The sequence below is a fragment of the Oncorhynchus kisutch genome, linkage group LG10 (genome assembly GCF_002021735.2).
Source record: "Oncorhynchus kisutch isolate 150728-3 linkage group LG10, Okis_V2, whole genome shotgun sequence".
Lineage (NCBI taxonomy): Eukaryota > Metazoa > Chordata > Actinopteri > Salmoniformes > Salmonidae > Oncorhynchus > Oncorhynchus kisutch.
In genome coordinates, this window is record NC_034183.2 from 35,938,395 (window position 1) to 35,997,913 (window position 59,519).

The 59,519-nt window shown below is 42.8% G+C and overlaps 3 protein-coding genes across 11 annotated transcripts in view; 2 read left to right on the plus strand and 1 right to left on the minus strand.

Moving 5' to 3' along the window:
- Window positions 1–7,801, plus strand: part of LOC109898087 (GDP-L-fucose synthase-like) — an 11,399-nt gene extending 3,598 nt beyond the window's left edge. The window contains exons 2-10 of the mRNA XM_020492871.2: window positions 1,955–2,115; window positions 2,274–2,388; window positions 2,711–2,839; window positions 2,934–3,007; window positions 4,202–4,335; window positions 4,903–5,034; window positions 5,135–5,214; window positions 5,374–5,473; window positions 5,690–7,801. Of these exons, the coding sequence (XP_020348460.1) occupies window positions 1,955–2,115; window positions 2,274–2,388; window positions 2,711–2,839; window positions 2,934–3,007; window positions 4,202–4,335; window positions 4,903–5,034; window positions 5,135–5,214; window positions 5,374–5,473; window positions 5,690–5,745 (981 nt within the window). The 3' untranslated portion in view covers window positions 5,746–7,801. The remainder of the gene's footprint in view (window positions 1–1,954; window positions 2,116–2,273; window positions 2,389–2,710; window positions 2,840–2,933; window positions 3,008–4,201; window positions 4,336–4,902; window positions 5,035–5,134; window positions 5,215–5,373; window positions 5,474–5,689) is intronic.
- Window positions 7,802–25,032: 17,231 nt separating this feature from the next.
- Window positions 25,033–36,670, plus strand: eef1db (eukaryotic translation elongation factor 1 delta b (guanine nucleotide exchange protein)). Of its 7 annotated transcripts, XM_020492872.2 has the most exons (10): window positions 25,047–25,164; window positions 25,683–25,692; window positions 29,758–29,878; window positions 30,086–30,157; window positions 30,742–30,798; window positions 31,411–31,495; window positions 32,442–32,551; window positions 35,664–35,867; window positions 36,057–36,251; window positions 36,422–36,670. In XM_020492872.2, the coding sequence occupies exons 3-10, from the start codon at window positions 29,762–29,764 to the stop codon at window positions 36,458–36,460; spliced, it is 879 nt and encodes a 292-aa protein (XP_020348461.1). In that variant the 5' UTR covers window positions 25,047–25,164; window positions 25,683–25,692; window positions 29,758–29,761; the 3' UTR covers window positions 36,461–36,670. The 7 variants fall into 7 exon arrangements, with proteins under 7 accessions (XP_020348462.1, XP_020348464.1, XP_020348461.1 ...); XM_020492873.2 differs by lacking the exon at window positions 25,683–25,692 and having other exon boundaries at window positions 25,033–25,164; XM_020492874.2 differs by lacking the exon at window positions 30,742–30,798.
- Window positions 36,671–42,905: 6,235 nt separating this feature from the next.
- LOC109898090 (leukocyte elastase inhibitor) lies at window positions 42,906–59,311 on the minus strand. 3 transcript variants are annotated; one of them, XM_020492878.2, is made up of 7 exons: window positions 59,077–59,311; window positions 54,025–54,207; window positions 52,776–52,913; window positions 52,344–52,461; window positions 48,946–49,088; window positions 48,474–48,641; window positions 42,906–43,505 (listed from the first exon to the last, which is right to left on the minus strand). In XM_020492878.2, the coding sequence occupies exons 2-7, from the start codon at window positions 54,187–54,189 to the stop codon at window positions 43,098–43,100; spliced, it is 1,140 nt and encodes a 379-aa protein (XP_020348467.1). In that variant the 5' UTR covers window positions 54,190–54,207; window positions 59,077–59,311; the 3' UTR covers window positions 42,906–43,097. The 3 variants fall into 3 exon arrangements, with proteins under 3 accessions (XP_020348467.1, XP_020348466.1, XP_020348468.1); XM_020492877.2 differs by lacking the exon at window positions 59,077–59,311 and adding an exon at window positions 55,929–56,232; XM_020492879.2 differs by lacking the exon at window positions 59,077–59,311 and adding an exon at window positions 55,929–56,178 and having other exon boundaries at window positions 54,025–54,203.
- Between the last annotated feature and the right edge of the window lie 208 nt (window positions 59,312–59,519).

A 59,519-nucleotide genomic window follows, 5' to 3' on the forward strand; every position in this document is an offset into this window, starting at 1 on the left:
ATTTATTTATATAGCCCTTCGTACATCAGCTGATATCTCAAAGTGCTGTACAGAAACCCAGCCTAAAACCCCAAACAGCAAGCAATGCAGGTGTAGAAGCACGGATCTAGAGACTAGATCAAGGACATGGTGTACTTTCCACTTGGGCTAAATCTTATCAGATACAATTTTACATTTGTGGGTGTGTTTGCTTTTGAAATGACATCCTTGAAGTTACATCCTCTACCTCTTCCTGTGAAAAGCCTAGGTTAATACCCTATATTCAACCTAGTTCAAATCTACCCAGATCTATATAAATACTGTTGTGTACTCTATTGCTGTCATTGTCAAGCCAAACATGACAATGAGTGACAGGGAGTTGTCATAGCACAAACAGACTGGCACTCGGGCTAGTAAAAAAATAGACTAGGAGTGTTTTAGTCCACTCCCTCTTGTATTCTTTCTTGGTTACTAAAGGAATTTAATCTTTCAAAATGCTTTTCAAAATGCTGGGACAATGCATCATTGTGTCTCACTACGTGTCCCAGAACTTGTAAGTGTAGGCGTATGTATCACACACCCTTTGACAAACTGTATTATTATAGATGCACCTTTTTTTTCTCTTTTTTTTTTTCTTCTATACTGTGTGTAGCCTCGTCCCCGAGCTTGACAGAAAGAAAGAGCCGGCTGTTGGAGGAGATTAATCTTTTGGTAACTCTAAAAGCTATGACATTTGAGTCAACTGGAGGTGTACCTGTGTATGTATTTCAGACCTCCACACACGTTCATCTGTACAAACAATTGTACACAAGTATAAACACCATGGGACCACGTAGCCGTCATACCGCTTAGGAAGGAGACTCGTTGTGTCTCCTAGAGATGAACGTACTTTGGTGCGAAAAGTGCAAATCAATCCCAGAACAACAGCAATGGACCTTATGAAGATGCTGGAGGAAACATGTACAAAAGTATCTATATCCACAGTAAAATGAGTCCTATATCGACATAACCTGAAAGGCTGCTCAGCAAGGAAGAAGCCACTGCTCCAGAAACACCATAAAAAAGCCAGACTACAGTTTGCAACTGCACATGGGGACAAAGATCGTACTTTCTGGAGAAATGTCCTCTGGTCTGATGAAACAAAAATATAACTGTTTGGCCATAATGACCATCGTTATGTTTGGAGGAAAAAGGGGGATACTTGCAAGCCAAAGAACACCATCCCAACTGTGAAGCACAGGGGTGGCAGACTCGTGTTGTTGGGGGTGCTTCACAAAATAGATGGCATTATGAGTTAGGAAAATGATGTGGATATATTGAAGCAACATCTCAAGACATCAGGAAGTTAAAGCTTGGTCGCAAATGGGTCTTCCAAATGGACAATGACCCCAAGCATACTTCCAAAGTTGTGGCAAAATGGCTTAAGGACAACAAAGTCAAGGTATTGGAGAGGCCATCCCAAAGCCCTGACCTCAATCCTATGGAAAATGTGTGGGCAGAACTGAAAAAGCGTGTGCGAGCGAGGAGGCCTTCAAACCTGACTCAGTTACACCAGCTCTGTCAGGAGGAATGGGCCACAATTCACCCAACTTATTGTGGGAAGCTTGTGGAAGGCTTCCTGAAACATTTGACCCAAGTTAAACCATTTAAAGGCAATGCTACCAAATACTAATTGAGTGTATGCAAACGTCTGACCCACTGGGAATGTGATGAAATAAATCCTTCTCTCTACTATCTTGACATTTCACTTTCTTAAAATATAGTGGTGATCCTAACTGACCTAAGACAGGGAATTTTTACAATGATTAAATGTCAGGAATTGTGAAACTGAGTTTAAATGTATTCGGCTAAGGTGTATGTAAACTTCCAACTTCAACTGTAGATTATCTTGAATTTCACTGATCTACATGTAAGCAATTCACTGTTCTCTCTCCTGCTCCCCTCCCCCCATTTCTCTCCGTGTGTGCGTGCGCAGATGGGAGATCGTAAAGTGGATCAAAATGGTCCTATGCGGGTGTTGGTGACTGGGGGAACTGGTCTGGTGGGCAGGGCCATAGAACATGTGGTCAAAGAAGAGGGAGGGGCCAGGGAGGGAGAGGAGTGGATCTTCCTCTCGTCTAAGGACGCAAACCTCATGTGAGAGCTACACACACACACACACACACACACACACACACCTGACCCAACATTCCCTCGCCTGCCTCAGTCCTTGCTCTGGGTGGCTTTGTCGCCCAGCCTCTGAGTTCCTGTGTCTTTGAAAAGTCAAGCTAACTCGTGTGTGTGTGCTCCCTCAGGGACATGGGTGAGACACGAGCTGTGTTTCAGAAGCACCAGCCCACCCACATCATCCACCTGGCAGCCATGGTGGGAGGGCTCTTCAAGAACATGAGGGCCAACCTAGACTTCTGGGTAAGTGGTTCAGGAGTTGTGATGAAACAGCCTGCATCCCGATTCTCTACACTGTTCCCGAAGTGTGCACTTGCACAATTTTCTCATTACTTTTACAATGGTGGAAACTTTTACCAGTCCTATGTCTTAAAATACATGATGGGGAGTGTGCAAGTTGACACATCCCTATTGGCACCCTAATCACTAACTATAGGCCTTGGTCAGAAGTAATACACTACAGTATATCGTGAATAGGGTGCCAATGGGGACTCAAACTTATCCATCCATGTGTGATTTTGATCATGTTTATTTACCAATGTGTTCATCCATCCATGGTCTCCAGAGGAACAATATCTACATCAATGACAACGTTCTTCAGGCAGCACACGAGGTAGACGCTGTCAGGGTGGTCTCTTGTCTCTCCACCTGCATCTTCCCTGACAAGACCACCTACCCCATTGACGAGACCATGGTAACTGGTGTGTGTGTGTGTGTGTGTGTGTGTGTGTGTGTGTGTGTGTGTTTTGTAGACATGATGGTAGTTGACTCTCATCTTTTTTTTCCAGATCCACAACGGTCCTCCTCATGAGTCTAATTATGGTTACGCCTACGCTAAGAGAATGATTGATGTCCACAATAGGTGTGTGCTTGTTTTATTTAAAGTTTCTCCTGTACTTTTGTGTTCTCAGTTATGAAACTAGCGGTCGCGAGACAAAAGTGGTCCCCGACATGTGCGTACTATGCCACATATGTGCAGATATGTGCACCACGTCATTGCGATTTCTCTCGCTCTGCTGCTTGCATCTTCCTAGCTGTCACTCAAATGGCAAGGGGCTAAAGCTGATTGGCTGGAACTCGAATTGCAAGGGAGCTGGCCCACAGTAAAATAAATTGGGGGAAATGGCTCAGCACAGCTCCCAGAAAACAGTCGCTTTCAAACTAGGGATGTCGTGGCTAATTGAGGTAAGACAGTAATTCTGCTCATAGATTATGCATGTGTAAACTACGCATTAATGCATCCAGCCCAAAGCGGGCGGTTTAAAAAAAATACTTAGTAGTCGCCAAAGTTCCGGAGCATGTCTTTAACCTTTATTACAAGGGAGACTAGAAGGGTATACTATGTTTTGAAGCTAGATCTACTCACGGTTTTCTAAAGCTAGCCAGCTTCAGTTACCTTCGTGTTCCAGCTCTGGCTTCATCTGTACTATGGCCATGGATATTGCTTGTCCTGCTAAAGCTAGCAGGCATGTAACTGCGTGCATGTCGCACATGGCTAGTCGAACGCTGATCTCTTTGTTGGGATAATGCTGTACCTGGCTAATTCAGTGGTACCGGGTAAAAATGTACCTGGCTAATTTCGGTGGTACCGGTTATCCCGCGTTAAACTCCTAACTCTTCAAACCAAGTGCGTAGTATGGCCAAAAGTATGTGGACCCCCCTTCAAATTGAATTAGGCTATTTCAGCCACACTCATTGCTGACCGGTGTATAAAATCGTGCACACAGCCTTCCAATCTCCATACACTTTGGCAGTAGAATGCACCGTACTGAAGAGCTCAGTGCCTTTTTCAACATGGCGCTTTCATAGGATGCCACCTTTCCAACAAGTCAGTTCATCATGTTTCTGCCCTGCTAGAGCTGCCCTGGTCAACTGTAAGTGCTGTTATTGTGAAGTGGAAACGTCTAGGAGCAACAACTTGTCAGCCGCCATGTGGTGGCAACATAAGCTCTCAGAACGGGACTGCCGAGTGCAAAGGGGGGACCAACTTCATTTTCATGCCCATGACTTTGGACGGGCAGGTGCCCAAATACTTGTGTGTGTGTGTGTGTTGCAGGGCGTATCACCAGAAGCATGGGCGGTGCTACACAGCAGTGATACCAACAAATGTGTTTGGTCCTCATGATAACTTCAACATTGAGGATGGACATGTACTACCAGGTCTCATACACAAAGCCTACATTGCTCAGAGTAAGATAACAACTACACAACACTCACTGATAGCTATAACGATATCTATTTCTTTATTCTTCAGCCAACTGTAGCCTGCTATCTTTTTGGGGTCTGTATACTGCAATTCGGTTTATAGCTCTGAATGTATACAAAAGTGTATAACATTTATTAAATGTATAAAACCTTTACAGTATACCTCCCTACATCTAATCTCTGTTAATCCAGATTTGCAGAACTTGGTCAGCTGCGTGATTAACTCTGTTCATAGTGTTAGAAATTCTTAGTTCTGCCAAAAACGACGTCCCCACCCTCACGAAAGGAAGCTCTCAGCCAAATAAGCTCTTTTCTGATCCGTGTGGGCACATGCATGAAGCACTCGAGGCAAAGCAGTTTTAGCACCACCTTCGCCCATTCCTAATACGTCCAATTAGCCAGTGAGGAAAAAAAATTAAAATAACTGAACTAATGCTGCTCGGCTCTCACACGTCCCATTCATCCCTGGTAGATTCTCCCTGTCTACACGCAGAATCTGCCCACGGGAAATTTATATTTCTTCTAACAAGCATTTACTCATCCGTGTGTTAGAGGAGGGCAGTCCTTTGGTGGTGTGGGGCTCAGGAACTCCCAGAAGGCAGTTCATCTACTCATTGGACCTGGCGCATCTCTTCCTCTGGGTGCTGAGAGAGTACCATGAGGTGGACCCCATTATATTGTCTGGTGAGCCTTGCGCTCGCACGCACGCACGCATAAACACACATATTAAACAAAATATTATTTTCAGGATTCAGTGTTGTCTCCCTCTCGCTTTGTATTTTAGTTGGTGAGGAGGATGAAGTGTCCATCAAGGAGGCAGCTGAGGCCGTCGTCGAGGCGCTGGGGTTCAAAGGTCAAGTGACTGTATCCTTTCACCTGGCTGCATGGCCAGATTACAGCGCTAACACACACCACACTCTCTCTCTCTTGTACTCATTCTCTCACTATCACACACGCACAACCTGCCAGTAGTAGTGGCAGTGGTACCCGTGTGTGTTTGATTCCCTAACTCATGACCTCCAGTATGACACTACCAAATCGGACGGTCAGTTCAAGAAGACTGCCAGCAACGCCAAGCTGCTGCAGCACCACCCCAACTTCACCTTTACCCCCTTCAAACAAGGTACCTACTTCTCTAACCCCGGCAATTAGAAAAAGAAAAAAAAAGTAGATTGGGCTGATTTTAAAACATTATTATTTTTATTTGCACATTGAGCCATGTTGCACACCGTAGTTCAAAAACTCTGTTTGTTGTTCTAAAACAATGTATCTGTATTCAGCCATCCTTTTTATTAACGTCCGCAATTGCTGATTCTCCTTGTTCTTCCCTCTGTCGCAGCCTTGAAGCAGACGTGTGATTGGTTCGTGGCCAATTATGACAACGCCCGCAAGTGAATATTCCTTCAATATGATTGAGTCGTGGGTAACTGCATACATGGAGTGTGTCTGAAAGTGGGAGGATCAACAGAAGCCGGTGTATAGAAAGCGAATCTGCTAATTGGGCAGATTTGTTGCCACTCAGATTGGGCTGCACGACGAGTTGATTGTTGACAACTGTAGCATTTTAGCTAACCCTTTTCCTAACCTACCACCCGGGTTGGGTAGGTTACATTCTAAATTTAATGTACCTGTCCAAAATTGTAATCAATGTGAGTGTGTTGCTATGGGTTATAGTAGTAAGAGCCCAATTCAATATTTTATCCCCCCCAAAAAAGTGTTGATACCTACAGGGGTCCTACAATTCTAAATCAAATAGCTAAATAATCCATTGGTCTGACCGTCTTAAAACAATTCCATATGTTAGTTTAGTAAAATCACCCCCCTGATGTTACATCCATCGCTGTTGATCCACTCACTTCTTTTGAAACTCCCACTACTCAGTCACACTTAAAGTATGCAGTTACCTATACGTGATCTGATTGGCTGTCAAGCAACAGTCCCAGGAAGGCAGGAGCAGGAAGAGGTCATGGGGAGTCAAATCTTCCGGAGCTGAAGGTTCTAGAACTGAAGAATGTACTAATCAGACCTCGCATGAAGAACGTTATCTGTCATTACATTGTCTTGTCAGATTGATGTTGGCTCGTGCTGGAGTGAGTGGTATTGGTAGTGTAGCTTGTAGTGTCTGAGTCGATCTCTCAGTATTGTGGAATAATTATAATGTTAAATGTAGGTGGCGGCGTGCACATTACATTTGTGCGAACGCCAATTCATTTAGAGAACATGTCGCTGAAATTCCTTGAAGAATGTGAAGTTTGGGCTTGTCTAAACCACTTTGGATGAGTCCCAAACTGCATCATATTCCCAATATAGTACACTACTTTGGACCCAGAGACCTATAGCACTATGTAGGGAATAGGGTACCATTTGGGACGCATCCTATTAAATTATGTCTGGAGTGACCAGATTGACTCCACTGTCTCGTCTTCCCTGTCCCCCTCGCTATAATCATGCCTACACCATAGGAATAGAATTGTCCAAAAATAAACCACAATACGAAGGCTCTGGTGAATTCTGTTCTACAGAGTGGGCTGTTCACACTATTCTCAATTTGTCTACTGAATCATCTGATGCATGTTGTGTTTATATTTTTGTTCTATATACAACTATTTCAAAGATTTTACTGAGTTGGTTCATATAAGGAAATCAGTCAATTGAAATCGGTACATTAGGTCCTAATCTATGGCTTTCACATGACTGAGATTACAGATACCTTTTAAAAAAAATGGGCCTCAGGATCTCGTCACAGTATCTGTGTATTCAAATTGCCATAGATAAAATGCAATTGTGTTGTCCATAGCTTATGCCTGCCCTCACCATAACCCCACTGCCACCATCGGGCACTCCGTTGACATCAGCAAACCACTCGCCCGCAGGACTCCATATACGTGGTCTGCGGTCGTGAGGCTGGTTGGACATACTGAAAAATTCTCTAAAACGACGTTCGAGGCAGCTTATGGTAGAGAAATTTACTTTCAATTATTTGGCAACAGCTCTGGTGGACATTCCTGCAGTCAGCATGCCATGTACACGCTCCCTCAACTTGAGACATCTGTGGCATTGTGGTGTGACAACTGCACATTTGATTGGCCATATGTCTCCAGCACAAGGTACACCTGTGTAATGAACATGCTGTTTAATCAGCTTCTTGTTTTGCCACACCTGTAAGGTGGAAGGATTATCTTGGCCAAGAAAAATGCCCACTAACAGATGTAAACAAATTTGTGCACAAGATTTGAGCAAAAAGCTTTTTGTGCGAACATTTCTGGGATCTTTTATTTCAGCTCATGAAACATGGGACCAACACTTTACATGTGTTTATTTGTCCAGTGTAGAATACTAGGTGGTTTGAGAGGTTCTTTTATATCTATCTTTACAAAAAACTAATTATTTTAAAGGGTGCAGTATGTATATTGGTGGCGGGCTGAGAATAAATCAATAATGTTTATTTTAACCACTGTCTGGGTGTCATTGTACAACTACTTTCGGCCTTGCCTTGGTGCAGAACAGTGAAGCAGTGTTGTGTCTCCTGGGTGAAGTGGGGGAAATTCACCCCAGGCCAGGCAAACCTCATTCTATACCTTGTGAGGTAAGGCATGTGGAACACCTGTCTGGTTGATCAGTGGTGTATAGATTTCCATTCTTAGCTAAATCTGTTGCAATGCATCATTTCAGTGCTCTGAGACCTATATTTTTGTTGTACAGTGTCCCCATGAACTTAAAAAATACTTGGGAGTGACCTACCAGGGGTGAATTTTCCAACTTGCTAACGTGTAGAACAATGGTCCTGAGTTTCCGACTTGGAAAGTATCAGAATGAGCCAATATGAATCTCTACATAAATAATTTACATTCATTTCAACATGAAGGTTCCCAGTTTCTGATGGCATGTGAATGTGGCATAATTTCAAGTTGGATTAATAATGGATTCTAGAGCCGGTTTCCCAGACACAGATTAAGGCTAGTCTTGGACTAAAGGCAAACTCAATTTAGAATCTCCATTAGAGGTCGACTGATTATGATTTTTCAATGCCAATACCGATTTATTGGAGGACTTTTTTTATTTAATGTTTAATTTATTTGTAATAATGACAATTACAACAATACTGAATGAACACTTATTTTAACTTAATACATCAATAAAATCAATTTAGCCTCAAATAAATGATGAAACATGTTCAATTTGGTTTAAATAATACAAAAACAAAGTGTGGGAGAAGAAAGTAAAAGTGCAATATGTGCCATATAAAAACGCTAACATTTAAGTTCCTTGCTCAGAACATGAGAACATATGAAAGCTGGTGGTTCCTTTTAACATGAGTCTTCAATATTCCCAGTTAAGAAGTTTTAGGTTGTAGTTATTATAGGACTATTTCTCTCTATAACATTTGTATTTCATATACCTTTGACTATTGGATGTTCTTATAGGCACTTTAGTATTGCCAGTGTAACAGTATAGCTTCCGTCCCTCTCCTCGCTCCTACCTGGGCTCGAACCAGGAACACAATGACAACTGCCACCCTTGAAGCAGCGTTACCCATGCAGAGCAAAGGGAATAACTACTCCAAGTCTCAGAGCGAGTGACGTTTGAAATGCTATTAGCGTGCACCCCGCTAACTAGCTATCCATTTCACATCGGTTACACCAGCCTCATCTCAGGAGTTGATAGGCTTGAAGTCATACAGCAGAGCTGCTGGCAAAATGCACGAAAGTGCTGTTTGAATGAACGATTATGAGCCTTCTGGTGCCTACCATCGCTCAGTCAGACTGCTCTATCAAATCAGACTTAATTATAACCTAACACACAGAAATGCGAACCGTACGTCATTAATATGGTCGAATCCGGAAACTATCATCTCGAAAACCAGACGTTTATTCTTTCAGTGAAATACGGAACCGTTCCGTATTTTATCTAATTGGTGGCATCCATCAGTCTAAATATTCCTGTTACATTGCACAACCTTCAATGTTATGTCATAATTACGTAAAATTCTGGCAAATTAGTTCGCAACGAGCCAGGCGGCTCAAACTGTTGCATAGACTCTGTGTGCAAGAGAAGTGACACAATTTCACCTGGAAAATATTGCCTGCTAACCTGTATTTTTTATTTTTAGCTAAATATGCAGGTTTAAAAATATATTGATTTTAAGGCATTGGTGTTTATGGTTAGGTACACATTGGAGCAACGACAGTCCTTTTTCGCGAATGCGCACTGCATCAATTATATGCAGGACACGCTAGATAAACTAGTAATATCATCAACCATGTGTAGTTATAACTAGTGATTATGATTGATTACGTTTAATGCTAGCTAACAACTTACCTTGGCTTGTTACTGCATTCTCGTAACAGGCAGGCTCCTCGTCAGGTAGGTGGTTAGAGCGTTGGACTAGTTAACTGTAAGATTGAATCCCTGAGCTGACAAGGTAAAAATCTGTCCTGCCCCTGAACAAGGCAGTTAACACACTGTTCCTAGGCCGTCATTGAAAATAAGAATGTGTTCTTAACTGACTTGCCTAGTTAAATAAAGGTGTAAAAAAAAAAATGGCGTCCAAAATTACCGAAATCTTTTTTTTTTCTTTTCTTTTTTTTCCCTATTGTTATGAAAACTTGAAATCGTCCCTAATTAATCGGCCATTCCAATTAATCGGTCGACCTCTGATCTCCATAGTGCAGGACTAGGCTTATTCTGTGTCTGGGAAGCCATTCCCTAGTCAACTAATATAGTCAAAGCGTGTCATTGAACTTTCTTTTCACGTGATTTCCTTTAAGATATAACATTTACTAAATGAATGTGGTTTGCAGTGTCCTGCTCTTCCCAGATGACAAGGGCACATGGAAATGATTATACAACTTTGCGTTATTGAAATAATAGGTAAAAATATTTGTATAGGTGACGTTGAAACTCAAAGTACCAAAATAGTTCAGAGAAGAAGAAAAAAAATCTTCCCAACCTCACAGTCCAAACATTTAGTCAAGTCAAGAGTACCTTATTAGAGCAATTTAGTGGTTTATGGGCAAATCTTAACTGCTACTTCAGACCCATTTAATTTAGTCTCCTATTGACATCAATACATGACTAAGGGAAAATTCAACTTCAGTGAATGTTAGAATTTGCTCCCTAGTTCTCTCCATAACTCAAATGCAAACTACAAATCTACACAACCTAAGCAAAGAGACTGGTCTATCATGCATACTGTACACACAGGGTGCAAACAATCCTGCCTCCATAATCCCTTGTAGAATATTGTAACTTTGTTTAGTACTGTAATAAAGCTTGAGACCACAGCTTTACCACAGTACTTTCACATTTGCAGCCAGACAGAGGCGAGTATCCTCCTATACAGGATGTCACAGGCAAGCGCTTTCATCCACACAGACATACAGTTAATACTCATGACAACTGGTCATTGCTTTAGAGACAGCAACAGAGAAACCATGGTAACTAAATTGGTTAAAAGAAATAAGAGTAGGAGAATAGCCCAGGTACTTAATGGTCCTCCGGGGAGGATGATCACATGACGGGTGTTGAGTAGGGCACACTAGCAAAAACGTTTGCAAAGGAAAACATCAGTGTTCTTATTAGGAAAAGTTCAGGTAGTACCTCATCACTTCCTCCATCTGCCCCAGGTGGATGGAGGAATTGGTCGGGGGCAGGGTTTGTATCCCAAATGGAAGGCTATTCCCATAGACTTCCACATCGCATCATTGTATCTGTGCCATTCTGCATCTGAGAGCAAGGCAAGCACCATTAAGGCCATCTCTATTTTTAAGTAAATTTTCTTCTAACGACTTCTATGAGTTGGCAAACAAACAGAAAGGGTGCACACTGCCACCTAGTTTGTTTAAACGGGTATAAAGCCAAGGTGGCTGAATTACTGCCACCTGCAGCTATGGAACATTTCCTCACAAGTATAATTCATTGGCTGATCTGTCTTTGACCTGAATAGAATTATGTGATCCTTCCTTAACCCATAGGAAGTCCCACCCAGTTAACTACTTTGAAATGGTGGAAGTCTTCAAAGGGCTTTTGGGCACGAGAGTCCCCGATCTCTATTCCCTACATAATGCACTACTTTTGACCAGTGGGCCAGTGTGCCCTGGTCAAAAGTAGTGCCCTATATAGGGAATAGGGTGCCATTTGGGATGCAGCCAGCGTGTTGTTCAGAGGCAGTTGTAGAAGATATACCCACCCTCGTGGACATGGCAGTACCCCTATATTATATATTTCTATATTAAATTAACAGGAGAAAGTGGAAGATGTTTAAACTCCAGTGTTTTGAGAGTGGACAATTGTTGGTCATTTAAGGAAATATGTTTTTTAACCTCCAGAGCTGGTCCAACTTATATCAAATACCTCTGTGATCAAATCAGTCTACTAGCCCACCACCGTAAAACACCACAGTGCAAGTAACCATTTGTTCCTCTATACAAATATTGTATGGGGTATGGCATAAAGTGATCTTATATGATGTCATCATTGGTAGGGCTGTGGCAGTCATTTAATTTTGTCAACCGGTTATTGCCATGCAAAAGACTGCCGGTCTCACGGTAATTAACCCTTTAACAAAGTTTAGCATCTCCAGGCCTCCCTCCACTTATACAAGCCGCCGATGTGCACTTTTGGAAAATCTACATTTGTTTTAAAAAAATCGAATAAATCCGTTTAATATACACCATCACAATAAATCCATTATTTTAGTCAGGTCTAAAGAAACCCATTAAGAAAATGCTTTTCAGAAGAACTATGCTATGTTCCATGCCGTAGGCTTTTATAGTAAACATTTTATAGTAAAAATAATAGAATTCAATTTAGCCGAATAAAATAGAAGGGATATTCATCCCATTCCGGAGTGAGTGCGCATGTGAAGTGGATATGTTGAGCCTAAAAGTGATCATTTGAAACACGTCTATTACGCTAGATTTAGAGTTATTTGGCAACTTTAGTTGTGAATGATACAAACCTAATGTATTAGAAATGAAAAATATGGGTTGCATGATTTGACTATAGGCTATTGATGCGTGCGAAACAGCGCCCCTTTGTCTCTTTAGGCCATCTATCTGATGCTGTCTCATAAAAGAGTATGACATTGTTGCCACCCGTAGCATTGAATGCAAGGGAAGCCAGTGAGCATTTGATCTCCCTTGATTAAACATTTTTATAATATAATAGTCAATCAACGTTGCACTAAACTGAGTGAGCTCAACTGTGAATGGTCCTGGTGTACCAAAAAAGAAAAGTGTCAAGGGCTGCCCTCCAATCACATCGAGAGCAATACCTCACGCTAGTTAGCTAACTAAAATTGTCCCTTTCCTAAATTAGCCATTGATGGAGATATGGATTTGAACTTAATTCTTTGTGCTGGCCAATGATTAGAACAGTGATTCTGATCCAACCCTAAATTCATACATTGTGCCCCTGGCCTAAGAGGATGGGGGTTCAATATGGAGCTAGATGTAGAAGGCTAATGTTGAAGGCTAGCTAACTTTGCCCATGAAAGGAAGTTAGGCTAGTGAGCAAGCATTTTAGCCAGGTAGCCTAGGACAACAAATACTAAAAGTGTGTACTGTATGACAGAGTACAGGATGGCATTGGCGTTTCTCTACAAGTAGGGTGAGTCAACATGTTTCTTCTACTTCCACACGCACAAATCAGAATCATGGACTGTTTTGCTAGCACAGACTGGAATATGTTCCGTGATTCATCCAATGGCATTGAGGAGTATACCACCTCAGTCATCGGCTTCATCAATAAGTGCTTTGACGACGTCATCCCCACAGTGACCGTACGTACATATCCCAACCAGTAGCAATGGATTACAGGCAACATCCGCACCGAACTAAATGCTAGAGCTGCCATTTTCAAGAGCGGGACACTAATCCGGACACTTATAAGAAATCCCACTATGCCCTCAGATGAACCATCAAGCAGGCAAAGCATCAATACAGGGCTAAGATTGGTAATCATACTAGATGGATTACCAGGGCCGGTACTCAGAGCATGCATGGACCAACTGGCAAGTGTCTTCACTGGCATTTTCAACCTTTCCCTGACCGAGTCTGCAATACCCATGCTTCAAGCAGACCAACATAGTCCCTGTGCCCAATAATGTGAAGGTAACCTGCCTAAATGACTCCTGCCCCATAGCACTCACATCAGCAGCCATGAAGTGCTTTGAAAGGCTGGTCATGGCTTACATCAACACCATTATCCTGGAAACCCTAGACCCACTCCAATTCGCATACTGCCCCAACAGATCCACAGATGACGCAATCACACTCCACACCGTCCTTTCTCACCTGGACAAAAGGAACACCTATGTGAGAATACTGTTCATTGACTACAGCTCAGCGTTCAACACCATAGTGCCCACAAAGCTCATCACTAAGCTAAGGACTTCCTGACGGGCCACCCCCCCAGGTGGTAAGGGTAGGCAACAACACATCTGCCGCACGAATCCTCAACACCGGGGCCCCTCAGGGGTGCGCACTCCCCTCTTGTTCTCCCTGTTCACATACGACTGCGTGGCCAAGCATGACTCCAACACCATCATTAAGTTTGCTGACAACACAACAGTGGTACTGTAGGCCTGAACAACGCCAACAATGAGAGCTGGAAGTGTGGTGCCAGGACAACAACCTCTCCCTCAATGTGAGCAAGATAAAGGAGATGATCGTGGACTACACGAACAAGCCCCCATTATTAACATTGAAGCAGTTGTGAACTACAGGAAAAGGAGGGCCGAACAGGCCCCCATTAACATCAACAGGGCTGTAGTGGAACGTGTCGAGAGTTTCAAGTTCCTTGGTGTCCACATCACTAACAAACTACAGTATCATGGTCCAAACACACCAAGACAGTCGTGAAGAGGGCACAACAACACATTTTCCCCCTCAGGAGACTGAAAAGATTTGGCATGGTCCCCAGATTCTCAAGCTCTACCGCTGCACCATCAAGAGCATCCTAACCAGTTGCAACACTGCCTGGTATGGCAACTGCTCGGCACTTGACCGTAAGGCGCTACAGAGGGTAGTGCGTATGGCCCAATACATCACTGGGACCAAGCTTCCTGCCATCCAGGAGCTATATTCTAGGCAGGTCAGAGGAAGGCCCAAAAAATTGTCAAAAACTCCAGTCACACAAGTCATAGACTGTTCTCTCTGCTACTGCACGGCAAGCGGTATCGGAGCGACAAGTCTAGGTCCAAAAGGCTCCTCAACAGCTTCTTCCCCCAAGCTATAAGACTGCTGAACAATTAATCAAATGGCCACCCAGACTATTTAGATTCACATATAGCTGTACAGTGCCATGCAAAAGTATTCATCCCCCCTTCCAATTTTGTTGCATTACAACCTGTAATTTAAATTGATTTTTATTTGGATTTCATGTAATGAACATACACAAAATAGTCCAAATTGGTGAAGTGAAATGAACAAAATTACTTGTTTCAAAAACATTCAACAAAAAACAACAACTGAAAAGTGGTGCATGCATATGTATTCACTCCCTTTGCTAGGAAGCCCCTAAATAAGATCTGGTTCAACCAATTACCTTCAGAAGTCACATTATTAGTTATATTTAACACAGGGGGACTTTATTTAAGTGTCACATAATCTGTCACATGATCTCAGAATATATACACCTGTTTTGAAAGGCTCCAGAGTGTGCAAGACCACTAAGCAAGGGGCACCACCAAGCAAGCGGCACCATGAAGAGCACGGAGCTCTCCTAACAGGTCAGGGACAAGGTTGTGGAGAAGTACAGATCAGGGTTGGGTTATAAAAAAATATATAAAAAACTTTGAACATCCCACTGAGCACCATTAAATACATTATAAAAAAATGTAAAGAATATGGCACCACAACAAACCTGCCAAGAGAGGGCTGCCCACCAAAACACGGACCAGGCAAGGAGGGCATTAATCAGAGAGGAAACAAAGAGACCAAAGATAACCCTGATGGAGCTGCCAAGCTCCACAGCAGAGATTGGAGTATCTGTCCATAGGACCACTTTAAGCCGTACACTCCACAGAGTTGGGCTTTACAGAAGAGTGGCCAGAAAAAAAAGGCATTGCTTATTAAAGAAAAAAATAAGCAAACACATTTGGTGTTCGCCAAAAGGCATGTGGGAGATTACCCAAACATTTGGGAGAAGGTACTCTGGTTAGATGAGACTAAAATATAGCTTTTTGGCCATCAAGGAAAACGCTATGTCATGCGCAAAGCCAACACCTCTCATCACCCCAAGAACAACATCCCCACAGTGAAGCATGGTGGTGGCAGCATCATGCTGTGTTGATGTTTTGGGACTGGGAAACTGGTCAGAATTGAAGGAATGAAGGATGGTGCTAAATACAGGGAAATTCTTGAGGGAAACCTGTTTCAGTCTTCGAGAGATTTAAGACTGGGACGGAGCTTCACCCTCCAGCAGGACAATGACCCTAAGCATACTGCTAAAGAAACACTTGAGTGGTTTAAAGGGACACATTTACATGTCTTGGAATGGCCTAAAGCCCAAACCTAAAGCCCTATGGTCAAAGCCCAAATCTCAATCCAATTGAGAATCTGTGGTAAAGATTGTTGTACACCAGTGGAACCTATCCAACTTGAAGGAGCTGGAGCAGTTTTGCCTTGAAGAATGGGCAAAAATCCCAGTGGCTAGATGTGCCAAGCTTATAGAGACATACCCCAAGAGACTTGCAGCTGTAATTGTTGCAAAAGTTGGCTCAACAAAGTATTGACTTTGGGGCGGTGAATAGTTATGCACGCTCAAGTTTCAAACAAAGGTGTGGTTCATTGGTTGCACTAAGATAAGCCAGGCAGTAAAGGCATTCCTTGTTCCTCCACTATAAACATACAGTTTGTGTGGCGTGGCATAATAATGTGATCTGATATTATGCATCGGTCATATATAGTTGTACCAAGATAAACCATGCATTAAAGTTGATTTAACGGTCTATTTCTCACAATTGACACAAGTAATCCCTTGTCCTTCAACCCATAACCACACCTATAAATCCTTGCCACACCTATAAATATAGAGTATAGGTGTGGCGTAGCACAAATGTGATACGGTGTGTGTCATTATTGGTTTTACTACGTCAGGGGGTCAGACACACACACAAGGATCATATACGTTGTATTGCACACAGAGTTGACTTGGCTACATCTGAGGCGGGGTTTAGTTAGATTACCAACCTGTTGCTGACCAGGGATTGGTTAGTGCAGGTGCTGCATGATTCTCTCAGTGCATCCATAATTTTTCCTAGGTTCCTTTGGTGCAGACCTGCCAATCAGAACAAAGCATGTCAAGAATAGCCCACCAAAAAGAGAACAGTACGTCAATGACGACAGCATCAATCATAATCCGATTGTGTGTCTGGTTTATAACTAAGGCCGGAATTCAATCAGATTGCAGGTTGTCAAATGCGGAATATAAAGGCCATTTCTGATTGAGCCGACATCTACAGCGTTCCCTGCGAAGGTGATCTCAGCAAACACGGGACATTGCCTGTAAAATCTGCATTGTCGAAAACCCACGATCAGATTGAATCCTGGCCCAGGTTCATCCCTTAGTATGACGACGCTAATGGCCTCCATCCCTCTTTCTCGAGGAAATTCACCTTCTAAATTCATGCTCACCGCAGAGAGACCGGCCCTTGAACCTGGGAGTAGAGTGGTTCGGTGTGCCCTTAACAGGCACAAACATTGCCTCAGCTATGTGGTGTGCATGGGACGGAGACAGTGCTGTTATGCAGGGGTCACCTTTAAATAATGAAAGAATGCAAAAACAAGACCAATGACACTGATTTTCCATTCATGTTGAGGGGAATTCTGACACAGAATACAAAACATTAAGAACACCTACTCTTTCCATGACACTGACGTCACTTGTTAAATTCTCTTCAATCAGTGTAGATGAAGGGGAGGAGACCCGGTTAAAGGAGGATGTTTAAGCTTTGAGACAATTGAGACATGGATTGTGTATGTGTGCCATTAAGAGGGTGAATGGGTAAGACACAAGTGCCCTTGAACAGAGTATGGTAGTAGGTGCCAGACGCACCAGTTTATGTCAAGAACTGCAACGCTGCTGGGTTTTTCATGCTTAACAGTTTCATGTGTGTATCAAGAATAGTCCACCACCCAAAAGACATTCAGCCAAATTGACAACTGTGGAGTCAATATGGGGTAGCATCGCTGTGGAAGACTTTTGACACCTTGCAGAATCCATGGCCTGACGAATTGAGGCTGTTCTGAGGGCAGGGGAAGGGGAAGGGGAGGGGGGGTTGCGGCTCAGTATTAGGAAGGTGTTCCTAATGTTTGATATACTCAGTGTATAGAGCATGTTACACACCAGTCATGAAGCTGTCCTGATCCAGCAGGTCTCCTGGTTTCATGAGCCCATCTCTGAAAGTAAGGAGGAGGTAAGAGAAACAAACACACACACAGCCAGAGAGAGCATCTAATATAAAGTTAATCTTACTCAGATCTCTCATTAAAAAAATCAAACAGTTGAGTGATTGAAGAAACAGCGAGAGAGTTCAGGATAAAAATATATTATATTTTAATTATATATATATATATAATATATATTTTATTATATAAGTATATTTCAATGAAATATTAATATATTTAAATATTGTGAAAATGTATTGATCAAATATATACGGTGCATTCGGAAAATACTCAGACCCCTTGACTTTTTCCACATTTTGTTAAGTTAGCCTTATTCTAAAATGGATCACATTTTTCCAGCAATCTACACACAATACCCCATACTTACAAAGTGAAAACAGGTTTTTAGAAATGTTTGCAAATGTATTGAAAATTAAAAACAGAAATTCCTTATTTTACATAAGTATTCAGACCCTTTGCTATGATACTTGAAATTGAGCTCAGGTGCATCCTGTTTCCATTGATCATCCTTGATGTTTCTATATCTCGATTGGAGTCCACCTGTGGTAAATTTAATTGATTGGACATGATTTAGAAATGCACACACTTGTCTATATAAAGGTTCCACAGTTGCTCTGACAGTGTATGTCAGGGCAAAAACCAAGCCATAAGGTCAAAGGAATTGTCCGTAGAGCCACGAGACAGGATTGTGTTGAGGCACAGATCTGGGGAAGGGTACCAAAACATTTCTACAGTATTGAAGGTCCCCAATAACACATTGGCCTCCATCATTCTTAAATGGAAGAAGTTTGGAACCACCAAGACTCTTCCTAGAGCTGGCAGCCCGGCCAAACTGAGCAATCGGAGCAATCGGGGGAGAAGGGCCTTGGTCAGGGAGGTGACCAAGTACCCGATGGACCTCAGACTGGGGTGAAGGTTCACCTTCCAGCCGGAGGCATGCACCATGAGGCATGCACCATGTCTCAGGGTCTCCTAGTGTTGACACCCTGGTTGACTGAATGTTTCTGAACGAGTTCAGATGAAAAGGAGTGTCAACCTACATCTTAACCCCTCATTCCCCCCATGCAGATCAAGACAGACCCCAAAAACCCCTCCTGAGATGGACTCCAACCTGAGAATTGGCTTCATCGGGGCAGGCAACACGGCCTACGGGATAGCCAAGGGAGTCCTGCAGCCTGGTCAGTGAGTCAATAGGGTCGGAATAATAATCTAGTGTGCTATTTAGTGTGTGTGTCAGGGTTGGGGTTAATTCGAATTGAAGTCGGTCAATTCAGCAAGTGATTTGAATACAACGAAAAACATTTCTGATATAAATAGCTTCTTCTCCTTTTAAGTTTATTGAGAAGTCCTTGAAAATAAACTCAGCAAAAAAAGAAGTCGCATTTTCAGGACCCTGTCTTTCAAAGATAATTCGTAAAAATACAAATAACTCCACAGGTCCTCACTGTAAAGGGTTTAAACACTGTTTCCCATGCTTGTTCAATGAACCATAACCAATTAACAAACATGCACCTGTGGAACGGTCGTTAAGACACTAACAGCCTACAGACGGTAGGCAATTAAGGTCACAGTTATGAAAACGTAGGGCACTAAAGAGGCCTTTCTACTGACTCTGAAAAACACCCAAAGAAAAATGCCCAGGGTCCCTGCTCATCTGCGTGAATATGCCTTAGGCATGCTGCAAGGAGGCATGAGGACTACAGATGTGGCCAGGGCAATAAATTGCAATGTCCGTACTGTGAGACGCATAAGACAGTGCTACACGGAGACAGGACAGACAGCTGATCATCCTCACAGTGGCAGACCACGTGTAACAACACCTGCACAGGATCGGTACATCCGAACATCACACCTGCGGGGCAGGTACAGGATGGCAACAACAACTGCCCGAGTTACACCAGGAAAGCATAATCCCTCCATCAGTGCTCAGACTGTCCGCAATAGGCTGAGAGAGAGGCTGGACTGAGGGCTTGTAGGCCTGTTGTAAGGCAGGTCCTCACCAGACATCACCGGCAACAATGTCACCTATGGGCACAAACCCACCCTCGCTGGACCAGACAGGACTGGCAAAAAGTGCTCTTCACTGACGAGTCGCGGTTTTGTCTCACCAGGGGTGATGGTGGGATTCGTGTTTATCGTCGAAGGAATGAGCCTGTACTCTGGAGCGGGATCGATTTTGGAGGTGGAGGGTCCGCCATGGTCTGGGGCGGTGTGTCACAGCACCATCGAACTGAGCTTTTTGTCATTGCAGGCAATCTCAAAGCTGTGCGTTACAGGGAAAACATCCTCCTCCCTCATGTGGTCTCTTCCTGCAGGCTCATCCTGACATGACCCTCCAGCATGACAATGCCACCAGCCATACTGTTCGTTCTGTGGGTGATTTCCTACAAGACAGGAATGTCAGTGTTCTGCCATGGCCAGCAAAGAACCTGGATCTCAATCCCATCGAGCACATCTGGAACCTGTTGGATTGGAGGGTGAGGGCTAGGGCCATTCCCCCCAGAAATGTCCGGGAACTTGCAGGTGCCTTGGTAGAAGAGTGGGGTAACTCTCTAAATCTCACAGCAAGAACTGGCGAATCTGGAATGAGGAGATGCACTGCATTACTTAATGCAGCTGGTGGCCACACCAGATACTCTGTTACTTTTGATTTTGACCCCCCCCCCCTTTGTTCAGGGACACATTATTCAATTTCTGTTAGTCACATGTCTGTGGAACTTGTTCAGTTTATGTCTCAGTTGTTGCATCTTATGTTCATTCAAATATTTACACATGTTAAGTTTGCTGGAAATAGACGTAGTTGACAGTGAGAGGACGTTTTTTTGTTGTTGCTGAGTTTAGATGCCCTTTTTTCAAATATTGAATTTGAATTTCAGTTTACTTCCTGAATTGACTGCCTTCAATTGGAATTCACCCAACTTCACCTGGTGGGTGTGTCTCTCTCTGTGTTTGTGGCTCTTAACTTGCCTAATGTTAATTTTCTTTCTATGCCCACTTTTTTCCCCCTCAGTCGATGTCCATCACTGTATTTGCATTTGTGAATCTATTGCTCTACATACTTGTGCGTGTGTGTTATGCACGGTGCACAGGGCTAACATTCACCTCTGTTTTCATTGTATTCAGGAGTTGGGGGAGTCGGCCACCCATTTCTATGCAGAGCTGGTCAATAGCTGTGACCTGGTGTTCGTGGCGGTCAAATCACAACTCGCCGCGACCGTTCTCAGCGAGATCACAGACCACGTCACCTGGAAACACATCATCATCTCCGTGGCAGCAGGTGTAGCCCTGGCAACACTTGAGGGGGTGAGTCCTGAGGAGGAGGGTTGGGTTTTTAAACTATTGCTCAGTATATGAGGCGATTATAATTTTTTGGGCAGACAAGAAAAAGGAAAGAAAATGTCATTTGATGTATAATTGAATGTTATGTTCTCTGTCACACTCCTTCTCTCTTTTCTCCTTCCCTCCATCCTCCAACCCTCACCCTCTGGGTTCTGATGGGGGTAGGACAGTTGAACTAAACTCATGAGGCATTTCTTGAATTATATCCTCAATGGGTACATTTCATTCATTCAGAAGTGCAAAAATGGATGAAGCAACTGCAGATTGCCACTTTAAAGTGAGTTAATTGGTCTTTTAAATGTTTGTGATAATTATTTTCTACCTACTATCATTTAGGGTTGGGTATAATTCAGTCAATAGAAATAGAATTGACTCAAACATTCTTTCATTGGCTGTGACCAGGACTGTGATGATGAGTAATGGGTTGACGATGGGATACACACTACATGGCCGAACGTATTTGGACACCCCTTCAAATGAGTAGATTCGGCTATTTAAGCTATTTCAGGTTATTCTGGCTAACCTCTATGGTCCTAATTGGGATGAAGCTCAATTTTCCTCTGACCTCATCGCAACACTTCCTGATCTCTCATAATATGATATTGGGCGGAGATTTCAATTGTGTATTGCATTCAAGTCTAGACAGATCCAGCCCGAAGCCCAACAATGTCATTTCAAAATCAGGTGCAGTAAATCAACTAATTTCTAGAATCCTATCATTTGTCTGATCCATGGAGGAGGAGCAATCCCACTGCTAAACAGTACTATTTTTTTCCTCCAGTCCACCTCCAGTCCACCTCCAGTCCACCTCCAGTCCATACTCTAGGATTGACTTTTTGCTGCTGGACAATAGAATTCTTCCTTTTGTAACTAATAGCCAATATCACAGCATCATTATCGTAGCCCTGTCCAGCTACATATCCACTTTCCGGACAGTACTGTGTCACAACGCGCGTGGCAACTGGACCCACTACTACTATCCTGTAGACGGAGAGAAAGCTGGCAAGTTGTTATCTCACCAGCTCCGACAATCCGCTGCTAAAATCTGTCGTTCTGCCCCTGAACAAGGAGGTTAACCCACTGTTCCTAGGCTGTAATAAGAATTTCTTCTTAACTGACTTGCCTAGTTAAATAAAGGTAAAAATAAAAATAATAGCAGCACCATACCTGAAATCTGTGTTGCAGTTGATTTAACTTCTACCAATCCCAAAAAACCAACAATCAATTGAAGGAATTCTATTCTGCTCTTTACTTGTCAGAGGCTCGTCCTGACACATCCTGACGCATTTCTAGACAATCTGGACATCCCCTGCCTCAATTCAGATGAACAAACCAACATGGATGCCTCAATAAGTGAGGATGAAGCTACTCTGACAATCCAGCCCCTGGGCAAGATGGCTTCCCTATTGAAATGTAGAAAGCATTCTCCTCAAAATTATCCCCTATTCTCAGGTCAATGTACAATGAAATCCGTTCTAGTCAGAAACTGCCACAGACACATATCCAGGCGACCGGGTTGAGTGGGAATATCTATTTACAGAACTAGAGAAATTTGGGTTTGGCCCGTCATTCCTTTCCTGGATTAAGATTTTGTACTCATCCCCAGTGGTTTTCGTTCTCACCAACAATGTTACCTCCAGCTACTTCCCTCTCTACAGGGGGGCCAGGCAGTGTTTATCCCCTTTCCTATTTGATATTGCTATTGAGTCTCTTGCTATCGCCCTGCGTGCGGAGGAGAGGATTAAGAGAATATTGCGGGGCAACATAACTCACAAGGTGTCCTTATATGCAGACGATCTTCTTTTATACATCTCTAACCCTGTGGAGTCCATACCCTATCTCTTGGACATGCTACAAGGTTTTGGGACATTCTCTGCTTATAAATGAAACCTAACAAAAAGTGTGCTCACACGCTCATTTAAGGCTCTGTTTAAACTTCAAAACACTCTTGGAGCGCACTGAGCAGGATTTCATAAGGTTGTCGTCTCTTCCCATTTCATTAACAGGTTGCATTAATTCTGTTAAGATGACTGTACTACCTAGGTTTTTGTACTTTTTCCAAATGATCCCCATTTTCCTGCCAAAGTCGATGTTCAAACAACTAGACAGCTACATTTCCAACTTCATTTGGAATAAGTCAAATCCACAAATGAGAAAGGTGTATCTAGAGAGACCTAAGCCTGCCGCCTTCCCAATTTTTTACACTACTAATGGTCAGCAAATACAGTGGGGAGAACTATTATTTGATACACTGCCGATTTTGCAGGTTTTCCTACTTACAAAGCATGTAGAGGTATGTATTTGTTTTATCATAGGCACACTTCAACTGTGAGAGACGGAATCTAAAACAAAAATCCAGAAAATCACATTTTATGATTTTTAAGTAATTAATTTGCATTTTATTGCATGACATAAGTATTTGATACATCAGAAAAGCAGAACTTAATATTTGGTACAGAAACCTTTGTTTGCAATTACAGAGATCATATGTTTCCTGTAGTTCTTGACCAGGTTTGCACACACTGCAGCAGGGATTTTGGCCCACTCCTCCATACAGACCTTCTCCAGATCCTTCAGGTTTTGGGGCTGTCACTGGGCAATACGGATTTTCTATTGTAAGTGCTATTATTGTGAAGTGGAAACGTTTAGGAGCAATAAAGGCTCAGCCGCCAAGTGGTAGGCCACATAAGCTTATAGAACAGGACCGCCGAGTACTGAAGCGCGTAATGCGTAAAAATCATCTGTCCTTTGGAAATGACCTGCATATCTGCAGTTATAAAACAATTCTAATGCAATATATCGATTTACAAATACAAATCAAAAAGTGTTTGTTTGTGGATAGTGATTTACATTTGTGAATATATTTGGCATGATATAGATCCCATAGTGGTGCGCCTCGCGACACCTAGCTCACTCATGGGAGAACTGCAAGCCCGCTGGAGCGAAACATAGTCTCCCGATTGTGCGGGGTAGGCGAGGTCCACGATCCTGAAGGCTATAACCGGGAGGGTTCCGGTTGATTGACAAGTCATGCAGACAACTATGACCAACCCTCAGCGCCGCAAAACTAGTAGACTAAACCGAGTATCGCCCAAATTAGTACACTGTCACTAGGACGCAACCCAAACGAGATGGCACAAATCACACCGAATGGGAGGACAGCAGAGCACCTTGGAGAGGCTAACTGCTCCGAGCTATTGAATATCTGCGGGTATGCTTATGCACTCCAACATACAGCTCTTATAAAACGAATCCTCTCTGGAATGAGCAGAGAAAATGAAGAGGTAGAAGTAGTGCCCCGGTACACTGGACTAATCTGAAATTACTCAGAATGTATCCTGCCGCGCGGAAGGATACCCTATTGGAGTGATACAATATAGTGCTACATAAATGATACAGCAAATTCAATCTAGCTTCCGTTTCCGCTGAAAACTGGACGAGGAAAGTCCGCTCAGCCGTTTTCTTTTACGTCTGCTACGATAGGTTAGCGTGGTTCAAACAACCCTAATGATTGGTTGACAAATAGTGCCTCTCACAATGCAGATGATGGCTGCATGGTGCGGTTAGTGAGAAGCAACTGCAGCGACTTCATCAAAAACGGACCTTTTGATCATATGATTTATGTAAAGTGCGTGCAGTTGACATGTCGTCGCAAGTCTGACGATTTTTATAACCATAATGCCACACACTTTGAAAGGTGGTGACAAACGATGTTCAATGTATTCACCCTGCTGGCGAAATCATTTATGATTTAGTTCTTGATTCTGTCATGAGCAAGTGCAGTAGGAACATACCAACCCTAAATAAAACTGATGTACAAAAAATAATTAAAAACATCAATACACTGTTCTGGACATTAATAATATGTGGATTAAAAACAAATACTATTTTCAGCGTTTGAGTGTAAAACAACCCGGTGTTTAAAAGAACAGCCCCCCCCCCCCCCCCCCCCTTCGGTTCACTCGCATTTTATTCTCCCACTCGTCACTCTTTCTGTTCTAGGCTCCCAGCTGAACAATCGCACGAGGACCACCGGCCCGGTTAACCACCGACATACAGAACAGTAAGTAACTGACAGTTCGCTTTTCGAGCCGGGGAACCGAGAAATTAACACGGGAGTCGTTAGTCTACTTGTTTGGTGGGAGGGAGAAATAATGTGAATGGCTAAGAAAAGCGAAATGTCGTGGAGCCATGATGGGCGCCCAAGACCGGGCCGACCGGTTAAAAATGAATGTCTATATAAACTGAGATACTGAGAAGAAATATTAAAAAATAATCCAACATTTCAGCGAATTCGTTGCTAATGAATATAGATGTGTATAAAGGCTTTACTCTGTCACAACCTGCCTCGATATCTTGAGAGCGATTGAAGATGTCGACGCTGCAGTGGCAGTGCGAGCTGGTGACCTGAAATAGTTACATTGTAACACCGATCAAACAAAGGAATAGCTCCGCGGTTGAAACAATGTTGCTGTTAGTCAGCTAATAACAAGCTATAATGTGTGTTACTGTTTCTTGTCACCGTTTACAATACGATAACCTCTAATAGTATGCCTCTGTCCCCTCTTCTATGTTCTCAAGAATTGGAAAAGTGAGTATGATTCCGACGTGTAGCCTAACATTAGTAAAATGTGGTTTAGGCTATTGATTATTCCTCTAATGACATACAAATCTAAACGTTTTCGTTGCAACGATGCAGTCTTTATAGCCTTTCCCACCCCCACACGGCCCCACTCCAAAGGCAGTCATTGAATGAATACCTTAGATTTCCTCTCACTCACACGTTGCTCTTGCATGCTTCGTGGGGAGGATCCAACAGGAAGTGAAGGCACTTTAGACTAATTATGAAGCTGCCACCATTTAGGCTACTGTAAGCATACTGTACACGCCTATACTGTACCCTATTCCCAAACGTGTTGCTTTTCTGCTAGGTCTGTATGTCGTATTAGGCTATAATGTTTGTTTGTTTGTTTGTTCATGGCTGGCGGCTGCTGAATGGATGAACATGTTGAACATTCTAATCTAATCACGACAGTTTTTGGTCTTATTCTCACCAAGGAAGGTGAGTTACATACGGTTTCATATAGGCCACCAATAGACACACCTGTAAATCACAAAATATTTTTCTGAATGGTGAATTCATCAAGATTTGAATAATAGTAACAAAAATATATTTTAAAATGTAATTTAAAGTCCATTGCTCAGCAATATAGTACAGCCAAGTTTGATATTAGTAGGCCTAAAAACAATTGGGGGGGGAAAAAACATGGAAATTGGTATAAGGAAATGTATTTCCTGTTTCACAATGCTACTGTATGAATCATGAATGTCGCATGGATCGTCCTCCTTCATCAAAACCACAGCTGCATCCCGCACTGCTAATGACTGTGGTTGGTTATGTTGTGTAGACATACTGTATAGAATCTATGATTCTCTTTCTATGCGGTGTACACAGAACCCACAGGATTTGTCCCACATTGCACCCTATTCCCTTTATAGTACACTACTTTTGACCAGAGCTCTAGCACTATAAACGGAATAGGGTGCCACTTGGTCCGCTCCACAGTGCGAGTTGGTCTTACCTGCATTAGTTCTGACTGAGCATGCCAGTGCTGTTACTGTTATCATCACCACTACACAAAACATCATTCATTCACCAAGGCTGTCCAGTAACCTTGCTGAGTGATCATATTACATGCTTTGCCCTTTAAGGTTATGCAGAAACCTTTTCAGTTTGCATGCATAATTTGCATGTTGGTATATGCTGTCATTATTGCCATTTGCTTGTAATGGTCATCTTTACAGTCTTCAACATTTCGAAGTAGTCAACTGGGTGGGACTTTATCGGTTAAAGAGGCATCACATAATTCCATCCAGGTCAACAGGAGGACTCAGCCAATGAATTATACTCCAATTGGCTCGTTCATCCCCCCTCTTCTCCCCTGTAACTATTCCCCAGGCCGTTGCTATAAATGAGTTGTTCTCTCTCAATTTACCTGGTAAAATAATGGTACAACAAATAAATAAAATGAGCAAGCATTACATAACTGCGGGTGGCAGTAAATCGCTAACCGTGGCTTAATACCTGTTCAAACAACACACTCCAGGTGGCAGTATGCACCCTTTCAGTTTGTTTACCAACTCATAGATGTAATAAAATAAGGAAATTGACTACTTCAAAATGGAGATAGCCTCAATGGCGCTGCCCGTTTTCTCACAGACTCCATAATGGGAATTATATTATGTTGTGTCCTCTACCACTATGTAGACCTGAATAGAAGGAGTCCAGAGACATGCTGGTTAAAGGAGTGTTTATCTACTATGGGTAGCCTCGGAAGTCTGAGAATCACAAGAACTCCATAATGTAACATTGGACATTAGGAGTTGTGTTCAGAAGGCATGAAATGGGAGTAAAACTTGTGACAGAGGCACTAGCCTATATTACTTAGTGTACACTTTGAATACTTTTTTTCTCTTGTTTGTGTTTTTCAAACACAACCAGTGAAGTGGACATCATCCATCGTTCAGTTCATTTTTCATAATCTATTGGTCTGCTTGATCTGGTTCTTTTCACATTTTTTTCCGCTCTCTTCCTTTCCTGCATGCCTAAAAGCATTCTGGGATTGGTCCGTTGAATTCTCTCTTAGCTCTGTTAAACAGAGATTCGCTTCGTAAGTAAAATTTACAAAGATACAAAAATTAGAAGATATTTAAAAGACTATAATCTATATGGATCAATCTGTCTCTCTAAATTCCTCTCTGTGTAACTAACCCTCTGGCATGTCCCTGTCACTCTCTTTCTCTGCTTCGGATCAAAGATGATGCCTCAGAGGAACCCCTTGTGTTCGGCAATGGATCAGTCCGATCCTGATCTCCCTTCCAGACGCTGCCAGGTGGACTGTACCACTGAGGTGGCAGTGGAGGGAGGTCAGAGGAATGGGGGTGGTGCTGCTTCGTCCTCCCCAGAGAGTAGCAGTGTGAATGGAGACGGCAATGGGAAACGCAGTGGGAAGAGGCGTCGCCGTCGTAAACGCTCCGCTCAACCCGATAACCGCCCGGCTCCTGTTGCCATGATGACTCTGCTGCCACCACCACCACCTGGCCAGGAGAAAGGGGGGGAGCCCCAGCTTTGCCAGAAGGGCAGTAGCCGCACCTCTCCCGACCCTGCTCCTGACTCCCCCGGGGCGGTCCTGCTCGGCCTGCGGTCTGAGTGTGGTTCAGTGTGGTTTGACCGCAGTGTGTATGAGCAGGCTGAGAGTCTGTATCAGTGCTGGTTGGCACACTCTGCCAACGGGTCGATGACACGGCCCATCAGCTCACCCCCAACCCTGACGACTGACAACCACCCCACCTCCCCTCAACCCTCACTATCACCCTCACCCCAAGCCCCGAACCACCCCAGCAACCATCCACCCATAGATGCCAAAGAGCATTGCATTGTTGCAGAGCCACTGCAGCCAGCAGCCCCAGAATTCCTAGCCCTCCCTGCCAACAGCCCCAGCACACCAGCCACGCCAGATGAGGGGTACCTGTCCCTGGCCCAGACCCCCCAGGCAGCCTCCACATCTCCACTGACCCCGGCCCCTGGCCAGCCAGTGAATGGGCTCCCCCGTCTCCCCATGGAGCTGCTGAGGGACGTGTGGCTGGAGAAACCTCTCTACGACCGGGCCGAGGCAGCCTTCTACCAGAGCCTCTATGGAAACAACCGCTCTCCCACCGGCAACAACCTGGGTGGTGGAGCTTCCACCTCACGTAACAACCCCAACGCTCCCTCAACCTCCAGAGGTAGTGGAGACCACCCACAGAGTCTTGTTGAAGAAGAAGAGGAGGAGGAAGAAGTGGTAGAAGAAGAAGCCGTGGTCTCACAGGGGAAGCTCGAAGTCTTCCACGCTCTGCGCACCATTCAGGAGGAGGAGGAGCCTGCTGACGTCGCAGAGGAGGAAGGTGGGGTCATGTCGATGGGAGGAGTCTGCTACTTCCTGCATCCAGACAGCGAGAGGGTTTGGCTGGACCAGAGATGCTACGAGGCTGCAGAGAGCCGTTTCTACAGTTACCGTCAGATTGTACCTGCTGAGTCAACAGTAGCAGACAGAGAGGAGGGGGCTCGTGGGCAAGAAGATGCTGTGGTGTCGGCAACATTGTTACCACAACCGTCATCGGTCGCCTGCACCGGCCCTCTGAGGGACAAGTATGACCCATCCCAGGAGACTGGACCTCTACAAACACAGCCAGCTTCATTTACTCCTACTCCTTTTTTCCCCCCTTGTTTTTTTTCTCCTTTTTGGTGTTGTCTGTGTCTTGATTTGGTTCATTTGTTTGTTTCACATAATTTATTAAACTTTGTTTGGCTTGCTCATTTGTCTCTTGTTTTATTTGGTTTTAGATGTTATCCTTTTCCATTTTATTTTTTTGCATGCTTGATTTATTTTACTCAATGTTAGTGGTTTTCAAAGATGTAGCTTACTTCTAAGGATGATGTTAGTGTGGCGTTGACGGTGAAAGAGAAGTGGTCTTGTCTGTAAATAGTGGAACACAGATGGTTAAAACAGAGGGACACAAGCTTTCTGGTGGACTGAATCTTACTTTACTAACCATTTGTTATCCTGTCTCTTTCTCTCTCTGCCTCATCTCTGTGCCTCTCTCTCTGTCCGTGTAGCACCATGAGTTCAGCAGTAGACTACTTTGTCCAGGAGAAGATCTGGTTTGATAAGCCTCGCTATGATGATGCGGAGAGACACTTCTACGAACGCATTAACAGCACCTCACACCCAGCACAGGTAGGTAGAGAGTGTTTCTTTTAGTTTGTGTGTGTGCCAATGCCCTCCCCCACATTGTCGGTCTTTTCCTCACACGTGTCGCCACCTGATATCGATTACCGCATTGTTGGGAAGCAAGAAAGGCGTTTCACTGTACTTAAAACTTGGATACGTCTCTGGTGTGTGTATGCCTACATCCTGTGAGACCTGGTCTCCTGTACCCTATAGGAGCTGGGAGCCAACACCATCCTGCAGGACATAGCCCGGGCCAGAGAGAACATCCAGAAGTCCCTAGCAGGAGTGAGTATAATATAAACCCATCCAAACCTTCATACAATACATATATCTCACATGATCTGTTTTTAAAGCTGCAATGAAAGTAAGATACTTTATTAAATGTAGTTTTACAGGGACAGTGCACACCATTACTGTAAATATGCCAGTTTTAGCCAGCCGGCTAGTTTTCTACAGAAGTCCATGTATGTTTAGTTTCTGTTACATGGTCAAAGACACACACACACACACACACAAACGTGTAAGCAAGGCTGAACCAGCTATATGTGACCACACTGCTAAGGCTACATGTCACGGGGAAACGCAAGGTGTGGATACCTTGACTCTGAACTGCTGCTGAGAGCATTGAATACCCTGGGTCGTATTCATGAAGCAAGATTTCAATATTTTTCCCGAAAGCATGATTTCTTGTATTGCTGGCTAGCTCTTAATGTCTCTGATTCCTCTTTAGACCAACCCTGGGTATACTTGAACTTTGCCTGATTCTTTTTTGTAGCTTTCTCTCTCTTTTTGCTAGTGTCCCTTCTGCACCTCCAACCTCATTCAACTCTCTCCCTCTTTCCCTTCCTCCTTCCCTCCCCGCACCCCAGCTGAAGAATTCGCTGTTACCTAGCAGAGGCTTTGATCAACCCCAGAACCCCCGTCCCGTAAGTGTCCCACCCTGTGTGACAGTAGCTAGACCCCCCCCCCCCCTCCCGACTAAGAGCAATGTCACAGACTTGTGCACACACTCACACAAACAAACAAACCCAACCACCCTCCTTCATTCTCCCTGTATGATGGGTCTGCTTCTCTCTCTGACTCCATAGTCTGCCCTGTCCTTGGCCACCCTCCACTGAGCTTAGTCTCTCTCTAGGTGGTGCTGAGATGGACTTGTTTCTTTGGTTTTTGAAGAGTTGTGATTGGTCAACTTCAGGATTCTAATATCTGGACACCTCCATGTATAATGCTCCAGGGGGGTTACCTGGATTTCCTGAAACTTTCCTCTGATCGTCACCATGACAACAGACTCTAAAGTACCTTTTTATTCCTGAGTGAGACAGCTTTGCATGAGCTGCAATTGTAGCTGTTGTTGTCCAATCTGTGCCTCTAGGTGATGGTGGTTATTTACGTGTACAGGTGATATGATGTGTTGCTCATTCTATTCATGTCTGCCCTGTCTCCTCAATTGGTTGTGGTGGTACCTGAGTTTAGCCACTAGAGTTCGCTGGTGATATGCTTATAGGGATATCCTGACACTCTTCCGTGTGTGTGTTCAGAGTGCAGCTAATGGGGCAGGAGATCAAGGCGAACTCATCACACGGATTAAGAGCCTGGAGCTAGAGAACAACAGTCTGAACCAAGGTGTGTGTGTGTGTGTATACTGAACAAAAATATAAACACAACATTTTAAAGGTGAAATAAAAGATCCCCAAAATGTTCCGTACACATAAAAATGTTGTCCACAAATTTGTTTACATCCCTGTTAGTGAGCATATCTCCTTTGCCAAGATGATCCCTCCACCTGACAGTTGTGGCATATCAAGAAGCTGATTAAACAGCATGATCTTTAATAGGGATGCATGATATATTGGTGAACATATCGGAATCGACCGACATTAGCTAAAAAAAAATACCGACATCGGCCGAGAGTCTGGTTTAACACCAATGTTAAAAACTGATGTCAAAGCTACTGTGCATACCTATATAACGTAGGTACATGATGTAATAACGCCACATAAAATGTTATGCTAAACGTGTAACGCAGCATTCCTAACCTAGCCCACACAATGTCTCCTGTGTGGATCGAGCAGTCAACATGTCGAGCAGTCATTTCAAATCAAATCAAATTTATTTATATAGCCCTTCGTACATCAGCTGATATCTCAAAGTGCTGTACAGAAACCCAGCCTAAAACCCCAAACAGCAAGCAATGCAGGTGTAGAAGCACGGAAAGAGTACGTTGTCCTTGACAATCAACCGTTCTCTGTTGTGGGTGATTCTCTGTTGTGGCCTACCCGTGGCTGCGGCCCTGCCCAGTCATGTGAAATCCATAGATCAGGGCCTAATGAATTAATTTAAATTGACTGATTTCCTTATATGAACTGTAACTCTGTAAAATCATTGCAATTGTTGCATTTTCATATTTTTGTTCAGTGTATGTGTGTCCACATGTATAGAGATCAAATTACCCTTCGAAAATGTTACTGAAGGGTGTTTGTTTCCCTATTTGTATACAGAATGTCTAAACTGTATTACAGATGATATGACTAGTCTGTAATCTTACTGACTTCCTTTGTGTGTGTTTAAGTGGTGGAGGACCTGCGGTTGGCTCTGTCTAAATTGGAGTGTCGGGTAGCGGTGCTGGAGAAATCACCGTCGCCAGCTGCAGCCCCAGTCTCTGCAGCCCCCTGTACAAATGTAAGTCCCTCTCGCTCTGGTCCTATGTGGCTTAGTCGGGAAGAGCATGGTGCGCGCAATGCCAAGGTTGTGGGTTCAATTACCGCAAGGATCGCATACACATACTAAAAATGCATGCACTCACTGTAGTCTGTCGCTTTGAATAAAAGACTGCTAAGTGGCCATTCTTTCGACAGATGTCATTCTTATGAGACAAGTAGCCATGGACTATTTTCAGTGCAGACTGAGCCTTCTGACGTCACACAAAGCGGCATATATTTTTAAGTCTACCCGTGTGTGGCCACTAAGTGGTTTTTCTTTATTTTTACTATTTTCTACATTGTAGAATAATAGTGAAGACATCGAAACTACGAAATTACACATATGGAATCAAGTAGTAACCAAAAAAGTATTCAACAAATCAAATTATATTTTAGATTCTTCAAAGTAGCCACCTTTTGCCTTGATGACAGCTTTGCACACTCTTGGCTTCACCCGGAATGCCTTTCCAACAGTCTTGAAGGAGTTCCCACATATGCTGAGCACTTGTTTGTTGCTTTTCGTTCCCTCTGTGGTCCAACTCATTCCAAACCATCTCAATTTGGTTGAGGTCATGTAATTGTGGGGGCCAGGTCATCGGATGCAGCACTCCATCGCTCTCCTTCTAGGTCAAATAGCCCTTACACAGCCTGGAGGTGTGTTGGGTCATTGTCCTGTTGAAAAACAAATGATAGTCCCACTAAGCCCAAACCAGATGGGATGACGTATTGCTGCAGAATGCTGTGGTAGCCATGCTGGGTAAGTGTGCCTTGAATTCTAAATAAATCACTGACCGTGTCACCAGCAAAGCACCATCACACCTCTTTCTCCGTGCTTCACAGTGGCAACCACACATGCAGAGATCATCCGTTCACCTACTCTGTGTATTACAAAGACACAGCGGTTGGAACCAAAAATCTCAAATATCGGCTCATCAGACCAAAGGACAGATTTCTACAGGTCTCTATGGGGGTGCCACAGGGTTCAATTCTCGGGCCGACTCTTTTCTCTGTGTATATCAATGATGTTGCTCTTGCTGCGGGCGACTCCCTGATCCACCTCTACGCAGACGACACCATTCTATATACTTTCGGCCCGTCTTTGGACACTGTGCTATCTAACCTCCAAACAAGCTTCAATGCCATACAACACTCCTTCCGTGGCCTCCAACTGCTCTTAAACGCTAGTAAAACCAAATGCATGCTTTTCAACCGGTCGCTGCCTGCACCCGCATGCCCGACTAGCATCACCACCCTGGATGGTTCCGACCTAGAATATAATATGTGGACGTCTATAAGTACCTAGGTGTCTGGCTAGACTGCAAACTCTCCTTCCAGACTCATATCAAACATCTCCAATCGAAAATCAAATCAAGAGTCGGCTTTCTATTCCGCAACAAAGCCTCCTTCACTCACGCCGCCAAGCTTACCCTAGTAAAACTGACTATCCTACCGATCCTCGACTTCGGCGATATCATCTACAAAATGGCTTCCAACACTCTACTCAGCAAACTGGATGCAGTCTATCACAGTGCCATCCGTTTTGTCACTAAAGCACCTTATACCACCCACCACTGCGACTTGTATGCTCTAGTCGGCTGGCCCTCGCTACATATTCGTCGCCAGACCCACTGGCTCCAGGTCATCTACAAGTCCATGCTAGGTAAAGCTCCGCCTTATCTCAGCTCACTGGTCACGATGGCAACACCCATCCGTAGCACGCGCTCCAGCAGGTGTATCTCACTGATCATCCCTAAAGCCAACACCTCATTTGGCCGCCTTTCGTTCCAGTACTCTGCTGCCTGTGACTGGAACGAATTGCAAAAATCGCTGAAGTTGGAGACTTTTATCTCCCTCACCAACTTCAAACATCAGCTATCTGAGCAGCTAACCGATCGCTGCAGCTGTACATAGTCTATTGGTAAATAGCCCACCCTTTTTCACCTACCTCATCCCCATACTGTTTTTATTTATTTACTTTTCTGCTCTTTTGCACACCAATATCTCTACCTGTACATGACCATCTGATCATTCATCACTCCAGTGTTAATCTGCAAAATTTTAATTATTTGCCTACCTCATGCCTTTTGCACACATTGTATATAGACTCCCCCTTTTTGTTTTCTACTGTGTTATTGACTTGTTAATTGTTTACTCCATGTGTAACTCTTTGTTGTCTGCTCACACTGCTATGCTTTATCTTGGCCAGGTCGCAGTTGCAAATGAGAACTTGTTCTCAACTGGCCTACCTGGTTAAATAAAGGTGAAATAAAAAATATAAAAAATAAAAATAATGTCCATTGCTCGTGTTTCTTGGCCCAAGAAAGTCTCTTCTTCTTATTGGTGTCCTTTAGTAGTGGTTTCTTTGCAGCAATTGATCATGAAGGCCTGATTTATACAGTCTCCTCTGAACAATTGATGTTGAGATGTGTTTGTTACTTGAACTCTGTGAAGCATTTATTTGGGCTACAATTTCTGAGGCTGGTAACTAATGAACTTATCCTCTACGGCAGAGGTAACTCTTCCTTTCCTGTGGTGGTCCTCATGAGAGCCAGTTTCATCATAGCGCTTGGTTTTTGCGACTGCACTTGAAGAAACCTTCAAAGTTCTTGAAATGTTCCAGATTGCTTGACTGTCATGTCTTAATGTAATGATGCACTGTGGTTTCTCTTTGCTTATTTGAGCTGCAGTTGACATAATATGGACTTGGTCTTTTACCAAATAGGGCTATTTTGTGTATACCACCCCTACCTTGTCACAACACAACTTATTGGCTCAAATGCATTAAGAAGGAAAGAAATTCCAAATGAACTTTTAACAAGGCACACCTGTTAATTGAAATGCATTCCAGATGACTACCTCATGAAGCTGGTTGAGGGAATGCAAAGAGTGTGCAAAGCTGCCATCAAGGCAAAGGGTGGCTACTTTGAAGAATCTCAAATATGAAATGTGTTATTTCATAGTTTGTCTTCGCTATTATTTTACAATGTAGAAAATTGTAAAAAATAAAGAAAAACCCTTGAACGAGTAGGTGTATCCAAACTTTTGTCTGGTACAATATATGAGTGTGTATTTTAATCGCCTCTTCTCTTCAGGGAACATCTGTCCAGCAGCAGAAGACCAGCCCCCCAGTTGAGGATGAAGATGATGATGATGATATGGACTTGTTCGGCAGCGATGAAGAGGAGGATGCGGAGGCTGAGCGACTCAAAGAGCAGAGGCTGAAAGAGTATGCAGAGAAGAAGGCAAAGAAACCCACCCTCATCGCAAAGTCCTCCATCCTATTGGACGTCAAGCCTGTATGTCACATAGACCCCACGCCTTTCCTAATACTTTCTCCAATCACTATACAGTATTTAAAAAAAAAATATGAATGGAATTTTGATCTCTTCCTCTGTGTGTTTGTGTTCCTGACATTACTATCTTCCCATCCCTCTCCCCCCGGCCCTCTCTCTATACCCCACCTCCCTCCCTCTCCTCTCTTACAGTGGGATGATGAGACAGACATGGCTAAGCTGGAGGAATGTGTGAGGTCTGTTGTCGCTGACGGTCTACTTTGGGGTCAATCTAAGCTGGTTCCTGTGGGTTATGGTATCCGGAAGCTACAGATCCAGTGTGTTGTCGAGGACGACAAGGTCGGGACAGACCTGCTAGAGGAGGAGATTACAAAGTTCGAGGACTTTGTGAGTACAGGCGCGCGAGCACACCCACCCACACACACCTAATCCTTCGGGGGTCCACAATGAAATATAAAAATGTAACTGACACACTTTGTACAGGTTAGCGTTCCCAAATTAGAAATGGTTATGTACTTTATCTTGATGAATGTTATCTCTAGTCTCTTGTTCTGCAGGTCCAGAGTGTTGACGTAGCAGCTTTCAACAAGATCTGATTCCGACCTTCTTCCTTTTCATTGGGCCCGTCCCACCTGGCACCCCATTCACTCTGTCGTGCTCTACTTTAAGCCCTATGAGCTGTTCAAAGGTAGTGCACTATATAGAGAATAGCGTGTCATGTGGGACGTAACCATGTTCCCAGTCCGTCCCTTGCTGCTGTTTGTGTCACTCATGGTTAATAATAAAGAGCTTTTGGTGCACTTTAACTAGTTTCTTGTCTGTCTCTCTGTGAGTATTAACACATGTATGCAGCCACGTGGGGAACAATGGTAGGAAATAAAGGGTCAAATGTATCCCCTAAATGCATGAGGTAGTGGCAAGATATATCAGTCATTCTCTTTATTAAGAGAAGGCTCTGGACCAATTTACCAAATCAACTGTTCTTACATTGTGTGCATTTCTGTATTCAAACAAGGCGAGGTGATCTAGTGGATGTACAGTTTTATTTGTGAATTATTATGAAAGTTGACAGCAAAACAGCATACAGTAGAAGAAGTTATAGCTATACGGGGATTTCCCAGCCCATTCCTTAGAGCCTATCTGTAAACTCATCCATCTCCTGCTAACATAATGATCATTCATTGTTCTGTAACATCTTAATACTTATAATAATCATAATCTGTGTAACCGTGGGGCTTTGCTGCATGCTCTTTCTCCTTTTGTCATATCCCCACAGTGGATCACAAACCAAGATAAAACACAAGGTAGAAATCCTCAGGGAATTCAGTCTTAACCGTATGGAGGAGTTTGTTAACAGAAAAATGGTGCCTGTTCAAGAAGGAAAGATCAACAGGGATATTTTCACATAATTGATGGCATTTGAGACATACTCATGGATTTTGTCAGCTGTGCTCACATTGGCAATTTGAAGTGACTCAAAACCTATTGTCACGCTCGTTGTAATGAGTAGGCCACGGTGCAGCTTGCGTAGAGTTCCACATATTTTTTATAAATCGAAACTCGATTAGCACAAACGAAACGTGACGCTACTGGTGTGCACACAGGCAACTAAATGTAGACAAGATCCCACAACCAGCAATGGGGTAAATGGCTACCTAAATATGATCCCCATTCAGAGACAATGAAAAACACTGCCTCTGATTGGGAACCATATCAGGCCACCATAGAAATATAATTCACCTTGATGACCCACCCATAGAAATATAATTCACCTAGATGACCCACCCTAGTCACTATCATGCCCCAACCAACATAGAGAATAAACAGCTTTCTATGGTCAGGGCGTGACACCTATTTGCATATCTTATTCAAATCTGTGCTTTTTCCTGCAGTCTGAACAGCCAAAACTCAAATGGAATTGGATATTTCAAACCAACTTCGTAGGTTATTCATACAAATCTGATTCCACACAACCGTCATAACGATGACAACTGGCGTAGCCATTTCAGCAAATGACTGCTGTCTGAACACACATCCGATTTGGTTGTAACTTGCTGCTTGGATAGTCAGTAGTCCAAAACTGATTTGAAAAACGTCTGATTTGAGTAATAAGGCCTGCAGTGTGAACAAGGCTTAATATCTCTCAAACTTATTGTTCCCCTCGAATCAGGGACTGATTTAGACCTGGGACACCAGACGGTTGCAATTAATTATCAGGTAGAACCGAACCAGCAGGCTCCAGACCTCGTAGGGTAAGCATTAAATACGTCCACCCTATAGTGTTTGCTTTTGGGAATACTGTCCTGTGTACTGTAGTTGGAGGGAGTTGTGTGAACCAGGAAGCAACTCCATAATGCTGTATTGGGTCTATTGTGAACACAATGTAATGACAAGTAATAATTACGAGAAGATAGTGGCCAAAGCTGTTGCCAGCGACACAAAGTCTGAATGCGTCCGAACCCATCCAAATTATAGACACTCAAAATCAAACTTTTTTTGCCACATGCGCCCAATACAACAAGTGTAGACTACCGTCAAATGCTTACTTACAAGCCCTTAAACAGTGCAGTTCAAGAAGAAGGAAATATTTATCAAGTAGGATAAAATAAAAAGTAACACAAGAAGAATAACGATAACAAGGCTATATACAGGGGGTACCGAGTCAGTGTGCAGGGGTACAGGCTAGTTGAGGTAACCTGTACATGTAGGTGGGGGCGAAGTGACTATGCATAGGTAATAAACAAACAGCGAGTAGCAGCAGTGTACAAGGAGTGGGGGGGTCAATGTAAATTATCCGTTGGCGGTTTTTATGAATTGTTCAGCAGTCTCATGGCTTGGGGGGGTAGAAGCTGTTGAGGAGCCTTTTTGTCCTAGACTTTGGCGCTCCGGTACCGCTTGCCATGCGGTAGCAGAGAAAACAGTCTATAACTTGGTGACTGGAGCCTCTGACAATTCTATTGGCTTTCCTCTGATACTGCCTATTATATAGGTCCTAGATGGCAGGAAGCTTGGCCCCAGTGATGTACTGGGCCGTTCGCACTACCCTCTGTAGAGCCTTACAGTCAGATGCCGAGCAGTTGCCATACCAGACGGTGTTGCAACTGGTCAGGATGCTCTTGATGGTGCAGCTGTATAACCTTTGAGGATCTGGGGGCCCATGCCAAATCTTTTTAGTCTCCTGAGGGGGAAAAGGTTTTGTTGTGCCCTCTTCACGACTGACTTGGCATGTTTGGACCATGATAGTTCATTGGGGATGTGGACACCAAGGAACTTTTAAATCTCAAACCGCTCCACTACAGCCCCATCGATGTTAATGGGGGCCTGTTAAGCCCGCATTTTCCTGTAATCCACAATCTGTTCCTTTGTCTTGCTCACATTGAGGGAGAGGTTGTTGTCCTGGCACCACACTGCCAGTTCTGACCTCCTCCCTATAGGCCGTCTTATCGTTGTCGGTGATCAGGCCTACCACTGTTGCATTGTCAGCAAACTTAATGATGGTGTTATAGTAGTGTTTGGCCACGCAGTCGTGGGTAAACAGGAAATACAGGAGGGGACTAAGTACACACCCCTGGGGGGCCCCAGTGTTAAGGATCAGCGTGGCAGATGTGTTGTTGCCTACTCTTACCACCTGGGGGCAGCGCGTCAGGAAGTCCAGGATCCAGTTGCAGAGGGAGGTGTTTAGTCCCAGTCCTTAGTGATTAGTGATGAGCTTTGTGGGCACTATGGTGTTGAATGCTGAGCTATAGTCGATGAACAGCATTCTCACATAGGTGTTCCTTTTGTCCAGGTGAGAAAGTGCGGTGTGGAGTGCGATTGAGATTGCGTCATCTGTGGATCTGAGGTTGTGATCACATCGGCTACCGAGAGTGTTATCACATAGTCATCCAGAACAGCTGGTGCCCTCGTGCACGCTTCATTGTTGCTTGCCTCGAAGAGAGCATAAAAGGCATTTTGCTCATCTGGTTGGCTCACGTCAATGGGCAGCTCGCGTCTGGGTTTCCCTTTGTAGTCCGTAATATTTTTCAAGCCCTGCCACATCCGACCAGCGTCAGAGCCGGTGTAGTAGGATTCATTTTTAATCCTGACTTGATGCTTTCCTTGTTTGATGGTTCGTCTGAGGGAATAGTGGGATTTCTTAACATATTCCAGTCTGTGCTAGCAAATCCGCATCAGCTGACCACTTCCGTATTGAGCGAGTCACTGGTACTTCCTGCTTTAGTTTTTACTTGTAAGCAGGAATCAGGAGGATATAATTGTGGTCAGATTTGCCAAATTGAGGGCGGGGGAGAGCTTTGCATGCATCTCTGTGTTTGGAGTAAAGGTGGTCTAGGATTTCTTCCCCCCCTGGTTGCATATGTGACATGCTGGTAGAAATGTGGTCAAACGGATTTGTTTGCCTGCATTAAAGTCCTCGGCCACTAGGAGCGCTGCTTCTGGGTGAGCGTTTTCTTCTTTGCTTATGGCCTTATAGAGTTGGTTGAGAGTCGTCTTAGTGCCAGCTTCGCTTTGCGGTGGTAAATAGACAGCTACGAAAAGTACAGATGAGAACTCTCTTGGTAGATAGTGTGGTCTACAGCTTATCATAAGGTACTCTACCTCAGGCGAGCTATACCTCGAGAATTCTTTAATATTAGACATTGCGCACCAGCTGTTATTGACATAGAGACACACTCCCACCCCTCGTTTTACCAGAGGTAGCGTCTCTGTTCTGCCGGTGCATGGAAAACCCCGCCAGCTCTATATTGTCCGTTTGTTCGTTCAGCCACGACTCGGTGAAAAATAAGATGTTACAGTTTTTAATGTCCCGTTGGTAGGATAATCTTAATAGTAGGTCATCAATTTTATTTTCTAACGATTGCACATTAGCAAGGAGAATGGAAGACATTGGGAGTTTACTCGCTCGCCTTCGGCTTCTCAGAAGGATCCCCGATCTGTGTTCCCTTTTCTGGTGTCTTTTCTTCACGCAAAAGGTGTGGATCTGGGCCTGTTCCCGTAAGTCTCGTCGGACTTATTAAAGGAAAAAGTTTCTTCCAGTCCACTGTGAGTAATCGCTTTTCTGATGTCTAGAAGTTTTTTTCGGTCATAGAGACGGTAGCAGAAACATTATGTACCCAATAAGTATAAATAAGTTAGACAAAATGCAAAAAATAAAATGCACAATTGGTTGGGAGAATGTAAAATGTCAGCCATGTTCTTCGGTGCCATCTTGATAACTTATGTAAATGTGTTTACAAGTAAGGTATCAGACCCTTTACTCAGTACTTTGTAGCAATTACAGCCTCAGCCAGCCTCGCCTTTGGCAGCAATTACAGCCTCGTCTTCTTGGGTATGACGCTACAAGCTTGGCAAAACCTGTATTTGGGGAGATTCTCCTATTCTTCTCTGCAGATCCTCTCAAGCTCTGTCAGGTTGGATGGGCAGCATCGCTGCACAGCTATTTGCAGGTCTCCAGAGATGTTCGATAGGGTTCATGTCTGGGCTCTGGCTAGGACATTGAGACTTGTCCCAAAGCCACTCCTGCATTGTCTTGGCTGTGTCTTTAGCGTCGTTGTCCTGTTGGAAGGTGAACATTCGCCCCAGTCTGAGGTTCTGAGTGCTCTGGAGCAGGTTTTCATCAAGGATCTGTCACAATAGTTCAATCTTGTTTTCTTCCAACCAGAGAATCTGAGAAACAAGGTGCTTCCTTCCTTTTCCTGCCGAAAACACGATGCACCCGAGCACAAGGTGCCTTTTGGCAAACTCCAAGCGGGCTGCCATGTGCCTTTTACTGAGGAGTGGCTCGATCTGGCCACTCTACCATAAAGGCCTGATTGGTGGAGTACTGCAGTGCTGATTGTCCTTCTGGAAGGTTTCCCCATCTCCACAGATAAACACTGGAGTTCTATCAGACTGACCATTTGGGTACTTGGTCACCTCCCTGACCAAGGCCCTTCTCCACCGATTGCTCAGTTTGGTCGGGCGGCCAGCTTTAGGAAGAGTCTTGGTGGTTCCAAACTTCTTCCATTTATGAATGATGGAGGTCACTGTGTTCTTGGAGACCTTAAATGCTGCAGACATTTTTTGGTACCCTTCCCCAAATCTGTGCCTTAACACAATCCTGTCTCAGAGCTCTACAGACAATTCCTTCGACCTCATGACTTGGTTTTTGCTCTGACATGCACTGTCAACTGTGGGACCTTACATCGACAGGTGTCGGCCTTTCCAAATCATGTCCAATCAATTAAATTTACCACAGGTGGACTGAGTTGTAGAAACATCTCATGAATGATCAATGAAACAGGATGCACCTGAGCTCAATTTCGCAAAGTGTGTAAATACTTATTTTTAAAATAAGGTATTTTTATTTTTTCGATTAAATAAATTTGCAAAAAATGAATAATGCTTTCACTATGAGGTAATGTGTGCAGATTGATAAGGGGAAAAAACAAATTTAATTCATTTCAGAATAAGATTGTAACATAACAAAATGTGGGGTCTGGATATGTTTCGAATGCACTGTATAGCCATTGATTTTTGAATACATCTCATACATCCTTCTCATTAGTTTAGTTCAACTCTGTTATGGTATTGTAAACAAACACAGCTTCAAAACATGGTTAAAAATGGATGGTCAGTCCTTGCATCTATAGCTCTGCCTATGTATTTGAGTGGTTGCATTTGTTCAATCATTTCAGAGACCTTGTGTTTTGAGTGGCTCTATCCCCGGCCGAGTCATACCAAGGACTGTAAAAATAGTACCCAGTGCATATTTGCTTAGCTCTCAGCATTATGTAGACAGATTGGGGTAAGTCCCTGCAATAGACTAGTGTCCTGTCCAGGGGGTATACAATCTGCCTCACGCTACAGAAACAGAAGATGGGCTCCAGCGCCGATGAGCAGTCTTATCAGCTTGTGCAAGGCTACTTGACTACATTTCTCCAGACCCAACTCTCAGCTGTTTACCCCTCCCCCTTGTTATTTGAATCCCAGATTGCTCTGTTGTCAAAATAAGTGTAAAAGGGAACCAAGATCGCACACAATGATACTTTTCAAACAGACAAATATAGACATTTTCCTTTATTTTTCAAATATATTTTTTTATAGCGGATTCAATCAAGGGCTGATGGAACTAGCTACTAGCTAGCTTACTAAATCTGCCACATTTACAGAAATGTTGAATGATGTTCATTTGTCCCTGTCAAATAAATGTTATAAATTAAATTAAATCTTCTCTATGCTTTTTTAACCAGTCTTCTACTGAGGAGAGGAGAATCTGCCGAGGAAGAGGATGCTTTTGCTCTTGTTATGCCGGATGAAGAAAAGGAAGGGATGGTCAGCTGTGAAGTGTTCCTCTCGGATCATACAGAACGCTATTATCCCAGCAGTGGCGGCGGCAGCCTCCGTCCCCTCCTCGTTCACCTCCACAAAGGCCTTATGGGCCACCGTAGACAGGAAGAGCCCCCCCTCCCCGTTCATCCCAGACAGGTCGGCCCTGCCCCCCTCAAACACGTCCTTCATGCCCAGCTGGGTCAGGGGCTCGTTCAGCTCGTAGTCCTCCTCCAATTTAAACTTGGGAAGGTGAACTATGACCTCTGTGCCCGTGTCCATGTTGTCCCTGCTGGTCCACTCGTCCAGTTTCTCCATGGTCAGCTCTCTCTCCAGCTAAAATGGTACATACAGTTAAAACCCAGTCAGTATAGAAAGAAGGTGAAACACACACAGTTAAAACCCAATCAGTGTAGAGACGAGTAGCAGCATTGACACTCATACAGATGATAGATGATACTCTAGTAGTGGGATTTTCAGCAGCCTACCCAGGCCTGAGCCAAGTCCACCACCTAGTGGCAAATGATGCGTGGAAAATGCTAATATAGGTACCATGACTTGCATTGGATTTTGCCACAAATGCTAAAACGCTAGCATTTGGAAACCAGGGAAACAAAACTAACGCATGGAATGCTGTCACAGTGGTTCTTCTTTAAAAGTTCAGAGCTTAGGCCGTGACCGTTAGTGGTAGATTCTGTCATTGCACCACACTATCACAAGGGGAAATTAGAACGCTGATCTCTCGGTAGTCTAAACTGTGGCACAAATTGACTGTCTTTTTGAAAAATGTATGGAAATATTTACAGTCTGAGAGTCTCTCTTCTCTGGCACTAGAGGCCTGCAATCAGGCAAAAAAAACTGTTGGTGGTCCTGGAGTTAAGAGAGAACTTAACTCCAGGACCATCGACTGACGATAAAAAAGAAAAATAGGCAGGGTGGGCTTTTGGTTTCTCTCTCTCTGAAAACAGAAATAAATAATTCTAAATAAAAAACGGGCTTTATTTACCACCGTGGGAAAGAGTGATAGCCCCTCTATATGAAGTGAGTTTCTGAAACACGGAGTCCTTCTTTGCTGATGTGAAGAAGAAACGGAATGAAAGAGTCAGCATTTTGTCAGTATAAAGCTGAGTGACTCACTCATTCATGGCTTTGGATCAAAATAAATAAGTACCAACACTCTTTCTGATAGTCTTTAAAAATAAATGTTCTGACTGTTTGGACCAAGTTAATCTGCTCATGTTGTGTGTGTTCAATTATTCGTGACATTGTGGTTGCAATGAAGAATATAAACAAAATCAATCGTATTCATAATGAATAATCAGACACATGTTGCTAGCTTTACTTTTCCAGCTTTTTTTCCCTTCTCATTTATTTTATCTCCAGCACTGCGTCACCCTCCGCCTCATGGCCTCAAACTGCACCATTTTGTTTCTCTCCGTCACCCACACACACTTTAAACATTTGGATAATAAAGCATTTAAAGGCTGACATTGGTTGATTTTAGTACTTCTAACAGCCAAAATTCAAATTTTTTACATTCCCAGAAGGCATGGATTATTATACACTATTGCAGGCCTAAAACCTATGGGTTTAATCTTCTGACTTAATGATTATATTGAAGACAGAAGCCGATCTGTTATCCAGCGATTATTATTAACCCTGCATTCTAATTATATAAAATCCCCTTAGATATTCTCACAGACCAGATTTGCCCTAACGAAAAAGGCCCTTAGATCTAAATTTAGAATCCTCCAATCCTCTAAATTGGAGGGAGTACAGTATTTGTACAGTACAGTATTTGTTCATCAACATCTTTATGCTTTTGTCAATAAAATAATGATAAAAATACTAATTCAAAATGTAGATGTTCATTTCAACTACTGTATATCTCAGCTACATAATCCCCAAGTCTAACAGTATTTTTTAAATGTCTCCAGTAGATTTTCCGTTCCCCCTGAAAGACATAATCTGCTCACTTAAATGAATAGAGATCCTGGTCATTCTCAACCGACCCAACCATCCATGGAGATCAATGGACAAAGAGCTGGACAACAGACAACAGAAAAAACATTGGTTCCCAAAAAAGTGGTTAGTTTAGCTAGATTCTTAAAATGGGTTTCTGTACGCAGCATTTGCGTGTTTGTAGTCACTTTTAATATTAATGTATCTACCGTATATTCCATAGGCCACTGTAATCGATGGTGGGCTCAGAGCTGTACCATTCGGCTCATCTGATGAAGATGCACATGGATCAGATTCAAACTTTGAAGACCGAGATGAAGTCATTGAAGGCAGACCAGCAGAAAGAGAAACATTCTCTGAGGGATACGAGAGATGCGGGCGACAACTGATCCATTGGTCCAGAGCCAGGCGGTATTGGCGGAGAGTCAGGTGGAGAATGACACGTTGAAGAGGGCGAGGAACGAGATGGAGTCACAATCCATGCCAGGCACACCTGTGAGCTCTGGAACTCCACCTCTGACCGGCAGAGTCAACATACATGGTGGGTTCGTCAGGTCGTCGGTTCACACTGACATTTCCATTCCTCTTCTGACAAGAAAACTTGACGAACTGCTCACCAGGCACAGCAAGGGCCGTCCGGACCGTTATGCTGTTCTGCTATTTCAAGGATGTGTAACCAAAGAGAGATACCACGAGTGGACACAGAATACCAACTGGGATGGATCCCGAGACAAATGTGGCTTACCAGTGAACCTCCGGGTGTGTCTCAGAAGTTTCTGTCCTTGACTGATGGAACACGAAAAAGCATTAAAGACAGAGTTAATGAGAACTTGAGGTCACAGAGAAAGTCTGGACATGGCCTGCTCTCCCTTACGTAAGGAATTAGGCCCTTTACCATGTTTACTATGTACTGTAGGCTGTGTTTACTTGTCAGACTGCACAGTAGCTTAATAAACATACATTTGAAAACAGTTGAAGAAAAATCTAATTCAATAATTTATTTGTACCACTGTAGATGCTGTTTTTATTTACAGTAGTTATATACAGCTGGAGGAATTTTGAAAAAATGTTTTCTAACACTTGTTTTTCGCAAAAGGATACTCTAATAGCTTGGCTAGGTGTGAAAAATCCCCAAATTTGTGCCACAGTTTAGACTACCGATAGATAGTGCGGTCAGTTAGAGTTGAGTCCTATTCTAAAGTGTAGCCTAAGGGCCAAAATGGGCAAACTTACAATGTTTAAGTACTCTAAAAACAGATTTGCCCCAACAACAAAAATGTATCAACCCCTACAAACATATTCATTTATTATTAACCCTGCATTATAATTGTATAAAAGCCCCTTAGATATTAATTTAGAATCCTCTAAATGTAAATGTAAGATTTACAATGACATTTTATTGATCTGCCAGTCTTTTCATTTCGAGATTCCGGTAAACTCTTTGATGTTTCCTTTTATGTGTCCTCCCAATTATTATTGGATTATTCACCATGGCAACAAACTAAATGTATTTCTTAGTTAGTTTGGCTTTTGTGGAGATCAGACTATTTTCATTTGCAAGGATATTTGTGCATTTTTGACAAAATGTAAGTCAGAACAAATACTTATTTCACTTTTATAATATTCCTGTTGCTATATGGAAATACAAGAAATGTGTATGTAACTTTCTTCACCAGTTCCCTTACCACTTTGTACAATTGTGTGATTAGCCTACCCGTTGGTGTAACTGTAATGTTAATTATCTTGAGAGGAACTGTGGTGTGTTATTTTTCTCTTATTGTCAATTGTGTATAGAGATTGTTGACATTAGTGTTTATTGGATTTACATTGTAGTCATTTTCTATTTCTTGTATCCTGTTTCCCTCTGTACACAGACCACATGTATACTCTGGTTCATCATTAAACTCCTAGACTGGTCTTCTGTGTCTGTCATCACTCTTTGACCAGAGTGCAGTACAGTATCCGTTTACTCCCAGTGGCCTATCCACACATTAGAGAGCACCAGACGCTGTTTTAATAATATAACTTATTTTGAACGAAAGCCAGGAATGAGTAAGTCAATCAGCCCTATGCTGTTCCTGCTTCTGTTGTCTATTCTCATTGCCCTGTTGGTTTCGTCAGACTGCACAGTAGCCTAGTAAACATATTCATTTTAAAACAGTTTTTTAAAACACAATTCAATAATATATTTGTACCACTGTAGATCCTATGTTTTTATTTTTTAGAATACAGTTGATTAACAGTTGGAGACAAGTGTAGCAGGTTGTTAACAACGTTTACACTCCGAGAATGAGAATGGTAAATGACTGTAATTCAAAAATGTATTTAATACAAAAGAAGCCTTCCACCCTTGATAGGCTATCAGCTGGACAATAGGAAAAGAGGGTAGGGGGTAGGGACACTTGCCGAGTTTAGGGACTTTAAATGTAGTAATGGATGTTTGCGAGGCATGTCACCTCTCCCATACTTTTGCATAGCCCACCAAATGCACTGTTTTCTAACCACATCTGGATGGATCCATAACAAATGACTATGGGAATAAATATCACTGAATAACAGAAATATAGGAAGGCTAAAGTAGGCTAAAGAAGGCAAAACATTGTTGCTTACTGAAACTCCCAAAGTCATCCAATTGTTATAATACGATTTGAAGCAATAGCCTACCCACGTGTAGTATTTCAGCACCATGTTGTGCTGCTCTGAGACAAGCATGGGGACTGGGCTTGATAAATCAATGAGATTTAATTTTTTAATTTTATCTCTGTTTGGGTATTGGTTAGCCTACAATTAGGGTGGGAAATGTTAGGATTATTTTGCTCTTCACTCGCAGTCACTTAGTAGCCTAGGCCTACTCCCGACCGGTCACGTTGTACAGCGCCATATTTTCTTAATATTAAAAACCGTCAAATGCATTCCTGAATTCAATCGCTTTAGCCGACATGTTGAGGTTTATTCATTGTTTAAATATTTATGGCTCCCTTTGTTATTTCATTTTATAACTAAAATGCTTGAATGCATTTAAAGACATGTAAGACATGTGATGACACGCACAAATTAACTAATGATTGATTGATATACTGTATATTGAAGTAGGCCTGTATGCCAATAAGTAAGTTATGCTATAACAGCTCTTAATGACTCTTAAGTCTACAGCGCCATGTCATTTCAAAAACGTAACTTCTCAAAGATGACAGCGAAGCGAACCCGGGTTGCTGGCATGAAAGGCAAACCTCCCCTACGCATCGAGCCAATAGGGTTAACCCACTTTGTGGGATTTGTAACATGGCTCATTAGTAAGGGTTGCTTCAGTAGTGTGAAAAGGATACAGGAGGTTGTGTATACCTTCACTAGGGGATCAGATCCATCAGTGGCCTCCTCAGGTAGCAGGACAAACATACTGAGCTCCTCGTCCACATACGGAAGCTCCACGATCTGGAGGTTATAGTCTGGGACGTAGTTAAAGGGGAACTTCTTCATCTGGTGCATCATCTGAACTGGCTTGCTTTCATTCTGAAAAATCACAGAATATAACAGACAAGGAGAATGAGTTCATCTGACCACCATATAATTCCCAATAGGCCTATACAGTGTAACTTGAAGGTTTGTTTTGTCTCTTGGATGACACACACATGTCAAATCTTTGCCTGTACCATTGCTATAAATAAGGCCCATTTAAAGTTAGCTTTTGAATTGTTTTTGGTTTAATATACATTTTCATCATATCTTCTAGTAGTGTAGTATATAATTATATTATAATTCCATTATTGAATTACTCAGCATAGATATCTATCTAAATATTATTGACAATATTGACCTGGTTTAGTTTGAAGGGCATCTCTTTGGTGTCTTTTTGGTCAAATCGATTCAGCCAGTTTCCTTTGAAGTAGATGGCGTTGACTAGAGCCAACCTTGTCATAGCACTGACTGTCCCCGGCTTCAGCAGATCTTTGATTTTATCTGTAAACGCAAACACACATGCACGTACACACACGAAATGAAACAATCTAAACCAAAAGCAACTCTAAAACAAGAAGTACCATATAGTTCTAATGTCATTTAAGCAAAGACACATTTATTTATTCATGTTGAGTTCCATGTTAGCTGATCCTAGTTACAGATCTGATGGTTCAATCAATCAAAAGTTATTTATAAAGCCCATTTTACATCAGCAGATGTCACAAAGTGCTTATACAGACACCCAGCCTAACACCCTAAACAGCAAGCATGGCAGATGTAGAAGCATGGTGGCAGGAAAAACAGCCTAGAAAGGCAGGAATCTAGGAAGAAACCCAGAGAGGAACCAGGCTTTGAGGGGTGGCCAGTTCTCTTCTGGCTGTACATGGCCATTAAGGCTAGATTGTTCTTCAAGATGTTCAAACGTTCATATATTTTTTCATTTGTATTTATCATGGATCCCCATTAGCTGCTTCTTTAATCTAATCTAATGTTGTTGTATTTATGTTGTGTTTTTTCCTCCCTGTATTGCACTACATATTTCCCAATTTAGACAATATACAGTACCAGTCCAAAGTTTGGACACACCTACTCATTCAAGGGTTTTTCTTTATTTTTACTATTGTCTACATTGTAGAGTAATAGTGAAGACATCAACACTATGAAATAGTACATATAGAATCATGTATTAACCAAAAAAGTGTTAAACAAATCTAACTATATTTGAGATTTTAGATTCTTCAAAGTAGCCACCCATTGCTTTGATGACAGCTTTGCACACTCTTGGCATTCTTTTCCAACAGTCTTGAAGGAGTTCCCACACATGAGGAGCACTTGCTGGCTGATTTTACTTCACTCTGTGGTCCAACTCATCCCAAACCATCTCAAATGGGTTGAGGTCATGTGATTGTGGAGGCCAGGTAATCTGATGCAGCACTCCATCACTCTCCTTGGTCAAATAGCCCTTACACTGCCTGGAGGTGTGTTTGGGGTCATTGTCCTTTTGAAAAACAAATGATAGTCCCACTAAGAGCAAACCAGATGGGATGGCGTATCGCTGCAAAATGCAGGATCTCTTATACACTATTTTAGGCCCAGCTGTTGGAACTTTCCTGAATATAGCCACTATATCTTGATCACTGCATCCAATGGGTACGGATACAGCTTTAGAACAAAGTTCTACAGTATTAGTAAAAATGTGAAAGATACATGGGGATGATCTTGTTCCTGTAGTGTTTGTAAACACCTTGGTAGGTTGATTAATAACCTGAACCAGATTATAGGCACTGGTGTTGTTAGGCCCGAGACTTTGAAAAATGTCTCTTCTTCTTATTGGTGTCCATTAGTAGTCGTTTCTTTGCAGCAATTTGAGCATGAAGGCCTGATTCACGCAGTCTCCTCTGAACATTTGATGTTGAGATGTGTATGTTACTTGAACTCTGTGAAGCATTTGAGGTGCAGTTAACTCTAATTAAATTATTCTCTGCAGCAGAGGTAACTCTGGGTCTTCCTTTCCTGTGGCAGTCCTCATGAGAGCTAGTTTCATCATGGAGCTTGATGGTTTTTACGACTGCACTTGAAGAAACTTTCAAAGTTCTTGACATTTTCCGGATTGACTGACCTTCATGTCTTAAAGTAATGATGGACTGTCATTTCTCTTTGCTTATTTGAGCTGTTCTTGCCATAATACAGTGGCTTGCGAAAGTATTCACCCCCTTGGCATTTTTCCTATTTTGTTGCCTTACAACCTGGAATTAAAATTGATTTCTGGGGGGTTTGTATCATTTGATTTACACAACATGCCTACCACTTTAAAGATGCAAAATATGTTTTATTGTGAAACAAACAAGAAATAAAAATGAAATCTTGAGTGTGCATAACTATTCATCCCCCCCAAAGTCAATACTTTGTACAGCACCTTTTGCAGCAATTACAGATGCAAGTCTCTTGGGGTATGTCTCTATAAGCTTGGCACATCTAGTCACTGGGATTTCTGTCCATTCTTCAAGGCAAAACTGCTCCATCTCCTTCAAGTTTGATGTGTTTCGCTGGTGTACAGCAATCTTTAAGTAATACCATAGATTCTCAATTGGATTGAGGTCTGGGCTTTGACTAGGCCATTCCAATACATTTAAATGTTTCCCCTTAAACCACTCAAGTGTTTCTTTAGCAGTATACTTAGGGTAATTTTCCTGCTGGAAGGTGAACCTCCGTCCCAGTCTCAAATCTCTGGAAGACTGAAACAAGCTTCCCTCAAGAATTTCCCTCTATTTAGCACCATCCATCATTGCTTCAATTCTGACCAGTTTCCCAGTCCCTGTCAATGAAAAACATCCCCACAGTATGATGCTGCCACCACCATGCTTTACTGTGGGGGTGGTGTTCTCGTGGTAATGAGATGTGTTGGGTTTGTGCCAGACATAGCGTTTTCTTGATGGCCAAAGAGTAAGTGGTGTTGCTTAGTGGTGTTGCAGACTCTAGGCCCTTTCAGAATAGGTGTATATATACTGAGATCATGTGACATTTAGATTGCATACAGGTGGACTTTAGTTAACTAATTATGTGACTTCTGAGGGTAATTGGATGCACCAGATCTTATTTAGGGGCTTCATAGCAAAGGGGATGAATACATATGCACGCACCACTTTTCCGTTTTTTTTTAATTTAACATTTTTCATTTCACTTCACCAATTTGGACTATTTTGTGTATGTCCATTACACGAAATCCAAATAAAAATCCATTTAAATTACAGGTTGTAATGCAACAAAATAGGAAAAACGTCAAGGGGGATGAATACTTTTGCAAGGCTCTGTATGGACTTGGTCTTTTACCAAATAGGGCTATCTTATGTATACCACCCCTACCTTGTCACAACACAACTTATTGGCTCAAATGCATTAAGAAGGAAAGAAATTCCAAATGAACTTTTAACAAGTCACACCTGTTAATTGAAATGCATTCCAGTTGACTACCTAATGAAGCTGGTTGAGAGAATGCCAAGAGTGTGCAAAGCTGCCATCAAGGCAAATGGTGGCTACTTTGAAGAATCTGAAATCTAAAATATTTTGTTTAACACTTTTTTGGTTACTACATGATTCCATATGTGTAATTTCATAGTTTTGATGTCTTCACTATTATTCTCCAATGTAGAAAACAGAAAAAATAAGATACCCCCTGGAATGAGTAGGTGTGTCCCAACTTGTTACTGTATGTGATTGATTAACTGAATGATTGATTGATATGTTGAATGATCATACTTGCTGTCTGCTGCTCCACCCAGCCATTGATCTCTCCTCTGGCCTCCTCTGCTGCTCCGAGGAAATCCACTGCCTTCATGTCTGCATGGTAGAACTTGTGGGTGGATTCTAAAAACTCCTACAGCAGAGTGGAACAGTTCAATTAGCATATAGAGGACAGTAAAACCAATACAGCAGAGAGAACAGTTCAATAAGCATATAGGGAAACACAGTAGAACTACAGGGGACAGTAATAGCACAGCCAGTCTGTTGTCTGTTTCAATAAAGCCCTATTCGCACAGGACTAGTATTACTAGAGAACATCGGGTATGTAATTATTACCTCAGCATATCCGTAAATGTGAAAAGATTGTATAGATTAGTAGACTGTAAAGTGGTAGTGTGGCTGTTACTTGCTACTTGCTTGAAAAGTATAGTTTATAGTGAAACTCACAGTCAGGAAGTTGCAGGTCTTCTCTCCATACAGGCGATTGGCCAGTTTCAGGATGTAAGATGCAGAGGGAGAGTTGATTTCTCCATTGAGTGTCTGGAAATCTGTGTGGATGTCTTTAGTCAAGTTGAATGACAGAACCTAGGAAAATTCAGAGAGGAAAGATGGTTAAAGTGATGATAATGGTGGTTAGGGTTGCAAAACAACTGATCATTTACCAAAGTCACCAGAATTTGTGGTCATTTACAGTTAATCTATTGCAATTGATGGTAACTTTGGTAAATACTGTATACTTGAATAACTTTTAAAAAATGTATTCGTACAAAATATTCTTTTTTATATCTGTGTCCATGTTGTCCATGAGTTTCTAATGGATAAACTATGAGAAAATAGCGTAATTAATTTAAAAAACAAATTCTAATTAACAATGGAATCATTTTCAACTTTTTTCACAACTGCCACCAGTTAAGTGCCAAAACATTTACAACAAAGACATGTTGACATAGCAAAATAAATAAAAGAGTATAAAAATATTTAATGCTGAACTCCTCATATTAAATACGAATGAACGCTACTCAACAAGTATTCTATATTTAGAATAATATTTTACAGCTTTGTCAATTTTTTAAAAACATTTTAAAATCCTCTTATTTTTTATTAATTTATATATTTTACATTATTAAAATGTCTAAATCATACCCAAGTTTCCTAAATTCTGGTAGTTTACTGGTAAACTTAGAAAGTTATCGGTAATATACCCTCCCTTTGCAACCCTTTGGGTTATGATGATGAAATGAATAAAGGTGACTAAATCAAGCTTGGACTGTGTGCAGATAAAGAGCAGTGTACATCTCGCACACAAAGAAATTGTTATGGTGTAATATGCTACTGTAAATGGAAATGTAAATGCGTCCCATATGGCACCCTATTATTCCCTGCCTATAGCCCTATGGGCCCTGGTCAAAAGTAGTGCACTATATAGGGAATAGGGTGCCATTTGGGAAAAAGTAACCTGTGGGTTTATAGCCCTCTCCATGGTAACTAGCTGGACAGTGATACGTACGTAGATACTGCTGTGGTACGTTCCAAAGTACAAGTTGAGTAGCAATAGTCAGAGTTAGTCATGTCTTCGATCTACGTTACATGTAGCCTACTTTAAGGGTGTGTATGTGTGTTTATCTCTCTCAGTGCGTATCTGTGTGTGTGTGTGTGCATTTGCCCATGTCTGTGTATCTGAGTATGTGTGCGTTACCTTTGCCATCTGAGTAGCTGTGTCTCCTTTAGCTCCCAGGTAGACCATGGCCAGAGCTGAGCTGATACTGAAGGGGGAGATAAAGACATTCCCTGTGTTGGTCTGACCCAGAGTGCGGTACAGCTCCAAGGCAAAGGCTGTGTTAGAGCTGCTGATAGAAGCCATGGCTGATGACTGATCTGTCTGAAGAAAGGACATTACAGTATTGTTTGACATATGCAGACTAATCAGATCATCAGATCTACACTGATTTTAATGTGACAATATGACGTTTTGGAGCATCTCATGTGACCAAAATCTACTCCACACATCTCCCCATCACTAATCTATTTAATTGTGGAAATCAAGTTATCATTGATCCTGCATGAATTCTGATCCAATTCACTCTAGTTTGGGCCTACACTGTATAGGCTACTCAATGACATTGACAATAGCGAAATAGATTCCATGGCAGAATGTTATTGTTCATTTTAACCCAGTGTTCTTTCACCCTCACATACCAATTGCTACAGGTGTGTGCCTTTCTAAATCATGTCCAGTCAATTGAATATACCACTGGTGAACTCCATTCAAGTTGTAGAAGCATCTCAAATCAAATCAAATGTTATTAGTCACATGCGCAGAATACAACAGGTGTAGATACAACCTTACAGTGAAATGCTTACTTACGGGCCCCTAACCAACAGTGTAGGTTTAAAGATAGAATTAAAGATAAAAGTAACAAGTAATTAAAGAGCAGCAGTAAAAAATAACAATATATACAGGGGGGTGCCGGTACAGAGTCAATGTGTGGGGGCACCGGTTAGTTGAGGTAGTATGTACATGTAGGTAGAGTTATTAAAGTGACTATGCATAGATGACAACAGAGAGTGGCAGTGGTGTGAAGAGTGTAGGGGGGGGAGCAATGCAAATAGTCTGGGTAGCCATTTGACTAGATGTTCAGGAGTCTTATGGCTTTGGGGTTGAAGCTGTTAAGAAGCCTTTTGGACCTAGACTTGGCACTCCGGTACCACTTGCCGTGCGGTAGCAGAGAGAAAAGTCTATGACGAGGGTGGCTGGAGTTTTGACAATTTTTAGGGTTCTTCCTCTGACACCGCCTGGTATAGAGGTCCTGGATGGCAGGACGCTTGGCCCCAGTGATGTACTAGGCCGTTCGCACTACCCTTTGTAGTGCCTTGCGGTCGGAGGCCGAGCAGTTGCCATACCAGGCAGTGATGCAACCAGTCAGGATGCTCTCGATGATGCAGCTGTAGAACCTCAGGAGATCTGAGGACCCATATCCTGAGGGGGAATAGGTTTTGTCGTGCCCGCTTTATGACTGTCTTGGTGTGCTTGGACCATGTTAGTTTGTTGATGATGTGGACACCAAGAAACTTGAAGCTCTCAACCTGCTCCACTGCAGCCCCGTTGTGGGAGAATGGGGGCGTGCTCGGTCCTCTTTTTCCTGTTTTTCACAATCATCTCCTTTGTCTTGATCACGTTGAGGGAGAGGTTGTTGTCCTGGCAGCACACAGCCTCACAAGAGTGATCAATGGAAACAGAATGCACCTGAGCTCAATTTCAAGTCTCATAGCAAAGGGTCTGAATATTTACGCATCGGTATTTCTGTTTTTCATTTTTTATACATTTGCAAAAATGTATAACAACCTGTTTTCGCTTTTTTCATTATGGGGTATTGTGTGTAGATTGCTGAGGATTATTATTATTATTTTTAAACTTAATCAATTTTAGAATCGGGCTGTAACGTAACAAAATGTGGAAAAAGTCAAGGGATCTGAATACTTTCCGAAGGCACCGTATATTCAACAGCTAAAAGCTAAATACATGTAGGCTACAAGTGTAGGCCTACAAATCATGCTACTGTAGTGTGATTGGGATTAGGAAGACTAATATTTGTCACTTACCCGTTCTGCTTCTCTGTGTGTGAAAAGCTCCGACATGCACTGTTCCAGTGAAAGAGAAACGAAACAACAGAGAACTGCAAATAAGCCCGGAAATTTGCCTCGTGCCCAAGTCATCTGGTGCGTCCTTTAATATAGGCTATGCACTGCTCTACCGAGCCATAAAACTGGGTGGGGACTGAATATACAGGCCTGTCCACTTTGCGTAAGTCAGTTCGCCTATTGATATTGTCAGTAAGACTGAGTTCATTTTCACTAGGCTCCTACCTGCTGGACTTTGGTTCCTCTGCCGTACCTGCCCTACTAAGATATAGGATGTCCAAGCAGGGAACCCACATTTCAGGATGACTTTAATGATTAACACATACACAACTTCAAAGCAGAGTCAGAGCAGACAGACGCCATTACCAGTCACACCTTGAATTTCCCATCAATATTAAGCCAGGTGACTTTTGTTCTCTCGGATACATTCCTGTCTTCTTCAACATGTAGCAGGCGGGTGAGTTTCTGTCTCAGTCCCGTTTTGGTTTTCAGCCTTTTCTTTCTTATTTTTTACTTTAAAAAAAATATCTAACCTTTATTTAACTAGGCAAGACAGTTAAGAACAAATTCTTATTTACAATGACGGCCTTATCAGTCACTCCAAATGGGGTAATCCATGGTGACCAATGCAGAACAAACATGACTGATTCTCACTATCAATACCTCGCCCCGCCCTTCCTTTCTGCCCCTCTCTCTCTCTCTCTCTCTCTTGGCTGAGGTCACCCGTGCTCCCCGACAGTAGCAAAATGAGGGAACCGACAGACAGAAAGGGGACATACAGACAGCGGGACAGAAACTGCCACACCAGATTCAGTTAGTCAAAGGCTTGATGATTAGTTGATTTATTGAATAAGGTGTGTCAGTTTAGCGTTACATTTGTCTGGGGGGGCCGAGGAGAGGGTTGGAAAACCCTGACGCTTTCTGACCTTGACTTAATTCCCTAATAATTCCAGCACCTTCACGCGTGAGAATACAATGAATAGTTAGTTCAATAGTTAAACAGCCCATAGTTAGTTAGTTAGCCCATAGTGCACGTCAGAGCAAAAACTAAACCATGAGGGTGAAGAAATTGTCCATAGAGCTCTGAGACCGGATGGTATGATTGTAGCATTGAAGGTCCCCAAGAACACAGTGGCCTCCATCAAATGTTTTATTTATTTAAACTTTTACCCCTTTTTCTCCCCAATTTTGTGATATCCAATTTGTTGTTACAGTCTTGTCCCATCGCTGCAACTCCTCTAAGGACTCGGGAGAGGCGAAGGTTGAGAGCCATATGTCCTCCAAAACACGAACCTTCCACTGCTTCTCGACACACTGCTCGCTTAACCCGGAAGTCAGCCGCACTGTGTCAGAGGAAACACTGTCTAGCTGGCGACCAAAGTCAGCTTGCAGGCACCCGGCCTGCCACAAGGACAAGGAAATCCCAGCCTGCCAAACCCTCCACTAACTCGGACGACGCTGGGCCAATTGTGCGCCGCCCCTTGGGTCTCCCGGTCATGGCCGTCTGTGACATAGCCTGGCATCTCTGCAGCACTCCACCAATCAGGCTTTAATGGCCAGACGGAAGCCACTCAGTAAAAAGCACATGACAGACCATATCGAGTTTTCGAAACGCACCTAAAGGACTCCCAGACCATGAAAAACATGATTCTCTGGTCTGATGAAACCAAGATTGAACTCTTTGGCCTGAATGCCAAGCATCATGTCTGGAGGAAACCTGACACCATCCCTACAGTGAAGCATGGTGGTGGCAGCATCATGCTGTGGGGATGTTTTTCAGAGGCAGGGACTGGGAGACTAGTCAGAATCAAGGGAAAGATGAACAGAGCATAGTACAGGGAGATCCTTGATGAAAACCTTATCCAGAGTGCTCAGGACCTCAGACTGGGGTGAAGGTTCACCTTCCAACAGGACAATGACCCTAATCACACAGTCATGACAACGTAGGAGTGGCTTCGGGGCAAGTCCCTGAATGTTCTTGAGTGGCCCAGCCAGAGCCCGGACATCTCTGGAGAGACCTGAAAATAGCTGTGCAGCAACGCTCCTCATCCAACCTGACAAAGTTTGTGAGGATCTGCAGAGAAAAATGGGAGAAACTCCCCAAATACAGGTGTACCAAGCTTGTAGTGTCATACCGAAGATGACTCTAAGCTGTAATCGCTGCCAAAGGTGCTTCAACAAAGTACTGAGTAAAGGGTCTGAATACTTATGTAAATGTGATATTTCTTTTTTTTTTTTTTTACGTTTTTTTCCTTTGTCATTATGGGCCATTATGGGTCTCTCCTGAGATGTTCGATCTGTTTCAAGTCCGGCCTCTGGCTGGGCCACTCAAGGACATTTAGAGATAGGGCTGTGGGACCACAAAATTTCGTCAGCCGGTGATTGTCAAGCAAATAACTGTCGTTCTCATGGTAATTGACCGTTAACTAACATAAACACATTTAGCATCTCCTGGCTTCCACATATTTGGAACATCTACATATTAAAAAGTAATAAATCCATGTAATATAGCCTACATCGTCGCAATAAATCCATTATTTATTTTTGACAGACAGGTCTAAAAAAGCATGATATGCAGAATATGTAGTCTATATCAGAACAACTGAATAGCATACTCTTGAGTTGTCCTTATGTTGGATCCTGATCTGGCTATGCCAAATGGCTGTGGGCTACACTAGTTAATTTAGCTGACAATATTTGCTTACAATTCCGTGGCATTATTTTCTAGTATGAAGAATACAATTAAACAAAGCTGAAAAAAAATCTAAAATATTTGAGTGCGCGTCCATGCGGCTATTCTTTGTTGAGCGGTGAACAAAGTAATAGGTATTCCTATATGCTTAATTTAGAGTTACTAAATGTAACTTTAGTTGTTCTACAAATGTTGGGCTATATGTTTAGATTTTTAATACACTGTAAGGCTGCATGATGTGACTAATGATTATTTGAAAAAAGGCGCTTGAAAGGCATGAACTCTACTTTGTTTTTTGTGCAGGCTGTACATGTACATCAGTCACTCATTCACAAGTTGACAAGCACTTGATAATGCGTAGAATTTCACGGCGGCATTCACTTTGCGTATCGTAAAGCACCCTAAAAAAATCCATACCTTTTGCGTCCAGTGGAGGTTGTGCCCTTCTCCCTGAGTGCTGTGCTCTATCACATGATTGGGTCTTTCTCACATGCAACAGTGATGACAGAAGTGATGACAGACACATCCGGGACGCAACTGCACGTGGCCTTATCCAATTCCGAAGTGCATATTGAAGATATTGAAGGAATTGTCCACATTTAATTTTCATCAGCATAACAAGATGAGTCGGGCTAACGAACAGCAAAAGCCTATGTCAATCTACTATCCCCCAGAGTACAAAGGTCGACCTATTCTATTCCGTGCGATAAATAAATATTCCAAACATAGTCTGGGACAACAGTGGGATGCGATAGATCCCAAATTAATACAACCACGAGCATCAAAATACTTTTTTTACGCAATGTGGCTGACGCAACAGATCAGATTGTTTAGCTTAAAATGTTGACACACTATTAGGC

Coding starts and splice junctions, on each gene's coding strand:
- eef1db (XM_020492876.1), top strand. CDS start 27,920: ATGATGCCTCAGAGGAACCCCTTGTGTTCGGCAATGGATCAGTCCGAT. Junction 31,496..32,441: donor GAACAACAGTCTGAACCAAG/GTGTGTGTGTGT, acceptor TGTGTGTTTAAG/TGGTGGAGGACCTGCGGTTG. Junction 36,252..36,421: donor TTACAAAGTTCGAGGACTTT/GTGAGTACAGGC, acceptor CTTGTTCTGCAG/GTCCAGAGTGTTGACGTAGC.
- LOC109898090 (XM_020492877.2), bottom strand. CDS start 56,042: ATGACTTGGGCACGAGGCAAATTTCCGGGCTTATTTGCAGTTCTCTGT. Junction 52,914..54,024: donor CAGCTACTCAGATGGCAAAG/GTAACGCACACA, acceptor GAATTTTCCTAG/GTTCTGTCATTCAACTTGAC. Junction 52,462..52,775: donor AGACCTGCAACTTCCTGACT/GTGAGTTTCACT, acceptor ACTCTGCTGTAG/GAGTTTTTAGAATCCACCCA.